At 45.4% G+C, this 72,089-nt stretch overlaps 1 protein-coding gene across 1 annotated transcript; it reads right to left on the bottom strand.

The window, feature by feature from the left end:
• Positions 1-23,576: 23,576 nt before the first annotated feature.
• On the bottom strand, positions 23,577-60,234 carry CRABP2 (cellular retinoic acid binding protein 2). Its single transcript, XM_066609104.1, has 4 exons — positions 59,972-60,234; positions 35,488-35,666; positions 26,626-26,742; positions 23,577-24,730 (listed from the first exon to the last, which is right to left on the bottom strand). The coding sequence occupies exons 1-4, from the start codon at positions 60,039-60,041 to the stop codon at positions 24,680-24,682; spliced, it is 417 nt and encodes a 138-aa protein (XP_066465201.1). The 5' UTR covers positions 60,042-60,234; the 3' UTR covers positions 23,577-24,679.
• Between the last annotated feature and the right edge of the window lie 11,855 nt (positions 60,235-72,089).

The following is a 72,089-nucleotide window of genomic DNA, read 5'->3' as shown; positions in this document are numbered from 1 at the left end:
TCAAAGCACTGAACATAAAGAACACTGAAAATACATGCTAAACATCTAGAAACACACGCAACATCCATACAAAATGTTTAACACATATGTAGATCACATAGATAACATCCAAAATACAGAGAAGATACAATGAAAATGCACTGGAGAGAAGGGGGTCACCGGAGATACAGAATGCCCTCGCCGTACGGCACATCAGGGTTATCGTACGGTGGAGGAAGCTTACTACACATTCAGACAACACCCAGGCCTCATACTGCCTCTTCTTACAATTTGCACAATGACAACAGTAGGGGGCAGCACTTCTCCATGCAGCTTGTTACCAGCAAACTAGGGCAAAAAATGTAATTTTTCTGAGCTGTGAAAATTGAAGAAGTCTCTTATTCCTAACAACCAATCAGATCACATCTTTGATTAAAAAAAATTCCTGGGTTTTGATTGGCTGGACTTCCACACTAGTTATTATCCATAGCATCTATAATTATTTTCTACTTGCTCCTTGTAAAATTTTGCACACCTTCTCTTTAGTGTTACAGCGTTGTTTATATGGTAGCTTGTGCCTACATTGCCAACAAATCTACACTATGCTGACAGAAGTATTGGGACACATAGAAGGGATGGAATTCGGCTTTATTCACATTTTCCAAATGGTATTGGGCCACCTTTGGTCTCAATGACTGCAGTAACCCTCATAGGCCGCTTTCCACCAAACTCCCATAGATGTGTGGAGGGATTTTCTTCCATTCCTTGAGGAGAGCTTTGGATAATGATAGGGGGATGATAGGCGTGTTGGTGGTGCATGGATACAGCATTCTAGCTCGTCCCAAAGATGTTCGATGGGATTCAGATGTGGACCTTGGGCTGACGATGAAGCTAACAGATGTTCTGCTCTTCAAGCTTATGTGCTGTATGAGATGGTTCTCGGTCATGTTAGTAGAGACATAGAGCGGTACCAACGTATTACCACAGGGTAGGTGATGCCACATTGTTCAGGATGTCTTTCTACCCCAACACCATAACAGACCCTCCTGCAAACCTCACTGTTGGGACAATGCCGTCATGTAGAAACCGCTCTCCAGACGACTGCCACGCCCAAGTGTGGCCATCTGCCCGGAAGATGGTGTCCTGAGATTCATTGGTCCACAACACTTGTTTCCCTCATTTACAATATGAAACTCCAAGCTCCATCGCAGGCACCCCTGTGCATTTACTGCTGTGATGTTGTGTGGAGCCACTTGTTCATTGTAACACTTCACAAGCCGGCCCCTACGGATGGTTCTGGTGCTAATGAATGTCCAATGGCCAGTGAGACCTTCTGAGCGAGGGCAGATGTGTGTGATGTCTTCACAGCTCCTACAAGGCTTCATTGTCCACGTTCTGTCAGTTTACAAAGTCTTCCTGAACATAGCAGCACCGCACATACCGGATGGCTTCCATCTCCCAATAACATGGAAGGCCCAGAAGCTGTGATGTCCCGTACTGATTGGTTGGTGACATCCCAACAACAGACCCCGCTGTCAGCTCTGCAACTGGTGACATCCCACCACTAGACACCATTGTCAGCTCTACACCTGGTGACTTCCCACCACCAGACCCCGTTGTCAGCTCTGCACCTGGTGACATCCCACCACCAGACCCTGTTGTCAGTTCTACACCTAGTGACATCCCACCACCAGACCTCGTTGTCAGCTCTGCACCTAGTGACATCCCACCAACAGACCCCGTTGTCAGCTCTACACCTGGTGACATCCCACCACCAGACCCCGTTGTCTGCTCTACACCTGGTGATATTCCACCAACAGACCCCGCTGTCAGCTCTGCAACTGGTGACATCCCACCACTAGACACCATTGTCAGTTCCACACCTGGTGACATTGCACCACCACACCCGTTGTCAGCTCTACACCTGGTGACATCCCACCACCAGACCCCGTTGTCAGCTCTACACCTGGTGACTTCCCACCACCAGACCCCGTTGTCTGCTCTACACCTGGTGATATTCCACCAACAGACGGCTGTTTGTAACGGCCAAAACGTTGCGTGATTACTGAAGATGGAATAAAGATTTTGATACCTGTTTTACTGCACTTGAACGTTCCTGCTGCCATTTTTGGATAAAGTTTTGTGATTTTGGAAAACTTGGATCCGCTTCCTGGTTAACGGCTGTGCAGGGAGAGCCTCCCCTTGGATAAGGGTTTGCTGTAGTGCTGCAGGCACTTATGTGTTGTTGGAGAGCTCTATAACTGGTGACATCCCACCACTAGACACCATTGTCAGCTCTACACCTGGTGACATCCCCCCACCAGACCCCGTTGTCAGCTCTACACCTGGTGACATCCCACCACCAGACCCCGTTGTCAGCTCTACACCTGGTGATATTCCACCAACAGACCCCGCTGTCAGCTCTACAACTGGTGACATCCCACCACTAGACACCATTGTCAGCTCTATACCTAGTGACTTCCCACCACCAGACCCCATTGTCTGCTCTACACCTGGTGATATTCCACCAACAGACCCCGCTGTCAGCTCTGCACCTGGTGACATCCCACCACCAGACTCTGTTGTCAGTTGTACACCTGGTGACATCCCACCACCAGACCCCGTTGTCAGCTCTGCACCTAGTGACATCCCACCCCCAGACCCCGTTGTCAGCTCTACACCTGGTGACTTCCCACCACCAGACCCCGTTGTCTCCTCTACACCTGGTGATATTCCACCAACAGACCCCACTGTCAGCTTTCCAGCTGGTGACATTCCACCACTAGACACCATTGTCAGCTCTACACCTGGTGACATCCCACCACCAGACCCCGTTGTCAGCTCTACATGTGGTGACATCCCACCACCAGACCCCATTGTCAGCTCTACATGTGGTGACATCCCACCACCAGACCCCATCGTCAGATCTACACCTGGTGATATCCCCCAACCAGACACGTTGTCAGCTCTACACCTGGTGACATCCCACCACCAGACACCGTTGTCAGCTCTACACCTGGTGACATCTCACCACCAGACATCATTGTCAGCTCTACACCTGGTGACATCCCACCACCAGACCCCGTTGTCAGCTCTAAATGTGGTGACATCCCACCACCAGACCCCGTTGTCAGCTCTACACCCAGTGACATCCCACCACCAGACCCCATTGTCAGCTCTACACCTGGTAACATCCCACCACCAGACCCCGTTGTCAGCTCTACACCTAGTGACATCCCACCACCAGACATCATTGTCAGCTCTACACCTGGTGACATCCCACCATCACACCCCGTTGTCAGCTCTACACCTGGTGACATCCCACCACCAGACATCATTGTCAGCTCTACACCTGGTGACATCCCACCACCAGACCTCGTTGTCAGCTCTAAATGTGGTGACATCCCACCACCAGACCCCGTTGTCAGCTCTACACCTAGTGACATCCCACCACCAGACCCCATTGTCAGCTCTACATCTGCTGACATCCCACCGCCAGACCCCGTTGTCAGCTCTACACCTAGTGACATCTTATGGTTTCTGTACTGGGATATGATGTGTGATGTTGTCCTTCATACCTAATGCTCAAACATCAACGGACAGCCCAGGAGTGTGTGTAAGGAGAAAGGGGGGGGGGGGGGGAATACTTTTGTCAATTTAGTGTGCTGTACATTTCCACACTTCAGGAGTGACTCCTCCTTTAATTATGTGATAACTAAGCCCCTTCCACGGTCGGAAAATAGTGACTGGATGTGATGCTTCATAGAACATAAGTAAATTAAAGGGTTTGTCTAGTTGTAAACACTTAATGCTCTATGCTTATGAGACATCCTGAATAGTGGACTGGTAAGGATCTGCTGCACAGGACCCTCACCAATAAGCTATTCTCTGGACCAATGTGCTCATTCATTGAGGTGATATCCATAGGAAGCAGACAGCTCCATTCTCACTGCAGTGGTCAAGCTTGGTATTACAGGCATTGAAGTGATGGGAACTTTGTATGCAATACCAAGCCTGGCCACTGCAACAAAAATGGAGCTGTCTGCTTCCTGCAGAAATCAGTTCAGTGCATGAGCACACTGGCCCAGAGAACAGTGGGCCAGAGGGCATCCCAGGTGGCGGACACCTGTCAATATACTATTCAGGATAGACCATCCATATCTTTACAACTGGAAAACTCCTTTAAGAAAACAGTATTTATAAGTTTCCATTTGGAAATCCTGTCTGATCATCTTTTATCTCTTACAGGGGGTCATCAGTGTAACGTAAGGTGATGAGTGGAGTTCTCCTTTAACCCTTTCCAATCCACTGTCTGACCTGTGAAGACATTATGATTTAAGACTGTACAGCTCCGATGTTGGAAGACATCCGTCGGCGTTCTCTTACTGTATATTGCCAGCCTCTCAGCTGTTGGAGCCTATCCAACGTGTCACCTCATGCAGTACTGGCATTAGCCAGCAGATAGCGCCGTTGTATAACGGCAGAAAAAGAGTAAGCCCCCTAGGAAAACCAGGATAGAAATTGGATTGGAAAGGGTTAAGTTTGCACAGTGACTTACTGTGGTAATGCCTGCACTCCAGCCCACAGGTAGCTGCACTGTCCGACCCGCCATCCTCATTGGATGCCCTTAATATACATGGTGCCCCTTGTGCTGTATCCTTCTTGTCTGTTCTCATGACTCTACTGATCCGTAAGCTTTTTGTCATTGGCTGGAGGAAAGCGTTACGGGCAGAAGGCAGCAGCGGGCAATGATGGACTCATTAGCGGATAGGTCACGGCATGTGAATGAGCATGTCCTGCTGATAGCGTGCTAACCGCCATCTGTGCCTGTCACTGACTATTAGTACAGTTTGACTCAGCCATTGATCAAAGCGCGCTCGGCCTATTGTGGGGCCGTGTTGATCTTGGTTAATCTCCTCAGTTCTCTGACCTTTAGAGAAAACATTACCCTCTAACCGGCCCAGGACTGCGGGGGAACGGGGCGCGTTACTGTCTCCGTTCAGGGAGATGCGTTGCCTAATGAACCACCCCGGCTTTTAGCTGGCACCTCAAGATTAATTGTGTCATTATCCTGTCCCCCAAGTGTCAGTGTGTCATTATCCCGTCCCCCAAGTATCAGCGTGTCATTATCCTGTCCCCCAAGTATCAGCGTGTCATTATCCTGTACCCCAAGTATCAACGTGTCATTATCCTGTACCCCAAGTATCAGCGTGTCATTATCCCGTCCCCCAAGTATCAGCGTGTCATTATCCTGTACCCCAAGTATCAGCGTGTCATTATCCCGTCCCCCAAGTGTCAGTGTGTCATTATCCTGTACCCCAAGTATCAGCGTGTCATTATCCTGTACCCCAAGTATCAGCGTGTCATTATCCTGTCCCCCAAGTATCAGCGTGTCATTATCCTGTCCCCCAAGTATCAAAGTGTCATTATTGAGTACCCCAAGTATTAGCGTGTCATTATCCTGTCCCCCAAGTGTCAGTGTGTCATTATCCTGTCCCCCAAGTATGAGTGTGTCATTATCCTGTACCCCAAGTGTCATTATCCTGTACCCCAGGTATCAGCATGTCATTATCCTGTCCCCCAAGAATCAGTGTGTCATTATCCTGTCCCCCAAGTATCAGTGTGTCATTATCCTGTCCCCCAAGTATCAGTGTGTCATTATCCTGTACCCCAAGTATCAGTGTGTCATTATCCTGTCCCCCAAGTATCAGCGTGTCATTATCCGGTACCCCGTGTCAGCGTTTCATTATCCTGTCCCCCAAGTATCAGCGTGTCATTATCCTGTCCCCCAAGTATCAGCGTGTCATTATCCTGTCCCCCAAGTATCAGCGTGTCATTATCCTGTACCCCAAGTATCAGCGTGTCATTATCCTGCACCCCAAGTATCAGTGTGTCATTATCCTGTACCCCAAGTATCACCGTGTCATTATCCTGTCCCCCAAGTGTCAGCGTGTCATTATCCTGTCCCCCAAGTATCAGCGTGTCATTATCCTGTCCCCCAAGTATCAGCGTGTCATTATCCTGTCCCCCAAGTGTCAGTGTGTCATTATCCTGTACCCCAAGTGTCAGCGTGTCATTATCCTGTCCCCCAAGTATCAGTGTGTCATTATCCTGTCCCCCAAGTATCAGTGTGTCATTATCCTGTCCCCCAAGTATCAGCGTGTCATTATCCTGCCCCCCAAGTATCAGTGTGTCATTATCCTGTCCCCCAAGTATCAGTGTGTCATTATCCTGCGCCCCAAGTATCAGTGTGTCATTATCCTCTCCCCCAAGTATCAGTGTGTCATTATCCTGTACCCCAAGTATCATTGTGCCATTATCCTGTCCCCCAAGTATCAGCATGTCATTATCCTGTCCCCCAAGTATCATTGTGCCATTATCCTGTCCCCCAAGTATCAGCGTGTCATTATCCTGTCCCCCCAAGTATCAGCGTGTCATTATCCTGTCCCCCCAAGTATCAGTGTATCATTATCCTGTACCCCAAGTATCAGCATGTCATTATCCTGCACCCCAAGTATCAGTGTGTCATTATCCTGTCCCCCAAGTATCAGTGTGTCATTATCCTGTCCCCCAAGTATCACTGTGTCATTATCCTGTACCCCAAGTATCAGCTTGTCATTATCCTGTCCCCCAAGTATCAGTGTGTCATTATTCTGTCCCCAAGTATCAGCGTGTCATTATCCGGTACCCCGTGTCAACGTGTCATTATCCTGTCCCCCAAGTATCAGTGTGTCATTATCCTGTGCCCCCCTAAGTATTAGTGTGTCATTATCCTGTCCCCCAAGTATCAGTGTGTCATTATCTTGCGCCCCCCTTAGTAACAAAGTGTCGTTATCCTGTCCCCCAAGTATCAATGTTTCATTATCCTGTACCCCAAGTGTCAGCGTGTCATTATCCTGTACCCCAAGTATCAGCGTGTCATTATCCTGTACCCCAAGTATCAGCGTGTCATTATCCTGTACCCCAAGTATCAGTGTGTCATTATCCTGTACCCCAAGTATCAGTGTGTCATTATCTTGTACCCCAAGTATCAGCGTGTCATTATCCCGTCCCCCAAGTATCAGTGTGTCATCCAGGTCACCCCAAATATCCACTTATCATTGTTTGGTACTGTTCTGGGTACATGACACCTAAGACAATCCTTATATTTAATATCCAATATTTAAGACCAAACCTACTGCTCCGTCCCTGGCGCCCTCCATACTCATCCTCTTCCTCACAATCACTTCTGTCCTTTTCTGGAAGGTTCAGTGACGCCAACATTAACACGAAGACAAAAGATGTTTTTGAAAGCACATACAGACTGGTTGGTGGAGGGGGACGGCCTGCCAGGAGTGACTGAGTACCCTGATAGACTGTCCCTGGGGGGCCTCCGCCCATTCATCCTTACTGGGGGGACTGAATCTCTATGACTGATGATGGTAACTGTTTTCCCTTCTCCCAGGATATGTTTTTTCCTTCCACCATTATCATCACTTCTGTTGCTTCTCTCTGCTTTTGCGATGTAAAAGAGGTCTTTAGAATATGTATACCTGGTCTTTGGAATGGATATTAGAGACTATATCAGCCGCCTTTATGGAAGTGACAGAATCAGCAGGGGGCTAGGGGTGCAGGAAGGCTGACCTCCCACCAACTTCTACATTCAGCTTACTATACTTTAACCCTTAGATAACACAACAGCCTCTCAACCGCACCAGAGTTTCATCCTGGTTTGCATATTTCCCCATTTTCGGGATGCTACAATGCTTCCATGAATATATTCCTAACACTACTTACACAAATACCCCATTCTATGGGCTTCTGTCCTGGTCAAGTGGCAACATATATGGGTCCATGAAGTCTACTATGATCACTCAGAAGAGGAAGGGTAACCATGGCCGCTTTAACCATAAGGCAAACGGTGCATCAGCACCTAGACCCCCGGTAGGACTTCCACCTGTGTACTAAGGACTTGGATACAGTTAAAAAGTAGTGGCTAAAAGGCTATAGTCACCTATTGTGTGTGGCCACCACTCCCGTCTCTACTTACTTCCAGGTCCAGTGGTCACATGCCTGTTGAAGCACAAGATTGCTGCAGCCTATCACTGATCTCAGTACTCTTCTGCAGTGATTGGCCGCAGCGATCATGTGCTTTGACGGTCACGTGACTGCTAGACCTGGAGGTGAGTGGATACCATGGAAAGTCTGCAGCCTGTTGGACCTGAGTTAGAGGAGTATGAGTGTTTGGAGGAGGGGGTTTGCCACCAAACAAATTTGAGGATGGAGGTCGGTAGGGCAACAGTGGAGGCAGCTATTTAATACCCCATTCTGATAGTTTGGCCACTGCACTGTGGGTAATGGTATGGACTGGTTAGGTGGCATTGATCGAAGGTTGTAGCAATGGTATATGTGCTTCGTTCACCTGACATAAGAACGATCTCAATGTGTTCTGCTTAAGATAACACCATCATTCACATTGCTTGTAATGCAGAAAAATTACTGTGTTAACACAAGAACCAATAAAGTTATGTTAAAAAGAAGTACACTGTTGTCTTTCTGATGAAATTCTCCAGCAGTTTGATATATCACACACCTACCTTCCCATCAGGAAATATTAGAGTTGAATCCTAGATGGCAGAATTCAAAATGGCCTCCATGTTGATGACATGGCCTAATAGGTTTCCACCTTCCCCCACAGCTTGTATGTAGAATTGGATCACCATTTGCCACTTTTCATTATATATGGGTGTTTTCACACTTTTAAGACACTCTATATTTGCACCCTAATATCCCGCTCCACCCATGTAACACCTCCAGGTGTCTAGGAAGCTGAGATATGTCATGTTATTGATGTGGTCTTCACACTTTTACTGTGTGGCCTTTGAGTTAGAAGGGGCGAGGTGGACTGAAGAGCTGCTGTGGGAAGTGCTTTATGGTCTCTACATAGCATTGAAGATTTCAGGCAAATACCCTCAAAGTGACACTTCAATGTTGCTCAAGGCTTCTTGGAAGGTCAGCCACCTCATAGGAATGCATCCGCCTGTAGAAAGGTCCGGCTCAGCTAACACAGCTTCATCTCAGAATCTGTTGGCCATACTCTGTAGATGTTTTCTTAAACACTTAGTCATGACACAATAAATACTGACACATCCTTGACCTAGAGGGTTCAGGAGACGCCTGTCCTGAAGGTGGTCTTCGGCCATAAATCCGTGTGGAAAGTTTCCTACTGGGTCTAGCTTTAAAAGCCATTCCTCATGTGCATCGTAAGTCTCCTGTACAAACTATCTGACATTAATGAGTTTTTCCTCTGATATCGTGGGAGCTTTACTGGTGGCTTTTGACCCCTAAGGATCCTCATCACCAGTAGTAAGGCACTCTTAGACTTGTCAGCTCTACCATTTCAGAAAATTGGATGCCTTTGTACCCATAAGCCAACATGTAAAGTGAAAACCAAGAAAGTCATTTTCAAAAATTTCCAAAAAGATTTAATAAGTTTATTCTGCTTGTAATCCCAGCAGTCGGAACCCAGCTTTTCCAGACTCTAGAATGACCAATCTGCCTAAACTTGTAGTAGACAATGTATTAAGGCTCCCATACATATTGGTGCTTAGTCACTTGAACCCACTGATGACATTGAGGCCGGACGACTCCGAAAGGTGTGTGACAGTGGCTTAACTTTTTCCCGATAGAAGATGTAGGGTGAAAGTAGGATCCGGAATGTTAAATTTCAATTTATGATACTTTTGTTTCTGGGTGATAAGCTGCCAATAGAGCTGTCTGGCTGTGGCTTACCCCCGTAAACACATGAACAGTTGGCCAAACTGAGTAAGTCCATGAGGAAGGGGGAGCTGGGGCAAACAGCTGTTGCTGAACAATTACTCGTCTGAGAGCTGTTGAAGGTGTATGGGCATCTTTAGTACATAACTTGGCAGATTGGTGTTTCGGGAAATTGGCAAAGCTTGGTGAAAACCAATATGGCTGTCATTAGCATTTCACAGGGGCTGTCAATGATAAGCCTACCTAAATATACAGGGTGTAGCCAAAAAGATGAATCCAGTGCTATATCTCATTACTGCTGACCTATAGTGAAATAACAATAATGTACTGGAGTAGGAAGGCGTGGATGCTCTACATGATGGTATGGCACATGGGTCCCTGGGGGCCCCAGAACAGGGATTTTGATTTTGTATTGTGGCCCCTGTAAGAGATAGAGAATAGAACCCAATTGAAAAGTTGATAAGTAGCATGTGAGAAGCAGAAATCCACATACCCTGTCTCTCTCAGTGCTGTGGAACCGCTGCTATGACTGAAGTAAGAAAAACGCACTGGAAGTGGCCTACTTCTGGTACTACACATGCATGGAGTCATTGGACAGTGCAGTCCAGGGCTGATGCTATCATTGGAAGACCATGTTAGTGAACAGTGAAGCACTGATTCAGGGCAGATGCAATGCAAATTACTAGTAAGAGCATGACCCAGTCAGAAGACAATGCAAATTTCAGCATGAATGTTTGGGTTGTTCAACTCGTTGGACGCGTGTTCATTGCAGGGACTGTCAACACAGGGTCGGTGCCTGAATCTCCTGGTGATGATGGTGGATGACTTCCTGGATCATCTACCCCATCGTAGAGGAAGGAGGCCACTGCGAATACGCTTTCCTTCAGTCATAACAGTCGTTTTAGGGGACACGATGTGATACCGGCAAGCATGGGGGCTCTAGTACCCTGTTGTACCGCCTCTAGCTTGGATACAAGATGTGATAGGGGGGCATGGAGGCTCTAGTACCCTGTTGTACTACCTCTAGCTTGGATACAAGATGTGATTCGGGCAGCCATGGAGGCTCTAGTACCCTGTTGTACTACCTCTAGCTTGGATACAAGATGTGATATGGGTGGGCATAGAGGCTCTAGTACCGTGTTGTACCGCCTCTAGCTTGGATGCAAGATGTGATATGGGTGAGCATGGAGGCTCTAGTACCCTGTTGTACTGCCTCTAGCTTGTATGCAAGATGTGATACAGGTGGGCATGGAGGCTCTAGTACCCTGTTGTACCGCCTCTAGCTTGTATACAAGATGTGATACTGTGGGCATGGAGGCTCTAGTACCCTGTTGTACTGCTTCTAGCTTGTATACAAGATGTGATACAGGTGGGCATGGAGGCTCTAGTACCCTGTTGTACCACCTCTAGCTTGGATACAAGAAGTGATATGGGCAGGCAAGTACTGTATTGTACCACCTCTTGCTTAGATAAAAGATGTGATATGGGCAGGCATGTAGGCTCTAGTACCCTTTTGTACCGCCTGTAGCTTGCATACAAGATGTGGTACTGGTGGGCATGGAGGCATACAGCTTCTGTATGATATCCTGAGGCATATTGCTTCACATTTGTACAAATACGTAGTCTGTGGAAGTTGGCATCCCAGATGGTCCCATGTATGTACTATTGGTGATAAATCTGGTTACCGGGCGGCCACGGCAGTGTGACAATATTGTGGGGGCTCCTGTGACCCCCTTATGTGTGCGGCCAAGCATTATCCTGCTGGAAGCCGCCATGAGAGGAACTCATGTGGCTGCAGGATGTCCTGAACATATCGCTGAGCTGTCATTGTCCCTCGTACCACTACTAGGGGTGACCGACCATCGTATGTAATGACCCTCAGCCACCAGCAGGGGGCAGTGTGCTGCTCCACAGCAAAGGCAGAATGGAAGTGTTCACCCCAAGCTTTCCATACATGAACACAAATGTCATTAATGCCTAATGTCTTCACTAAACACAACCCGGTTCCACACCGTATCGTCCAGTTACTTTGTTCACGACACCACTGCAAATGGAGGTGACGATGGGTGTCAGAGGCCGTACATGTAATGGGGGCAGTGAGACCAAATGTCCTTCAGTCAAGCACCTGGAAATGGCTCCGACAGATACGGGGGTGTAACAATGGCGCAACCTGTCTCTGGATGGCGGACAACAAAACAGTTGTAGCTGCTCGTGCTTGTCGGATGATCAGACGATCCTCTCTACTGGTGGTCTGTAGGGGGCATCCTGAGCCCGGTCACCCTGTGTGCCCTCACACATCCACTGGTCCCAACATCTCCTAACAGTCTGGTCAGATGCTCCTCTCTACTGGTGGTCTGTAGGGGGTGTCCTGAGCCCGGTCACCTTGTGTGCCCTCACACATCCACTGGTCCCAACATCTCCTAACAGTTTGGTCAGATGCTCCTCTCTACTGGTGGTCTGTAGGGGGCGTCCTGAGCCCGGTCACCTGTTTGCCCTCACATATCCACTGGTCCCAATACCTCTCAACAGTCTGGTCAGAACGGCCCAGGTGACGGCAATTTGTCAATACAACTATCCAGCTTCTCGAATTTCAATAATGCGCCCCCTCTCAGACTCTGGTAACTGGGTGAAATCTCTTCTCTGCGTCGTAGAGGCGTCTAGTGGTCAACAAGCTCCACGCAAGCGGAAGGAGAGGTCACTACTCACAAGGAGCCTCAGAGAGCCCTTTATAGGCCAAGAATGAAACCACTTTTGGGGCCTCACGTGACAAGACTTTTAGGGGCTGGATTGTTTTTGACAGAGAGTGTAGTTCAAACTGAACCAGAAATTCATGAAACTGCTAAAACTGGTGTATAACACTAAGATCCATAAAAGCCTTTTATAACACTCTGTAGCCGTTCAGGCACTACTTTGTAGACTCAGGTGCAGGAGCCACAGGTCTGAGGAGTTGTCAAATGGAAAGCCAGGAGTCAGCAACGGGAAGTCTTGGTATGCAGTACAATGGATGAGGCAAGTAACATAGTCAGGAGGGGAGCTAGAAGTCGGTAACGGATAATCACGGTTTGCAGGAGAGAAGCATGTATAGGAGGTGACACTTGATCAAGGCAATAGAGCAAAATAATCTGGCAAGGAAGGAGGGATCAGGGACAGGTTTATATAGCAAGCCTAATCAGGGTCAGGGTGAAGCTGGAACAGAGACTGGATAGCGGGAATCTGGGACAAGGCTAAGTTATACAGGGAACCTGTCAAAAGGCTGGATAGGTAGCAGGGAGAGCTGCTGGCTGGAGTACGGGAGGTCCCAGGTTCAATCCCTGATACACTCAGTATTATACAGGGCTTTTGTGGCTCTTAGACAGTTTTATATACTAATGTTCAGAAATAATGTTGAATGAACCAAACTTAGAACTATGTTTCCTATAGAACTTTGCTAACAGCTCAGTTCAGGTTCGTGGCAAGCCAAACTTTTAGCAAAGTTCGACCTGAAACACAGTTGTTCTAGTTCAGTTCACTTAACACTACCTGTGTAAGACCTGAAGGTGTTGCTCATACTAGAAGTTGAGTTCTTCAGACCTGGACAAAGTACTCTACCTTGAGTATTTCCAAGACATTCACATGAAATGTGACATTATTTTTCCCAGTCTCCCACCTCCTATAACCAAAACCCCAGCATTCTACATCCTCGAGTTTCGTCAAGTTTACAGAACTATATAAATAGAGTTAATCTAAGCATTTCTCGAGACAATATAAATGTTATCCAGCACATTAAACTGTATTATTTAAATAAACACAATGGAAATCTGAAATGTCCATTATCTAAACACAAGATAGAAAATGAGAATGTTTAAAGACGCTTTCATATCTGATGACGAATGGTCTGGGGTGGAGGAGGCAGGAGGTTAGGAGATGTCATGTCCTAATGAAGAGGGGGGGGGGGGGGAACCTCACAAGCAGAAAGGTCCAGAGGAATGAGTCCTCCTCGGCCTCTGACCCAGCTGGCGGTGATAAAGTGGATTGTTAGCCTGGAGAAAAGTAGACAAACGGGTGGTGGGGGTTCGGGGTGGGAGGGTTGTCCATAGAGATGGAAGGGGGAGAAAGGTTTCCCAGACCTAGGTATCTGGTCTTAGTAGACCTTAGGTCTTTGTCTGACCATGCTGGAGGCTGCATTTAGAAGTAGTTACATCATGTGCTGTGGTCATTCAGTGACTCGAGGAGACATGAAGTCTACAGCCCCGGATAATCCATAACAGGACGCATGAATCAACTTTTATCCTCTTATACCACAGGGGTCACCAACAACCAATACAACCACATTACCAGATTTCTCCACCAGCTTTTCTTTCACATCAGATATCCCAAATTCTACAGGGATTAAAGAGAGGGGGAAGTCCAAAGTATGTCCAAAACTATATGCATCTAAAGAAAAGGTGAAACCTCTTCTGATTCTATTTCGTCTGCATCCATTGCTAACAGGTGCGTAAAAGCAAGCTTGAGACCTTGCAATGCAATTTTCCTGACACAGCACTTCAGGTCCAGACTAGTTCCAGGTATAAGTGCAGGTCCGGTGTGACATCACAGCGTTAGTGCAGGGACACATGATGCACCTATCGGCGCAGGTGCAGTGTCATTTATTGCCTGACGTTGTGGGAGGAACATCTCCTTAATCACTGTACACCATCTCCCGATCAGATGGCCATACTTGCTTAGAGAACGGTTTCAACGTGATGGCATTGTCCCAACAGTGAAGTTTGGAGGAGGTTCTGTTGTGGGGGTGTTTCTTCTGGGAAGGACTAGGGCCATTGGTTGTAGTGAAGTCCACCCTCAACACCAATAGGTACAGAGACATTCCATACAATGTGGCATCACCTACCCTGTGGCAATACTTGGGTACCGCTCCGTGTCTTTACCAACATGACCGTGCACCAGGTCATATGGCACGCAGTGTTGAGGATTGGTTTGAGGAGCAGAATGACGTCAAATTTTATTGGCAAGCCCAAAGTCCGGATCTCAATCCCATTTAGCATCTTAGGCATGAACTAGAACGTTGTATCCGTACAGGCCCAACACATCCCTCATCCACCACATCACTATCTGAAGCTGTCCTCCAGGAATAGAGGCCACACATCTATGGAAAGTGGGGTAAAGCAGCCTAGAAGGGTTACTGCAGTCATTGAGGCCAAAGGTGGCCCACTACTATTTTGTGAACAAAATTGAATTTCATTGTCTTGCATGTGCGTCCCAATACTTCTGTCAACATAGTGTATAATCTTCCCCAACCTTACCCTTAAAAGTCCATATGTGGGCCTCCGGCTACAGCCAATTCATCACTTGCAATCAATATCTCCAAAGCTCAGAGATGACTGTCTCCATTATTGCGTTGTTCTGGAAACCTGAAGAATCTGCAAGACCTACCACCAAGAAAAAGGCAACATCTGCTCCACACAGCCTTCTATTAAAATAAATTAACTTACTTCTCGAAGACAAAACCCCCCGCAAGTCTTGTGTTTTGCTGAGAAAGTTGACCACTCTTTGTCAAGACATGCCTCCTTTTTAATATTAAATGTAAATGTTATCCATCAAGGAGAAAAAGGGAAAGGAAAGTGGCCGAGCCTGGGACGGGTACAAAGGCTATTAATAATTACACTCCCCCATTCATATGGACAGGAAGCTTTCATGCATTCTTACCTCTTCCCATTCATCCATTTTTCGGGTGATCCTTCATTCTCACACAGCTGTCTTTTTTTTTTTAAAGGAAGTTTTCCCTATTGAGAAGATGAGAAAAACAGGGTCTTATTTTTCATCATCCTGTCACCATCCTCCACCAGCATGGGGCAATGAACAGTTTGATTAGTGTTATGGTATTACATGAAGATCTAAAATAGGTCAGAGAGTCCATGAACCTCAAGAAGAAACTTCCTCAACAATCTTGTAGATCAACCAAAGATGTAGAGTAAATTGGCAAACTGTAATAGACACTATAGCTTGAAGTTCTTGGGCTGTAACATCTCAATAACAACCAAGGTGTAACAAGTACATACCAACTTAACTACAAAGAGTACAACAATCGAGTTTACAATGAGTAAATAAACTAATCAAAGACTGCACCCTCTCCACAGGCTGCCAGAAGCCTCACCCTACCCTGTGAAGTCAAGGAGACAATAAGAGTCTACAGACTTGTCCATGGTTTCTGGGCAATTGCTGGCCAAATGTTGATGTCTTCCTGGCAGAGAAAAGAGCAACAATGATAATTTAGCATTACTGCATCTGATTATTATATGTACGTCAAGTCAGACAATCATAAATGAAAGTGTGAATGGCCTGTAGGCTTGCATCAATGCCAAGAGTCGTGGTTGAGAAGAAGTTCCTGGTGATTCATCGAGTTGCCTTCAAAATAGTGTACAGGATAGACAATATTTGCAAATAGGGATGAACAGAGCTTTATTGTTCTAACTTGCAACATCTATAATTAATGTAGTCCTGGTTGTAATACACAAGTTTTCCTGGGGCAAAACTAACCAAGATAGGGCTATAGAAACTAGCAATACAGTGTAACCTTTGTATATGGTTTTTGTCGTTCCTTACTACAATTCTATGCTCTGTAGTGTTCTCCGGTTTAGTGAGAAGGTCCATCGATTTTGATCTTGATCTTTCTGATCCTTGAATATAATGCCATAAACACAGTAGAAACTGACACACAACCAGTGCATTGTGCAGATATAGATTTATCACTTATAGAGACTGTAATGTCTGAAAGGTGCCCATACACCTTCAAAAACTGTCGGACACACCATTAGCTGCTTCCACCATCTTCCCCATATACATGAACATTCAGCTTGGACGAACATTCCTGTATTTTGGGAGCCAGACAGCTCTGCAAACGGTTTTCTATCCTGGGGAACAAAGGATTAGGCGTTGAAAGTCAACATCCCAGATTCTTCTTTCCTCTGACATCATCTGAGTGAAGAAAGTTGAACCGCTCCCATACACATTAGAGAGTCATCCGGCTTTCCATTATCATTGGGTTCGGATGACTAAATGTGTGCAGGGAGGGGGGCTTAAGGCAGTGAATAAGTGCAATACCAAGCTCAGTGAAAAAATGTGGTATCAGGACCTCAGTGACAGAATTAAGCTCAGAATTAAGATCACAACATAAGTACAGCACCAGAACTAAGCTTAGTGCATAAATACAGTACCAGAATCAAGCACATAACATAAATGCAGCACCAGAACCAAGCTCATGACAAATACAGCACCAGAACTGACTCACTTCTTGCCCCCCTCTGCTACAACCTGGTTTCCAGCACCCTGTGTAGCCATACTTGTCACACATAGCTAAGGCCAGCCATGCCATAGGAATATCGAAAAACTACAAACGAGGATATCTGTCTCAGTATTGCTTGGGATGTTCCATACTTTTCACCTGAACTCTGCATTCTTGGCAAGGAATAGAAATTCTACCATTCCTATTTGGGTATACCAAGCCTAAAAAATGCCAGGAATGTTACCATATAGGAGATAGCAATCCCTGTCATCCCTGTCTTCACAATGGTGCCCATTGCCAGAAATGCTGGGATCTTAGTGTTCACCAACGGCATGAATGTCTTTTTGTGAATGTTTTTGTAGGATTTCTCCTAATATGGATGTTATGTTTATCTAGAAGGACTTTTGAAGACCAAATGACATTTCCCTTGCGAAACAGATGAAAGAGTTGGACCACCCAGGATGGGTAGAAAAGAAGTGGCACTCCCTAATCTTTGACAGCCCTTTGTGTTCACATTGTTTACATAACTTTTGACTCATTCTTTCTGACATGTAGCAGAGACTTCTAGGTGAGGATGCCAGGAAATACCAGAGTGTTAGCAGGTGATCCTTGTCACCAGCTGCCTTGGTATCTGGAGACAGTCCACGTTTTTCATTTCCTTGGTTTCTCACTGGGGACCTACTGTAGAAAAAACCTTAATGTTCCCATAGACATCAGAGTTTTGTTGGCAGGCTCCGACCACATTGTAATAGGTACGGGCAGTGGTAACCTTGAAGAAGGTGTGCTGTATTGACGTTTATGGCCAATAGTATTTTGTTTACCTTGGAGGTGATTGGTGGTGGAAGTGTCTAAAGTTGGCCGAAGACATCCAAACCCACCGATTTTAACCTTCTAATGTCTATGGAGATGTCCCAACTTTCCACTCTTTTCACTGTTGATGGTTGCTGTGGGGGAAAGAAAGATCAGGCTGTTGTATTTTCTTAAGGTAGTTAAGCTGCCGCCAGAGGTGTCCGGCTGCTACTTAACCCCTTAGTGGCACAGCCTTTTTTGGACCTAAAGACGCAACGATTTTTGTTAATTACATTTTTTATGTCCCTGTAGGGAACTTGAATCTATAATGCTATGATGGCACCAATGATACACTTCTATACTGCTATATCACTTCTAATAGCGATCACAAGCCATGGCAGACCTGAACACCAATGTCTGTGGCTGATGATGTCGCAGAGGGAACGCCCTCCCTCTGAAAATGCTTCACATACTGCAATTGACCACAGCATTGATCTCAGCATGTGAAGGCTTAATCTCGGGGATCTCTGTTTTTACTGATCCCTGCTGCTGCAGCAGAGGGGGGCTGTCAGTCGCAAAAGCTGAACCTGCAACATCCATAGGACGTAAACGTATGTCCATTCGCACTATTTTCCAGCCAGAATGTATATTTACGTTCTGGAGCTGGAAGGCGTTAAAAATGACCTGTCATGTCCTCAGGCCAGCAGGAACGGCTGCATAGCCTTGCTGCTTCAGTTCTGCTGACTCCATTGCAGCTTCTCTTTTGTCACTACTCCATCCCATTCTCCCGCACCGACCTCCACTTGTTTCAGCTCCCAGCACTTTATATCTGTGAAGCAGGTGGGGGTCGTTCGGAATTGTTTCGTTTAGTTCACTGTACAAGTGAATGTGAACAATTAAACGCTCAATGTTCACATGCAACAATGTGTGAATGAGTGAATGATTATTTTTATGGCTGCTGAAAATGAATGACGAACGAGAAGCGAAAAATTCTCATTCTTCGTTCAATCGTTGGCCGAGTTTACACTGAATGATTATCGTTCAATCTCATACTATTCAGCAATGTTCTCAATGATTATCATTCTATGCAAAAGGGCCTTTCCATTTAGAACATGCGCACATCCAGCCAAGCCAAGTGTACCTGTATATCGGGGGTCAGGAGGAATGAGTATGCAGTGCGAGAGGCTATGGATTCTCCTCTGTGTCTGTGCAGCTAGGCTACAGGTTAAGAGCTGAGGATACTCCCCTGAGTTTGTGCAGCTATACTGCAGTGTGGGGAGCTTGGAATACTCCCCTGAGTCTGTGCAGCTATGTAGTGTGAGGGGCTACGGATTCTTCTCTGAGTCTGTGTTGCTATGCTGCAGTGTGAGGAGCTGGGGATACTCCCGGGCCTGTGCAGCCATGCAGTGTGAGGGGCTACGGATTCTCCTCTGAGTCTGTGTTGCTATGCTGCAGTGTGAGGAGCTGGGGATACTCCCAAGTCTGTGCAGCCATGCAGTGTAAGGGGCTACAGATTCTCCTCTGCGTCTGTGTAGCTATGCTGCAGTGTGAGGAGCTGGGTATACTCTCCTGAGTCTGTGTAGCTATGCTGTGGAGTGATGAGCCAGGGATAATCCAAGATATGAGAAATTGCACAGGATTAGCCCTACAGGCGTGAGCTCGTTGACGTTTTTTTGGATAAAGGCTGAGCTGAATGCGAGCATTGAGAGACGTCTGCCTCCTTGTTCCCCTCCTACCTTCTGCTTTATAATGTTGTTGTGATGCAGAGCTTCTAGAGACTACATTACTGGTGAGTGTGTAAGGACTATTAAGAAACCCGTTACACTGAGAAAAGAAGACTTAAATTGAAACACCCAGTTAGGGATTTTGAAATACCGGATATACGGGGGCTGGACTTTAACACAATAACGCTAACCCGGGTCCTCTGTAATAGCCAACCAGTACACAGTCATGAGTAACCCCAGAATGGGACTTAAACTGTTTACTGAAAGCAACCTGGACCCTATGTGAATTTTGCCAGTAGTCTCTGTGCTACCGACAAACGTCCAAGATTACCGGGGAAACCCCGAGTCAGGGACCTCTCACAGTAGCCTTTGTTGTCATGGATCTAAGTTGTATAATATGGATTCCCATTGTCTTCATTTGGCAATATTTACTCTATGTAAAAAAAAAATCAAGCCCCTAGAAGAAGTTGTCATTCTGCTGCAAAACTCAGCATGCAGTTACATCTCAGGCAGATATGTAAATGATTAGTGTTGGGACCAGTGGATGTGTGAGGGCACACAAGGTGACCGGGCTCAGGGCCCCCGACAGACCACCAGTAGAGAGGAGCATCTGACCAGACTGTTAGGAGGTGTTGGGACCAGTGGATGTGTTAGGCCACACAGGGTGACTGGGCTCAGGACGCCCCCTACAGACCACCAGTAGAGAGGAGCATCTGACCAGACTGTTAGGACCAGTGGATGTGAGGGCACACAAGGTGACTGGGCTCAGGGCCCCTGACAGACCACCAGTAGAGAGGAGCATCTGACCAGACTGTTAGGAGGTGTTGGAACCAGTGGATGTGTGAGGGCGCATAGTGTGACCGGGCTCAGAACGCCCCCTGCAGACCACCAGTGGAGAGGACCATCTGACCAGACTGTTAGGAGGTGTTGGGACCAGTGGATGTGTGAGGGCACATAGTGTGACCGGGCTCAGGACGCCCCCTACAGACTACCAGTAGAGAGGAGCGTTTGACCAGACTGTTAGGACCAGTGGATGTGTGAGGGCACACAATGTGACCAGGCTCAGGACCCCCTACAGGCGCCCCGGAGAGAGGAACATATGATCGTCCAACAAGTACTTTGCTGAAGGACATTTGGTCTTGTGGTGCCCAGTACGTGTTCTGTCTTTGAAACCCACCCAGCATCGTCTCTGTTTGCGGTAGTGTTGTGAATAACAAAACTGGATGCTACGGAGTTGAATTGGGTTGTCTTCAGCGATGAATCCAGGTTTAGTTTGGGCGCTGACGATGGCCGTGTTCCTGTCTGGAGACCTCGGGGTGAGCGCCTCAATCATGCCTTTGCTGTGGAGCAGCACACTGCCCCCTGGTGGTGTGATGGTCTGGGTAGCCATCGCATACAACAGTCGGTCACCCCTAGTGGTGGTATGAGGGACAATGACAGCTCAGTGATATGTTCAGGACATCCTGCAGCCACATGTGTTCCTCTCACGGCGGCTTCCAAGAGGCAGCAGGATAATGCTCGGCCACATGTGGAGCAATATGCTGCAGGATACCATCAATACTGGAGCCTCTATGCCTGCCAATATCACATCTCGTGTCCAAGCTAGAGGCTGTACAACAGTGTATGACAGCCTCCATGCCCACATGTATCACATCATGTATCCAAGTTAGAGGTGGTAAAATAGGGTACTAGAGCCTCCATGCCCGCACATATCACATCTTATATCCAAGGTAGGGGTGGTACAACAGGGTACTAGAACCTCCATGCACACAACAGTGTATGACACCTCCATGCCCACCAATATTGCATCTTGTATCCAAGGTAGAGGTGGTACAACAGGGTACTAGAGCCTCCATGCCCACCAATATCGCATCTTGTATCCAAGATAGAGGTAGTACAACAGGGTACTAGAGCCTCCATGCCCACCAATATCGCATCTTGTATCCAAGGTAGAGGTGGTACAACAGGGTACTAGAGCCTCCATGCCCACTAATATCGCATCTTGTATCCAAGATAGAGGTGGTACAACAGGGTACTAGAGCCTCCATGCCCGCCCATATTGCATCTTGAATCTAAGCTAGAGGCGGTACAACAGGCCACTAGAGCCTCCATGCCCGCTTGTATCACATCTTATATCCAAGCTAGAGACGATACAACAGGGTACTAGAGCTCCACTTACTTATAACAACGTTACAATCACAGAGAGAAAGTTTCATCTCTCAGACAACTTCTAGGGGAGGGATTGGTTTTTAACAATGAGTTCATGAAACGTCGATCCACATAGTGGTTGATGACTGTGGACGGCACCTGCTGTGGTCTGCTCACGATTAACAAAGTGGACAACCCCTTTAAGTATATGGCCATCTTAAGTCTACAAGTTTGTACATTTTGGTTAGTATGTTTTAAATGCCAAGTACTACAAACTCCAGTCTTGTGACCCACATATATCCCCTGTGAGGATCGCCTGGCCGGTGTTATAAAGAGACACTTCAGTAAGACTTTACTAAGTCGCTGTGATGATTATTTAATACGGAGACTTCTCTTCTGATCCATAATGCGCGAGCTGCAGGCCGGCCGTGCTTTGAAGTTGAAAACTTGGAATTGACTCCTTACCAGAGGGAATTAGCAAAGGCTTATGAATAAATACTGAGGATTAGGTTTCAGACACAAATTTAATTAACCCCATCCGTATCTCTTTTTCATTATCATTATTACACCTCTAGGGTTAATACTCTCCTCTATACTAGATGGTCCAGATTCCACCAAAGATCTGAGGTCTGGCTGGAACCTTCTGAGGTTCTTCTGACTGCCATTATTCATAGGGTCCTTTTTGCTGATACCATTTACACCCTTATAGATAAAACTAGTCCTAGGGATGCCCTGCTTGACACTACTTTGGAGTCTTCTGGATGGGGCTATTCTTGGGATCCTTTTGGCTGCCATTATTCATGGAGTCCATGTTGTTGATGATAACCATAAGGTTCTTCTAGCTGATATTATTTGTGGGGTCTTGTTGGCATCCTTATGGCTGCCAATATTTAGAGAACCCAACTTAGTGTCACTGTTCTGGCTGATGCTATTTTTATGGACCTTTTCGCTGACACTATTCATGGAGCCTTTCTTGTTGGCACTGTTCATTGACTTTGTCACAGCTCACTGCTGCTGCCCACCCCGATCACCTGCTGCTGGGGTGCAGTCGAGCACTGCTGTCAGCTCTCGCTCATGACCTGAAGGTTTGAAGTTCAGGCCGCACATGGTTCAGGTAGGTTGACCCAGCCTCCCATCCTTCTGAGGTCATTAAAATGAGTACCCAGCTTGGTGGGGGGGTAATCATTTTATTTTATTAGGCACCCGTACTCAAGGGTGGACGCCTAAGCAATTGGTCTCTTTAGCCATTTTGAGAAAGCCCCAGTTACCTTGTATACCCTGACTTCATCCGGTTTCTTCAATATTCTCCTGTTCAGACGTGCCAGTACCTTGCCTCGGCCCAGCGCAGTGTCAGCCGCCACATTACCGGGACTGTGTAATGGTTTGGGGACCCCACAGCAAATCCGGTATCTCACTTGGAGAGGTTAAGTGTGAAAACCGCGATTCCCCGGGTGCTACCACATCAGATAGTATGAGGCCAAACCGGTGTGTGGCAAGGTGGATCCACATCCAGGCTTCTTCTAGCAGTCCCTATTTGTGGGTTCCTTCTGGCTGACCCTATTCACGGGGCCCTTCTTGTTGTCACTATTAATGTGGTATCTATTTTTGCCTGACGCTATTGTTCAGAACAGATCTATGGATCAACTAGTCATGGGGATACCCTGGCGGACACTATTTTGGAGTCTCCTTGATGGCATTATTTATGGGGGTACATTCATAGCCACCCTGGGCTACGCGGCTCGTGGGCTGGACACCCCTACTCTAATCATTTGGCCAAGTTGAAGACTACTTTACGTTGTGGTTTCCATTTTTAAAGGTAGCCACAATGCAGAGGCACAACTGGTTCCCTACAAACCCCGCTGACTTATAATGGGGTCTAATGCAATTGTGGACAGAGCCATACAAAACCATAAAGAAACAACTTAAAAGATTTTTTTCTTTAATTAATTAAAAAACATATTGACAAATAAATACAGAAACGATGCATAAACTAGAAGAAAAACGAAGCCATGTGAGACATCTCTACCTTGGGGAATATCTTTTTAGCTAGCCGTACTACATTCTCTAGCCATGTGTTTACGTACATAAAAATGTATAAAATGGTTAAAGCCAGTTATGTAATCACAGATGATCCATTTTCTTTTCGTAGACACTGGTAAATTTTGGCGACTGGAACTTTTTGCCTTCTATAAAATCCAAAAAACTTTCAAAATTTTGCTCCTTGGCCAATCTAAACCATAATGTGGCCCCCATTGACCACGGCAGATATTGGATGGACACGAGGCTTATATTTAGTACATTTTCATCTAGACTGTTCCGAATAAGAGATCTGAGAGAAATATTCACACGGTCAGGGCCACGTTTCCCTTGAAGGGCTAATACTACTTTACTTCTGACTATAAGACTCACTTTTCAATGACGCGGTGGTCTTTTTTTCTTCCGTTTTACATGCGTACAACTTGCACACGTCATATTATCCAGTGCATCTTATAGTCTGAAATATGGAAATAAACCTTTGGGTATTTATTATATAGTACTATCATTCACTACTTGTTCACATTTTTTATTTCATAATCTACCAAATTCTTGCTACCGAGAGCCTTCCCTGCGACACATTTTTTTGGTTGGTGGCTCATCTTAAAACAATAGGCAAATCAAGATGGCCGTACATTCAAAATGTCCGACAGAGGTTTCCAAAAGCCATTTGGAATGGTCCATCTAATCTATGGATTAGCCTTTTGCTTTATCACACACTAATTGACAATTCAATTCCATTGCCCCATTGTCAATTCACAGTCCCCATTAACGCTGCTCCCTGGTGCCAATTCCGGGTGTGGAGTTAAAGCCATTTCTACCCTCTTCCAAAGAGTTTTATGAAAGATGGCAGACAATACAGGAGAAGCGTTGGCATGACGTTATGTTGCTGTAAACGGGATACTCTCTGCTTCATAATAAGTATTATATAATATTCAGACTATTGGCTGGAGAAGGTCACGCCTCAGGTCTCTTGGGCAGTGCAGTTGGCTTATTCTTTGATGTAAATTCGTGTGCAAACGACATCATCAGCCGTCATGGTCTGTAGGAAAAATGCAAAAAGGTCAATGTAGGATTTCACTTTTTGGTCTCCCAAAATTAGCTCTATAATTACAGCTACAATGTCTATAGACTGTGAGCAACCATCTTCGATCATAGAATAGAATTATAGAATCATCGGGTTGGAAGGGACCTTCAGGGTCATCGGGTCAATGCAGGATTACTAAATCATCCCTGACAGATATCTGTCCAGGCTCTGAAGACTTCCATTGAGAACTCCCCACCTCCCGTGGCAACCTCTTCCACTCATTTTTCAACAGCTTTTGGATAAGCTGACCATAGACAAACAGAAAACACGGCCATTGTGACCATAAACGAGCATTTATACCAGAAATGTTTGGGTATAGTGATAAAACAGTGATTTCATAAGAGGAATTCCTCCTGAATTGATAGAAAAGATAGGTGGAGGTCCAAGACGCCTAGATTCCGAAAAATAAAAGTTCTCAACCCTCAGTAGAGAGACTCGAACCCTTTGCTCCAGCTTTGCAATTCCCTCCATATGGAATACCCAACGCTCATATGGGGGAACCTCTAGTATGGTGTTTGGTGGGGGTTCTAGCTCATTGAGATCAGCTAATGTTGTCTTCTGATTTCTCAATGGCGCATTAATGATAGAATTTCCATTTAACGTGTAAGGGTATATTCACACGTGGTGGATTTGCTGCAAAAACCACAGCAAATCCACCAATCCTGAACACTTACTAACTGTTTCATTAAACTCTTGACATGCCAGAGTGACAGATTAGAGGTTTTTATTGGTAGGGTTCTGGATGCTCAGATCCCCACCAATCACAGAGATGAATAGGCAGAGTGCTGTACCTCTATGGTTGTGATTGTCTTTGCTTGACTCTCATTGAAAAGCCAAGTGTACAGATCCATACAAACTATTAAGTCCATACACAAAGGAGAGCTTAACAAAGCTTATCACACCCGAAGAGATGCAGCTCTGCCCTTCCATTTAGGTGATCCATGGGGCTCTCCGCATCCAGAACTCCCACCAATTACTATGACATGTCACAATTTTCAAAAAAAAAGACCCATACACCTTCAACAGTACCCCCAAAAACATCAATGTTCAGCCTGGTGAAGGATTCATGTATTTTGGGAGGTGAGCCTCAGCCAATCAGCTCTGGTGGTAGCTTATTTCCTAGGGAGCAAAAGGATTGGGTGTTGAAACTCAATGTCCTCGATCCTTCTTACCTTCCCCCCCCTCCTCCCAACATCATCTGTTGGGGGAAAGTCAAGTGGCTCTAGTGTGTGTGTGTGTGTGTGTGTGGAAAGGGGTGGGGGGTGTTATTTTAGACTAATTGATTCAATAATTAGCAAATATCCATACAATCATAAATCTTAGTTTTTTTTTGCTGTCTGTACACATCAGATAATTCATTAGCTGAATCTGCCCATTTCACCAGGACCAGTAGACATTCCAAGGTGAATGGGGCTGTGTCTGAAAAGAAGGATCGGGTAGATTGAACTTCAACATGCCCAATCCTTTGTTCTCAAGAGAGATAACCTGCCATCAGTAGTGTCTGGCAGCAGTTTATTTTGCTCTTCCCACTGAAAACACATGCATACTCAGCCAAACTAGGCATACATGAAAATGGGGGGAATTGGAAGAAAGAGCTGTCAGACAACGGGTATCTAGGGTGTATGTCCCTTTTATGATCTACTCTTTAGATTTGTTGAGTCTGACAGAATTTGGACAATTGAGAGCAAATGTTTGGCTTGTTGCATTTGTTGCCCTTTTAAGCTAATTGTTGAGGTCTATGATTCTGTAATATATACATGACATGATGATATCAACATGCCTAATAGTGATCAGCTAAGTCCACTCTTTGTTTGGACAACGTGATGAAACCTCAGGTCTGGTTTGCTTACCAGGATAAGTTCTCCGTCGTTGGTCAGTTCCCTTGACCAGGCAGTCTTGGGTCCATCCCCTTTGAGAAGCTTTTGTTCACACACAATCTTGTTCTCACTTTCCCATTTGGCCAGGCTCTAAAGAGAGACAAAGATTAAAGGAAGAGGCACTTAATTAAACAACAAACAGACCCACCAGACGAGGATACTCAAACCCATGGCCATCATCTATCATATGCAGGAGACAGCAGTCAAAGTCATGGAAGCTCAGCCTTGAGAAATTTAACACACTCCATTGACTCTTGTCTTCCACATTTCCCTGATTCATCAATGTCCTGGTGGTGGAAAGTGAATGGGGGAAGGGACACAGCCATTACTGACTCATTGATTGATCCTTCAAGAATGTGGAAATTCTTGGTTTGTAGCCCAAAATACCTGGTATATGTCAACTCCCCCAATTACCAGTAGCGTACATCTTATTGGTCGCAGGGCTCAAACAAATCAAATCTGCCTGAATTAATTCATTCATGCACATAAAATGTTGGGTAAGAATCCTACACAGTATATGGGCAGCTATTGGACTCTCATACTCAAGTATCTGAACCAAACTCTAAGGCAGTTCATAAACGGACGAGCACCTTCTGTACACCAGCTTTTGGAATGACTGGGACTTACTATGCTCGTTAGGGTCCAGTCCTTCTCTTCTATGCAAAATGGAAGGCTGGGTCATCACATATGGTGGTGCAATATCTCTTTTAGATACTAAGAAGTATGTTACAGTCAGTAGCAGACTAACTAAGTAGACCATAGACCCTGAGCTGCTCACACAACTTGTGCACCCCCCATACCATAACTAGAGTTAGTGCAGCACTTTTCTGTGCCCAGCACCGTGGCTCTGTTCCTCTCTGAAAATATTATCCCTCTTGTTACCTCCCCTTAGTAATAGTGCTTCTCTTTGTGTCACGAAAAGTAGTAGTGCCCCATAAAATAATAGTGCCCCCACATGGTAAGAATTCCTCCACAGTGCCCACGACAAGAAATAATGCCTCCTTTGTGCTCTACAATAAGAGTGCCTTTCTTTGTGCCACACGCAGTAAAAAAAGTAATGCACACTTCATGCTCTGGATAAGTAATACAGCCCTTCTGTGCCCCCAACAAAAAAAAGAGCCCCAGCCCCTTCTGTGCCCCCTGCAGTCTACAGTTGCCCAGTCACCCACACAGGAGAGTATGTATTCCAAACATTGTAGCTGCATTGCAGTGCATCCCACACATCCAGTACTGATAGCAGGAGAGGGAGGAGCGGGTGGTTTAGGGGACGCACTGTAATAAGGCTGCAGCATCTGGAATACAGTTTCTCCTGTGTGAGTGACCTGCAGCCTTTAACCCCTTGATGCTTTTGGGCATACATGTACACCCTCTGGCATTAGGGTTTGTATTAAGCGGGATCGGTTCCCGATCCTCCTCCATATACAGTGGGTACCAGCTGTCTTTTGACAGCTCCCACCCGCCAGCAACAGCCACAATCAGCGCTTACGCTGATCATGGCTGTTAATCGTATTGCAGTATATGGTAAAAGCAATCAAGCGATCACAAGTTCAAGTCCCCTGTGGGAACTAAAAAAAACACAAGTATAAATAGGTGGAAAGTAAAGTGTATTGTTAAAGAAAGTACAGAATATTAACCCCTTGAGTGGCACGCCCGGAAATTTTCCGGGACGAGCTCCACTGCCCATAGCGATATAGCCCGGAAGATTTCCGGGCTATGTATCACTATGGGAGCTACAGAGCACACTGCGATAAGCTGTGACATTGTGCTCTGCCTGCACAGTCCCACAGAGAACAAAGTAAGGGCTTTGAAAAACCAGCAGAAGATATTGCCGATCTGCCGGCAATCTCCTGCTTCTAAGTCTCCTGCTTTGTTTATAGGTTGCCATAGAGACCATCGGCTTGTCAGAAGCAAGCCGATGGTCTCTGTGGCAGGGAGAGCTAGTGCTTGGCTGTCAGAGGACAGCTAGGTACTACCTCTTACAGCAGAGATCAGAGAAAACCTCCGATCTCTGCTGTGTTAACCCTTTACATGCTGCAGTCTATGTGACTGCAGCATGTAAAGGGCTGTCACTGCAGCATGTAAAGGGCTGTCACCATCGGACCCCCGGAATGTGATCAGGGGGTCCTGATGGGTCCCTGTGGAAGTCCCCTAAAGGGACAAAAAAAAAAAAAAAAAGTAAAAAAAATACAAAAGTAAAAAAATTCTTTAAAAAAATTATAAAAACACTTGTCTCCCTTTACTTGGTAAAAAATCAAAAATACAATCACACATGTGGTATCCATGCGTCGTAATGACCCAGAGAAGGAAGTTAATGCATTGTTTAACCCCTTAATGACATGGCCCCTTTTTTTCTTTTTTCCCCATTTCTTTTTTTCCTCCCCCCTGTTTAAAAAATCACAACTTGTCCCGCAAAAAACAAGCCCTCATATGGCCGTGTCAATGGAAAAATGAAAAAGTTATGGCTCTTGAGACGCAACTGCAAAATTAGTTGAAATTCAATGATTAGACCATTTTAAAAAACCTGCCCTGGTGGGTCTGACAGGGTGGTAGGAAACCCGCCACTCAAGGGGTTAAGAGTTCAACCCCCCGCCCTTTTCTTGTATTCCTAATTAAAAAAAAAAACTAAAAATTCACAAAACATATTTGATATTGCCACGCCCATAAAAGTCCGATCTATAATAAATAATGGACCACTTATCCTACATGGTGAACATCTGTAAAAAAAAAAACACAACGGTAGAATTGCGCTTTTTTGGTCACCATGTCTCCAAGAAAAAATGTAATTAAAAGTGATCAAAAAAGTTGTACGTACTCCAAAATGATAGGAATAGAAACCACAACTCGTCCCTGACGCAGTAGATGAGACACTGACTTTTAATATATCCAGCCTTCACTCAGCCTTCTGTCCACGATATAAGGAACAGAAACTAGGTGCGGACATATTATTAAACTAGAGAATGAACAAAGGGGAATTTCAAGTGCAGTCAGCGAAGCGAACGATGGGAGTCACATATCAGATAATGAGATCAGAATCATGTACGACTTGAGGAAACAGAGTGTGTGACCCATTCCTAGACTGGTTCTGCTTGAAGGAGCCCATCTGAAGCCTTTGTTTGAGGTGGCATCATGCCATGCGTTGTCCCTCTCTCTTTATTACAGGGTAATAACTTCTCACAATAGACATTTCTTCGCCTCATAATGGATTTTAACACTTTCTCGATGCCCTTAGTAGAATGAGTTGTATTAAAATGTTCTTATCGCTTATTCAGTGTAGAAGCAGACACTTTCTGTGGAAACATGGTCAACGTATGGGTCCATCCCACTATTTAAGATGGCCATATACATTCGACTAGCGATCTTGGTAGGGCTGGGCAAACATCTAATATGTATAAGGTGTTTGTATAGCAGGTGTCTGGCAGTGACTTATTTCCTTCTCCCCATTGAGAACCAAATGAACATCTCTATGGTTGGCCAGGAAGAATAGCTGTTGGCCAATTGAGCATTCAATTGATAGCTAATGAAGTTAGCCAACTTGAGGCCAAAAACACACTGCTGTAGGCGCAACCATGCTCACCGGTACGGAGCTTAGTTGCACCTGAATGAGGGAAATTTCTTCCCCTACGCTGGCTTTTCAAAGTCCGCGCCAGAACACAGGAGTTTGAAAGAAGCCGTGGGAAGATAGGTGCCGTCTGACCTTTCCCTCACGATGTATTCACTATGTGCAGGACAGATGGGGCAGGTCCTATCTTTTCTCGGCCATAGTATTCACGGCCGATAAATCCCGATAGTGAAAACAAAACCACTGACCTTCCATAGAGATTAGTGGTTTTGTTTTGTCCCGCTATACGGCTGTGATTATTATATAAGGGGAGAAAACACGCTCATGTGTTTTTGCCCTTATAATGAAGTTCTCCTGTGCCAAAATCCTATGAGAATAATTTCTGGGTCTGTAGATGTAACGAAGCTGGTGTGGACAAATTTGTGTCACTGACTGATTTGGCTTTCTGCTTTTCTTGAGGGTTTCTCTAATTGGTCTTTTGGTTTTCACCCTTTAACCCCCTTTTGAGGGATCTGGTCTTTGCTGTAGGGAACTCCCAGGCTGTTTTCCCAGGAGTAGTCTTAGTCTAGTGACAGCTTGTTGAGGAAGAAACTCTGATGTTCTATTCACTTGGTATGTTGTATGCCTTCAGGGTGTTATTGAGTTGTGAAGGACTAATACAGAAGGGACTCTGGGTGTAGCTGCTCCTCTTATGATTCAAATCTCTCTCCAGTTTCCGGATAGGAAACAAAGTTCAGCGGGCTTCGGAGTGAGAAGAAAGCTTAGCAGGTGTCTCCAGAAGTTTGCATCCTGGACCAATGCCATCCGCCCTATGGGCAATATCAGAGCTGCACCCGACCTGGAACAAAAATTGAGGAGTTGATACACCCAACCTCTGATGAAGTTTGCTGATATCACGGGCGGTACCCGGCCTTGGGACACTTATTGATGAAAGGGTCTGTAATTGCATGGCTGCACATCCTGGCCTAGGATAGTCCTGTACCTTGGCTTTGTGAAAGACAGTGCCCTATTAAGGACTGCGGCCAAATACGGCCCCATACTCGTGTTTCTTTGTGAATTGTTTGAAAGATTGTGTGGACAGATCAGCCTTCTTATGTTGTTGCTTATTAAAGTTCCCGTTGGAGCAGCAAGCATGTCCAATGAGCATTCTTACACCAAAGAGCCTCGGAGCTTTCAGATGCCCTCATAATGTCTTGCAGCTTATTCGGGGAAACATGTCCCAAGCTGCGGCCTAATCGAAACTGGTCCAACATAAAAAGGTTATGACCTTGCTCACTCTCATGTTCAAGAAGGCCACTATGACCCCAAGATCAGTAGTTGCAGTGGCTCAGATGGGACCGACCTTTATTTCACACCTTGGAAGGCCAACTGCTGTAGTTGTAGTCCCCCAAGTGGATAGGGTAGCACCCCAGCCTTCACCCTGGTCCTGTCCTTCCCATGGTCAAAGGTCAAAGTGCACTAGAGCTTGGTACCAAAGGGACAGATAAGACCATAGTCAGAATAACTAGCTGTGGTCAAAGTAGGTGGGGTTCACACAATATGGTAAATCAGGCTTAGATCAGGACAAGCAGAGTTCAGGAAAGCTGAGTAATCAGGCAGATGGTCAACATTGAGAGTGAAGCAGGATACAGATACACCTTCATAGAACCCAAAAGGAACCTAATGCTCAGGCACCTTCCAATGGTGCTTAAAAAACCTGTGAATAACTGGCTTAGGGCTGGGAAGCTGGGTGAAAAAAGACCTTTAAGAGACATGCCGATGACCGTAGCTGGCGGCCATAACAATGAATGGTTTAACCCTTAGTGACCGCCAATACGTCTTTTCACTGACCTCACTAGTGGGCTTTAAACCTGCACATACATCCTTGAAAGGCAGTGACTTGGCTGACTACTGACAGCCAGGCTTCTTCTGTAACAGCCAGGAATGGAGAAAACTGCCGGAAGGGGGCTCCTTCTAACACCCACTGGAATCCCACAATGCAATTGCAAGGTTGCAGTGGGTTCCCATGGTATACAGATGTGCGACAAAGGCCATATTTAGCAACCATCTAACTCAACCTATTAGACCTCACCTCCAGCAGATCTAGGCTGATGTCACAGATTTGGTAGAATGCACTACATACATATTCAGGTGCCCTTGAGAGACTAAAAAAGTGTCAAAAAACCTTAATAAAATCCAATTTAAAAGAAAATCCAGTTTAAAAAAAATATACACATCTACCCCCCTCTCCCCAAAAAACCTTTTTAAACTAGCAAAATACTTTTTTAAAATATTTAAAGTAACACATAATAGATATACGGTCGTCTGAATGCGCCCTAATATCGGCTGGGTTTTCACGCCCAGCCGATATACGGTGTCCCTCTCTGCAAGGGGAGGAGACTGGAACAGTCGGGAGCAGTGCTCTGAGCTCCCGCCCCCTCTCCACCCCCCTGCACTATTTTCAATGAGGAGAGGCGGGGCAGGGGCGGAGCTAATTCCTGGAACTTAGCCCCGCCTCCTCTCATTGCAAATAGTGGAGAGGGGTGGAGAGGAGGCAGAGAGGGTGCGGGAGCTCAGTTCCTGCTCCCGGCTCTTCCAGCCTCCTCCCCCTGCAGAGAGAGACGCCATATATCGACTGGGCGTGAATACCGGGCCGATATACGGTCGTCTGAATGCACCCTTACCGTGTAACGACCCAGGCAATAAAAAAAGTATTTTCTTATTTATCTCGCATGGTGAATGCTGCAAAAATAATTTTAAAAAATGAACACCAGAATTGTTATTTTTCTTTTGTTCGCCTCCTTAAAAAAAAGTAATAAAAATCAATCAAAAAGTCACATGTGCCTCAAAATGATACCAAAAAAAACTACAGAACATGACCTCACAAAAAATAAAAATTCTATGGATCTTAGAACGCGGCGATGCTGAGTCAATTATCTTTATGGTGCAAACGTAATAAAAAAAAATCTTGGTATCGCAGTAATCGCGCCGAACAGATAAGAAAGCTATTGTGTTATTTTTACTGAATGGTGAACTCCATAAAAACAAGCCCCAAAAACAATGGAGGAATTTCTGGGGGATTTTCCATCCCCCCCCCCCCCCCCCCCCCGTAAAAACCCAAAAAAGGAAAAAAAGTAATAAAAGTTCTAGAACACATTATACGTACCCCAGAGTGAGGCTAATAAATATACAACTCCCCCCCTCCTAAAAAAAACCCGTATTTTAGCTCCTGCAATGAAAATCACTTGGTCCTTAAGGCACAGAATAGGCCGGTCACTAAGAGGCTGAGGAGGGAAGGGACTTGAGATTTGTAAAGTGGACAACCCCAAAAATTCTTCATCTGAAGTCAAAAAATTTGCCGCCACATTAGAATATTTTTCATGCCTTTACTTGTGAATCGAGTGCAACTGAGAAGCACTTGGCTCCTGTACTCCATGCGAGATCGGGCACGGTCTCCCAACGGTGCTGAATTTCATTATGGCAAGGATTCAACATAACCTCACCTTACCCAACCGCAAATGGTCTTACAGAAAGCAATCCGGGAGAACTGCAATTTCCTCTCTGCTAAAATAGTTACTCAATGATTGCCTCTAAGTGCCGCCTAAAACCGTCCTGTGCCGGGGACGCCAAGGGTTGCGAAGATCCCGGTTTCCACCCTTTCAGCTTCCAAAACTAGGACTCCTTTCGTTTCCCTGCCGGCTGTGCGAGGACACGGGACGACTTCGGGGTTAATTGTGGAAATCGATGCCCGATAAATAAATAGCTTTGTGACTCATTACCCCGGACGGGAAAGCCAAAATGATTCCTGCCTGCTTGTCACTAACCTTTAATATGTTATTCGAAATCTCCCGGCACGCCATAAAACAGAAACGGATTTGGTCCGTGATTTAATGGCTTGCCAATGGCGGGGGGATAGGCGCCCCTAAAATAACGAGCCGGGTTTTTTTTTTCCCTAACTTCGGCTGAAACAATGAGTGCTGTGTTTCAGGCACCTGCGAGCAGAAATCCAAAAAATTGGTTTTATGGGTATTTTTTTTGACACTCGCGTGTAAAAATAAATGACAGTATTAAATGGCATATGGTCTGCCATAAAATAACTTGTCTTTGCAGGGAGGGAGAAGCTGGCGTTCCGCTCCGCAGCCTGCTGGGAACGTAGATCGAAGGCAAGAAAGGAGAGAGGTGCGAAGCCGGTGACGTACAGGGATGACTGAGTAAGCGGTGGAAGAAATCACATGACCGTCAATGGCACCTCGTTATGGCGGCCACACAAGTTGGTGAAGGATGGCTTGTAAATTTGGCCATCGTGTGGTTGCAGCAGGGCAGTACTGCTGTCAGAGACAGTTCACTGTGGCTGACACGGTTGTGGGGTATCTGTGGCTGGCAATGCAATTTTAACTTGGCACCAGGGATGGCACGGGGCACTGTAGTTTGCTCTGTTATAGGGTTCTGAAGGAACGGTGGCATTGGTATGGGCTATGTGGCAGCACCATTGTGGGGGCACTGCAGCTTGGTTTCGTATGGAGGACTGTGCATGTTATTGTTATGAGGCACTGTGGCGCCACTGTTACTGAGCAGTGTGGATGTCATTGTCGTGGATGCATCGTGGCTTTATAGAACTGTGGTTAGTACTGATATGGAGGTGCTGTGGGTCACGATGAATGACACTGATAAAGGGGCACTGTGGTTGGCCTAGTTATGGGCTACATTGATGGGGCCCTATGAATGTGTAGTGATGGCACTATTTTCTGGTATTGTGGATGGCATTATTATGGGGTATCTGTGGCTAGCAACGTTATGAGGCACTGTCAGTGGCCATTTTTATTTAGCACCACTGATGGCATTGTAACAGGGCACTGTAATTTGCTTTGTGGCCATGTGAGCTATGTGGCAGCACTGCTGTGCGGGCACTGAGGCTTGGCTTGTTATGGAGGAACGTGGACGCATGAGGCCCTATGGCACCACTAGTGCTGAGCAGTGTGATGGTCATTGTCATGTGATCACTGTGGTTTGACAGCACTGGTCCTGTTATGGGGGCCAGAGGAGCACAATGAGAATTGTTATAGAGACACCTTGGCTAGCTCAGTAATTGGCATTGTTATGGACTCTGTGGGGGTACTGCTAGTGGAGAACTGTGTGTCACTCTGTTATGGGGCCTGATGAATGTAATTGGTGGTAGCATGTTTGTGGATGGCATTGTTATGGGGGCACTAGGGTTGTCATTGCCCTTTTTCCATAATACCTAGTAAGCAAAATCCATCTGTAATCTGACTGGTCCCAGAAGAGGAGCAGATAATTACCTTACATGGACGACCGTCTACCGTCTGCTCCTCAAACTCCTCCCCAATTTTGAAGTTGATCTCGGTGGTGCGGACGGTCGTGGAGGTTTTGATGTAGAAGCACTCATTTTCCTGCTTTATCTCCACAGCCGGTTTCGAGGCTGCAGCCACCGCTATTTTCCTTAGCATGACATTGACACCTGGGAGAAGATATGGGAAAATATTAGTTACAATGGCGCCACCTAGGGCAATAATTAAAAAGAAAATTATCTTTTTTTTTTCATCAATGTTTGATCACCCAAAAACAAGTAAAAAAAATGTACTTTTCTCAATAAAAGGACAGATTAGATTACAAATATATCATTTTGCTTTTGCGGCAGGAAATTGGTGTCGTCAAATGTGCATCAGAAAAGGTCATCCGGAGTCAGCTGATCTGTCAGCTGGCGGGGGGAGACAGAACCCAGACGCTCTTCCTCAGCACAGCTAATTTTATCCCCATTTGTCATAGGGACGTCTGTCAGCGCGGCGAGGGGAATCCTACACCGCGTTACATGAAAGATGGATTCCTGAGATGTCCTGCCACTTGTGGGCAATTAGACTTTCTGCTTCCATGTGCCCTAATTGGCGCAAAGTAGACGGTAAAATAAAAAGTAATCTGAATACATTAATTCATAAAAATACTTAACCCCTTAAGGACACAATTTTTATTTTTTTGTCTTTTCCTCTCCACTTTTTTTGTATCAAAAGTGGAGTGAAATGGGGAAAAAAAACAACACAACTTCGATGTTTTAGGTTTTTTTGGTGGTGGGGGGGTCTTGTTTTTACAGCACACATATTGTGACAAAAATGACGTGCTGCGGTACGGCAGGCTATGTCATCCCCCGCCATCAGCGCTGTATAAGTAAGAGCTGTGATTGGATCGAGCGTCAGCCAATCACAGTCGGTGCTCGATCATTCACAGCCAATCAAGCTGCTTTAGAATTCTCCCTGCTGTCATCTCCCTGCTCGGCTTTCAAATCTCCTGCCGTCAGTGCTGTGTAAGTAAGCACTGTGATTGGATCGAGCGCCAGCTGTGATTGGCTGGCGCTCAAGCCAATCACAGTGCTTACTTACACAGCACTGACAGAGCCAAGCAGAGAGGATGGCGGGGGATGACTGCGGGGAGAATTCAAGCAGCTTGTTGCACAGACGCCGGCTGGGAGGTGAGTATGGAGGTTTTTTTTTTACCTAGTATATACTCAAGTATAGCTCGGCTTATACTCCAGTCAATAAGTTTTCCCAGTTTTTTGTGGTGAAACTTATTGTCATGGCCTTTTACTCGGGTCGGCTAATACTCGAGTATATATGGTATATATAAAAAAAAAATAAAAAAAAATAGATCAATATTTTGTTCCGCCATCTCCTGACCACCATTACTTTTTTCCATTGATGTGCGAGGGCTTGTTTTCTTGTGGGACGTCCTGTGGTTTGTAATATTAACATTTTGGAGTACATATTACTTCTTCATCACTTTTTATATATGTCTCCATAGGGGACCTGAACTTGTGATCGTTTGATCTCCTCATACAGTATAATGCAATACCATAGTATTGCACTATACAGCAGTCTATTAAGATATGCCACAGGCAATTTATGGCAGCCTTGGGGGCCTTCAGGAGACCCTGGACTTTCATGTCAACAGAATGACATCTTGCAGTCTCAATGTGAGGGGATTCCCGAATGTTGATTGGGGGGGATTTAAATGCCACTGTCAGAATTGACAGCATTTAAAGGGTTAATAGACATGATTAGCCTGAACACTAATTGCGGATGTTGCGGGTGAGTGTCAGCTGGCATGTATTGAGCGGGATTGGCTCCCAGTCGTGCTCCATACAAACCCTATAACTGGAGGATGTAACTGTACATCCTTTTGGATGAAGGGGTTAAAAATTGTAAAAAATAATAGTAAAAAATTATTTAAAAATCAGCTATTTTTTGGAATCAGCAATCAGCGAGTAGCCAATAACCAGAATACAGTAAACCAGGTTGTCTCTATGGTGGGTATAGCATGGCCTAAAACTAGCCAAGGACTTACAAATATGGACTTACAAAGGAAACATAAAACCCAAACCGGTATCTGTACAACATTTTATCAAATGTGACCAAGTGGAGACAATGCAATCCATAAATGTCGCCTTTTCTCCTAAATTGCTGGTCTGGGAGCAAAAAGAGAAACCATGCGCCCCTCCACTTGGTTCCCAAAGAAGTCTGGGCTTCTTGGCTTTGATGCAGGGGGTCATGTGTAGTACTTTCCAGCCCCTTACTGGCACTTTGCACCCACTCTTCTGCATGATGCCTCAGGCTGGGTTCACACCTCCGTAATACACGCCGGAACAGAAAAACTGAGTGCCGAATAGAAACGAGCAGCATGGGACGGACCCCACTGAATACAGGGTGTAGTAGAAGAACCATCCAGCGCCATATCCCATTACTGGTGTCCAATAGTGAACTAACACTGGTGTACTTGAATAGGAAGGCGTAGATGTTCTACACGATGGTAGGAACCTTGGGCTCCTGTGCGTCCTGCAACATGGATTTCAGTTTACTGTTGTGGCCCCTGAGATAGAGAGGAAAATCCAATTGTGAAGTTGAAGAGTAACATGTGAGAAGCAGGAATCTGCCTTCTGCATCTCTACGAGTCCCGTGGGACCGCTGCTACGACTGAAGGAAAGCATTTTGGAAGTGGCCTTCTTCTGCTACAATAGATCATCCAGGAAGTCATCCACAGTCGTTGGCAGGAGATTCAGGTAGCGATCCGGGTTGAGAGTCCTTGGGATGAGTATAGCTCCAACAACGGCTCCATAGGAGCAGAAGGAGGCCACTTAGTGTAAGCTTTACTAACTTCAGCCACAGCAGCGCTCCTACGGGACTTAGAGAGATGCGGAAAGTGGATTTCTGCTTCTCACATGTTGCTCTTCAACTTTACAACTTTGGTTCTACTCTCTATCTCTTACAGGGGTCACAACACAAAACTGGAGTCCATTTTCCATGCTCCATACCATAATGTAGGGCATCTGTGCCTTCGTGGTCAAGTACGCTATTGTTTTTTCAGTATTGGACACCAGTAATGAGATATAGCGCTGGTTCTGGCATGCCGGATCGGTGCTGGACCTCTGATGGAGGTTTGAACCTAGTCTTGGGTCCCTTTCACATCTGCGCTAGAGGTCCATTCAAAGCCTTACTTTCAGACGCAGATGAATCGTTGCACATGCTGCGCTATTTCGCCCAGGAAAATTTGGGGCAGCATGCCGGAAGCTGGACAGACCTAATCCTAGTCACTGGGATCCGTCTGGCGCCAGTCAGGTCTGGCATGTGCCGCATCCAGTGGTTCCTCTATTTTTCCTGGTCAGCTCTGTGGGTAGTGGAAGTAAAAGTGCAGTTGTGGAAGGAGCTTAAGATGTCCTCTTGTTCCTTTAAGGCCATATTTCTTGACATGGGCGATAGAAAAATGGCAGCATGTCCCATTTTCATGCGAGTCTCATTTGCTCTCGGCCGTGTAAATACAGCCTTACTGAGCCATACTCTGCATAGGCTCTGTTCACCTCTGTGTGTTCAATGGATCCATCTACAATTCCCTTCAAAAACCGATGCCAAACGGAAACCGAGGCTTCCATTTATTTACTCTTTGATGGATCAGCTGGATGGACGTGTTCAGACACAGAAACATTCCGCTTGCAGCAGTTTGGCATCCGTTTTAATGGATACTTTATTTTTGCATAAATTATCTTTTATACCGGTTTCCTTCTGCGTGAACATGGAAAAGAAACAAATCAAGTAACAGATACAAATGGAAGGATCTCTCCATTCTCCTTTAAGAAAACTGTAAAGTACTTTCCACCAGGCTTTCACTTTTTTCTTTTACAGCAGACTACAGAAATGCGCAAAAACTTTAGTCAAGTGTGTAAAAAATGCTGCAAAGTAACAACGCTTTCAGAAATAGAGGCCTTAAACAAAATGCAAAGTGACTGAAGAAAAGAGAAACCTAAATCACAACAATATTTGGTGTGACGCCCTTCACAACAGCGTCAGTTCTTCTAGGGACACTTGTAGAAAGTCAGGGATTTTGTAGGATTATAGTCAGGTGTATGATTAACGAATTATACCAAACAGCTGATCATTATGATCATTTTCATATGTAGGTTGAAATGCAGTCATTAACAGAAACATCTGTAGGAGGCTTAAATCTGGGTGAGGAACAGCCAAACTTTGCAACCAAGGAGAGGTTGTGGAAGACAGTTTCATGTCACAGGTCGTACAAGACTGAGCAGAGCAACAAGGTAGTTATACTGCATCAGCCAGGTCTCTTCAGGGCAAAGGTTTCACAGCAGACTGGGATTTTAAGATGTGCTGCTCTTTTGAACAAGCACAAAGAAACGGGTGATGTTGAGGACCATTGACTCAATGGTCTGCCAAGGAAACCTAGTGCAGCAGATGACAGACACATCTACTTATTTCCCTTCTAAATTAGAAGATGTCCAGCAATGCCATCAGCTTAGAGTTGGCAGACCAGTATGACCCAGATACACCCATCTACTGTCTGGAGAAGTCTGACCAGAAGTGGTCTTCATGGAAGAAGTGCAGCCGAAAAGCCGAACCTTCCACGTAGAAAAAAGGCCAAGTGACTCAACTATAGACAAAAATATAGGAACTGGGGTGCAGAGAAATGGCAGCAGGTGCTTACTTTGCAGCATTGCCTAAAACCTTTCTACAGTCCTGTACACTTTTCTATCCTTCTGGAGGAACAGAAACTCTGAACCCGGATGTAAACAGAGCTCAAGTCTAAAAAACAAAAACGAGATGAAGAAAGTATTTTAGGAGCAGTTTAGGATGGAAGATGAAGACTTCTACATTCCTTGTCTTGGGACTTGTTGGCCAACCCTTGAGATAAGAATCTGTAAACCTTTTGCAAAAATAGCTGACACGCATGTGTTCTTCCCTTATATCCTTCAGGCAGTGTACTATGTGTACTATGCAAATAAGCCAGGCCCATGCTGGAATGAGAATCGGCGCTTGTCATTGTGGAAATACGTTAAATAATGTTACATAAATCCCTCTTTTCTTTATGATGAATGCTGAACGTCACTAATGGGCTAAAGGAAAGTATGGAAGATGGATGACCCAACATTCCTACTTGACAGCAAAAAACGTCCTTCAAGGCATTTCTACAAAAACATTCACCTGAGGCGTCATGACACCTTAATTATCTGGGAAGATCAAATGTGCCATTCAAGTGACTGCAGAGGCCAATTTCAAAAAGAACCCAAAGTTTAAAAAAATTCTGGTTTTATAAAAAATCTGAATTTGATTGGTTGCTGTGGATGAAACCAGTTTTCCTATAACCCCTCCATTCCCCATTATGACCTGGACTAGTGATGGGCAAACTTTTGAGAAGTTCGGTTCAGCTGATTCATTGAACTTTTGTAAAATTCCGGTTTGGTCCAAATTAGTTTAAACCGAACTAGAAGTTCACCAAAACCCCTAAAACTGGTGTACAACACTGTCTAAGAGCCATAAGAACAGTCTGAGAGTGTTATACAAGGCTTTTATGGCTCTTAGACAGTGTTATACACCGATGTTCGGGACTAGTGTTGAGCAAACTGAACCAGTAGAACTCTGTTTAGGGTAGACCTTTGCTAAAAGCTTGGTATAGGCTCATGCCATACCAAATTTTTAGCAAAGTTCGACCCGAAACAGGATTCTACTGGTTTGGTTTGGTCAACCCAAATCTGAACAATAATCGTGAAGGGAGCCATATCCTATGACTATCGATGTTAGACGATAAGATATTTTTGGTCTTCTTGGAAAAGAGAACTCGGTATACTTGGACATACACAATAATAGACAAATGAGGAGCATTGAGAAGACGATTACATGGAACTTGACTGGAGAAATGTTGTTAGCTAAGCCCCGGCAGGAATGACTCGGGTGTCTTGTGAGGCCTTCACCTTCTGACAAGATACCAAGTTCAGGGCAAGCATATGATTTCCCCGTTTCGGGAAGGAACGTCACATCTCTGTAAAAGAGACAAGTATGATCCAGCTCAGTAAAGAATATAATAGACAGAGCTGTCATTTCCTCACATGAGACCCATCTTGTTTGGAATGAATGAAGAATAAAGTCCTTGTTTGCTCGGGGCCTTGGCTGCCGATGGAGGTAACATTGGCAGGAACTGAGCCCCGGCCCCTCCCTGATTAAATCAAATCTTCTCCCATCATAGGTGGCCTGTGATAACCCTTACATTAACACTTAGGACGAAATGTTCTCAGGACCTTCATTCTACAGTTTGATTTGGGGTCCAAATGATATGATATGGGGTACAGCCACAACCTATGTACCTCCTGTAGCTGATCCCTAGTTATAAGAGGGGAAACAGAAGAGTTAAAGGTAATTTCCTGCCAATTTCTATTGATGACCTAGCCTTAGGATAGGTCATAAATAGTTGATTAGCTGAGATCCACCACTCGGGACCTCGATCGATCAGTGCCTATTGTCATTGGCAAAACACACAGGGTAGGGAGCAGAAGCAGATCGTTCCAACCCCTGTCTTGTGGCCAGCTCTGATAATTGCAGACACAGCTCTTTTTTTATGGGAGCTGTGCCTGCAATTACCAGCGTTGGCCACTATGCAGGGGTCGGAGCTATCTATCTCTGTTCTGTAGCCTGTGTTTTGCTGGTGATAGCGAGCGTCCAAACAGCTGATCGGTCGAGGTCCTGAGCAGTGGACCCCAGGTAATTACCTACTGATGACCTATCCCTAACGATTGCCTGGAAAACCCCTTTATTGCAAGTGAAATTAAAAGGGTTTTCCCGCCAATAGACAATATTTCCTATTCAGAAGATAGGAGATAACTAACTGATTATTGGGGAGTCTGACTGCTGGGACCCTCACCAATCAAAAAGTCACGAAGAACCTGAATAAATGGACTGATGGTCATGAATGTGCACCGCTGCTCTGTTCATTTGAACATGGATCCCAAAGATCCCGGCATAAATAGAGTGATGGTCAAACATAAGATGTGCACCACCACTCCATTCGAGTAGGACTGCCAGAGACAAGCGCTAGAGCTCCGTTATCTCTAACAGTCTCACCGAAATGAATGGAATCTAGGTGCACATGTTTGACCATCTCTCCATTTATGCAGAATCTTTGGCACCCCTGTTCCAGTAATTGGTGCGGGTCCCACTATTCGCTTATTGATGGGATAACTTCTATTGGTGGGACAACACCTTGAATTTCAACTGCATTAACTCTTCTGAGACCCGGACCTGACTGGGGCCCAAATAAGGTTGCCACTCGATCGGTAATTAAATGGCAGGAATGGCCTTTCCACATTTTTTACTGGCCATGTTAATCTCCCGTTTGGCTGTCACTGCTGTAATCAGAAGCTAGGACCCCTGATATCTCCCTCCCCACTGAGGCCACTACTGGGGGCACTAATACTATTGGGGTGACCACGGCTGAGGGCGCTATTACTATTGGTGCCATGGCTGGGGGCACTAGTACTATTGGGGTCTTGACTCGAGGCACTATTACTATTGGGGGGGACTTATTGCTTTTGTGGCCATTGCTTGGGTCGTTGTTACAATTGGGGCCACTCCACTACGGTGGGCACTTATACTATTGGGGCCACTACTAGGGGCACTATTACTACTTGGGGCATTATTACTATTGGTGCCCTTATTAGGGGCACTGTTAGTATTGGGGACACTACTGTAGCACTATTACTATTGAGGCCACTACTGGGGGTGATGTTACTTCTTGGGCCAATACTGAGGGCGCTGTTACTATTGGGGCCACTGAGGAGGTCATAATTAATAGTTGTGAATATCGGAAGTAACAATATACATTGTGATAAGCCATGCTCCTAATCAAACCCCCTTTTACCTCAGCTGGTATTTTTTTGTGCAAAAGGTCCAACCCTAAATCCAAAAACATCCTTCTGTCATATGAGAAGACCAATACTACAAATAATGCATGATAGTTATAGGGCCTGGTTACAGGTTTTTTTATTGGGGCTCCTATATGGGTAGGCTGAGTTGCCACTTTAGAGCCTGGAAAAGGAGGGTGGTAAGCCCTTGTCAGCTGTAGTGACAGAGATGCCCCTGGTTTTTGCCAGTCTTTCCTAGAAACTGATGGAAGATGAAGACTTCAGGACCTCTTTCCACTGATAGATTTTTCACTATAGTGGGAAATGCTCCTTAAAAGGCGTCTCATAGAAACTTCTGACAATAGACTTGCTAAATTCCGCTTCTTATTTTAAACAATGATATTGAGTTACAAAGTAACTTTTCTAGCCGAGGTGTTAAATACTTTGTAAATCAGACACTGGAAACTCTTCGAATATGACAGGAGAAGACTGGTTCTCATTCCAGGCCTGCTGTACTCCACGCTTTGATCTTTCTATAGGCCGTAGAAAAGCATAAGGCTGTAAAGTCTTAAGGAGATTTACACAATCCTCATAGACAATAGAGAAGGCACTAAAACTCCAGAGCTGTTTTCTGCTTGTGAATCAAAGTGCGCCCATCTAACAGCCATAAAAATTACGGTGGTCTATTGGCTTTTTTGTTGGATGTAAAAAATTAACTGCTCAATGTCCAAAGGTTAAACGAAGGTTGAAGGAAGTGATCAAAATGGCTCGTTACAATTCGGAAGGGTCAAGACAACAGGGTTGATTTCTAATTGAGGGTCATAGGTACTTCTAATAAGTCCAATCGTAGACCAGGGAGGCCAACTATCTCATTTCTTGAGGGCAGCTTGACCCTCATCCTGTCACCAAAATTGTGATGCGCCCTTTCCTTTTCCTAAGTCCAATAGTATTTATACTCTTCGCAAAGAAACAATCCCGCTCCTAGAAGAAGTTATCATTTTGCAGCAGACCCCGTCCTGCAGTTCCATCTCAGGCAGATCTGTAAATGATGAGTTGTGGTGGTTAGATGGACGGTCTTCTCACCGGAGGACCTAAAAGTGGTTCCCCCTTGGTCTATAAGAGGCTCTCGGAGGCTCCTTGTGTGTAGTGGCCTCTTCTTCCGCTTGTGTAGGGTTTGTTGACCACTAGACGCCTCTACGACGCAGAGAAGAGATTTCACCCCTTTACCAGAGTCTGAGAGGGGCGCATTGTACAACCTTTGAAACTTGCCGTTGCCTCCATTTGCAGTGGCGTCGTGAGTGACGAAACTGGATGCTATGGAGGGGAACCGGGTTGTCTTCAGGTTCTAGGAGATGGATTCATTTTGGCAATGAGTGTAAAACGTAGATAGGGTCATTTGATGGAAGCCATCGAGTCATGTTGAATTAGGAGTCATCAGACTCTGCCACATCTACTGTACTTTCTTAAGCTCTATGCAAATAAGGAAGATGGAACATTACCTCTGCATCGCCACCTATTGGATGGCAGCATTCCTGCAAATTAATGTCCGATAATTTATACGAGTCTTTGAAACAATGATTGGGAATTGCAAACCAAGCCAGAATCCATACACAGACAGCTGTTTCAGGGCTTTTGTCCCTCATCAGTGTGCAGTAGGTTTCTGGCTTGGCTAGTTAGAGGTCTATGACTTGAGTCGGGGGGGAGGGGGGTATCATCACTCCTTAAAGAGAGCACCTAGAAGGTGCGTGAGGAGACTTATAAGGCCATGCAAGCTCCTCTGGAAAATATATGCAAATAAGGAAGATGGAATAATACCTCTGCAGACAACTGGTAAGACCCTCAGCTTTTAACCCCTTAGTGACCGCAATAGCCCTTTTACTGACTTCACTAATTGGCTTTAAACCTGCACATACATCTTAGTAAGGCAGTCGCTTGGCTGACTGACAGCCAGGCTCCTGCTCTAACTGCAGGGAATTGAGAAACCTCAGACTTTGGCAGTTTAACCCCTTACGTTCCACAATCAATAGCAACTGCAGCATGTGAGCAGATGACAAAGGGAGGGGGTATTTTCTATCATCCACTGATATTCCACAGTGCGATCGCAAGGTACCAATGAGAGACCTGACAAAGCTCTCCATGTCTGCCAGGTAATGTCCCATTTAGACAGGACGATAGTCGTCTAAATGACTGCAGCAGCGCAGATGTCCCCACTAAGTTGTTAGCACTCATGCAGTGCACCTAAACAAGCAGATCGACGCCGGGTTCTCGCTCAACGCTTTATATTCTATGTGAAGCGCTGAGTGGGGAGGGTTTACATTTAGTGTCAGCGATCCAGTGTGCTGTAAGCGAATAGTGTATGATGGCTGCGCATTTAGATGCGTTTGCACGAATTTTTGTACAATAATCATCCCGTGTAAATGGTTCTTAACTCAACCTATTAGACCCGGTCTCATGCAGGGTCTAATAGGCTGCTGTGATAGGATTAGTAGAATGCAGTACATAAGTAGTGCAGTGTACTGTGCTAGCGATCAAACAATCACAACTTCAAGTCTCCTTTAGGGCCTAAAGTAAAACTATTCTGGGTTTTAGGATGCGGCGCTGCAGATTCAATTGGTTTTACTTTTAAATGTACTTTTATTGTGCAAAAGTAGTAAAAATTAAAAAAAAAACCATCTCTACTAACTTTGGTGTTGCAGTAATCGTGCTGATCAGATAAGAAAGTTATCAGGTTATAATTACCGAATGGCGAACGCTGTATAAACAAAACCCAAAAACAATAGCGGAATTTCTGGTGTGTGTGGTGGTGAGTGGGGGGTGGGGGGTGGGGGGGGGTGGATTCCATCCATTCCCCAAAAATGTCATAAAAGTTCTATAACACATTATATGTACCCCAGAGTGCGGCCATTGAATATATAAGCCGTCCCACAAAGAACAAGCCCTCATACAGCGATGCCAATGAGTTCTGGCTCTTGCAATGTGATGATGAAAATCCATTGGTCCTTAAGGCACAGAATAGGCTGGTCACTAAGTACAATAATTAGTTAGTTTCCACTAGCCATGGGCACCAGACTTTTTTGGATACCCCTAGTTGCTTCGATTTAGCTAGATTCTCCCACCACACTAGCACTTTCCAACAACTCCGGGCCCCTACAATGTCCGCATCCCTCCCGGCCCAACAATTAAATCCTATTAATTCCCCCCCACAGTTGGAGCCGCCTGCGGTGAAAAATCAGAATGATTTTCTCTCACTGAAGGACGTAAAAGAAGTTCTGTGTCAGGTTCGCAACCCCAAGCGTCTTCCCTCCAGCTGGCCGAGCCGTCCTGGTCGAGAGCCAAGATTCTGCCAGCGGCCTGGCTGTCCAATGTCTATGGAAACCCCAGGGAGCGTGGAGGGTGGAGGTGGGGAGAATGCAGAGGGACAACTCATGTCACCGCACCTGTTGTGTGCGGCCCTACTAAATACTAGTGGGATTTAACGCATTAACCCCATCACCACCAACATGCAATTGGGATTAACCGTTGGATTCCGAAATGTTAAGGAAAAAGAAACTTGGCGCATGGGTGGCGATGCCAGTTGGCGCTTCTCTCTTGGCCCAGATGTGTTGGGACGACTGTAGCTGGATAGGAGATAGCCACAAGGACGATTCTGTAGAGTAAAATTTAGTCTCCATTGTACAAGCAGCTCCAAAAAGGATACGGCAAAATTGGAGATCAACATTCTCTATAGTCACACACTTGTTTTCTCAGGTTTCTAGTATTACCGACCGCATAGGAGGGCGATATGGAAATCACACTCCATTCACTGTCATTATATCACCATCATCATTAGAAATAGCTTGCATGCTCCACATGGTACCGAATGCAGATCAGCTCCTCCTCCTTCCTCCCTCTCACAGCACAGCAATCTCTGCATACATCACAAAGCATGCTCTCCCATAACAAGCAACCACAATTCCTTTCTCTATGGTGTGACATAAAGTAATCAGAGGTGGTCTTGCTGCGTGGGCCATCGGTGCCTCCTCATTAGTAGCCATAGACATCCATTGTCCCCTCTGTGCAACGGACCCTTCACTCTCTCTCCAGCTGTCAGTGCCACCCAGCTTTCCCATCCCCAACCTATGTTGGTATTTCCCAGGCTATTTTAACTCCTTTCCACCACAGGACATAAATTTACATCCTGTGGGTTGGAAGCACTAACAGCCGTCCTCCCCCTGTTAACCCCTTAAATGCCGCGATCAATGTTAATCACACAGAGAAGGTGTTCCCTCTGTGATGTCATTGGCCCTCCATTATGTAAAAGCGGAGGGCTGATGCATTACCATGCCAACTGGAAGAGAGACAATGGTGTCCAGCTCTGCCATGGCTTATGATCGCTAATAACAGCGATAATATATTGCAGTACAGAAGTACTGCAGTGTATTATTATAACTCCACAGGTTCAAGTCTCATACAGTGACATAAAAAACAACATTAAGAAAAATCTTTTTTGTGCACTTTCCCCTTAAGTTCCAATAAGTTAAGTTGCGCAATAAGTTCCATTAAGTTCTGTAAAGGTGCTACTAGTTTTCACTAGTCTCCTGGTTTTGACCCTTGATTGTGTGCCCAGCTTTCCCAAATTTTACTTGTCCTGACCTCAGCTTGACTATGATTTTCTTCAGTGCTGGCCCTGACCCTTTGCCCATCTCACTGTTTTGCATGAACTCCTCCTGTCCATTATACCAACTACATCTTTGCCTGTCCAACTGGCACTTTGCTACGAGGCCTCTGATCTGTTGTCGGCTGGCACTGCACCGCGAGTACGCTTGGGCCAGGGGAATCCTGCAGTGAAAGATACCTCAAAAGGGGGTAAGATGAAAATCATGGGTTCCCTAGATGCTGCCCTCAGGAGTAGCCCAAAGTCACATTGGTCAGTGACGCCGTGGGTCCACATCCGTTGCGTGACATTGACTATAGAGCTCAAAGTATAGTAGAATATTAAAAAATGCTATCACATGTTATCGAATAACGTCCATATCACGGAGGAACAATGGAGGTGAACCATCATCTGTAATACGATCAAAGCTGGAAAATGTTCCCTGGTGTTAATGACAAAATGCTTCTCTACAGCGACGCCGGGCAGGGAAGTGTAGGTTTCCATATTAAATGGCTCTGTTGATATTTTATTCATCACGTGAAGAAGGACAGGCTGGTAAGCTTATGGGCCTTGAGGAACGTCAAGATCGGTGACCCACATCCATGGACATCAGGTCCTAGTAGCAGATAATTATTACATGGTCTGAACCCCCAAATGGTCCGAGGTCATAAAAACAAAAACATTTTGATAGATATGTGACAATTTGCCCAATTAGTAAATGGTACAACACAATACGGGAAAGACAGGCTCCACCTAGATTAGGCCATCTGTACGGTGACAAGTCAAAGCTGAACTTAATGAGACTGTTGGATCCACGTTTGACCAGAAAGATGCCCAGTTGGCCAATGACGGCTCTACGGGAACGAGCTATCGCATTAACGATCATTCGTCCCAACAAAGCCGATCATTTGCCAGATGTGAACAGCAGTGAACAACCACCAATTGAATGACTTGTCGGTCAGCGCTCGTTACAGAGGAGTAATCCTCATCCTGTTTAAATGGACCAAAAAGGGGTTTGGGATTACCGCCGATCAACTGATTGAAGAGGCCACAGTCTTCAGGTGGCCTTTTCTCAGGCCTGTGACGTCACTTAAATCAGTCACATGGCCTAAGAGGACATTCATCCCATTCAAATGAATGGGACTAAGCTGCAATACCGGGCACTGCCTCTATACAATGTACAGTGCTATGCCCAGTATGGGATGAAGTGACTTACCCAAGCGTTGCTGTCACTTGAATCAGCTTGATCAGCAGGGATCCCCAAGGATAAGTTATCAATAGTTTACCCCTGGAAAAACCCTTTAAAGGAGTTGTCCAAGACTTTTACTACTGATAAGCTATCCTCAGCATAGGTCATCAGTAGTAATCAGGCGACGTCCACAGCTTGCCAATCAGATGATCACTGGGCCCGCTGTCAGTGCGGACAGCACTTGATGAAGATAGCACTGTCTGTACTGCAGTGGTCTTGGTTGGTACTGCAAGCAAAGCTCCTATTCAATTCAGTGCAATACCAACCTGGGGAGCTGCAAAGATACAGAATGCCCCACACCCCCTTCCAGTCGATAAGGAACAGATGGTTGACGTCAAAGATTTTTCATGTTATCTGTACATTATGGAGTCTGTAGCCCCATCCTAATTTTCATTTGCCCGCTCAGAACTGGCATTGCTCCCCATCCGAGGACTGTCAGCTCAGTAGGAGTGCTCCCCAAAGGTCTGGAATTAAAAGACCTGAAATTAAAGGGTTTGCCTGGAGAGTAATAACGTTTACACGCTTGGTGAAGACATCTTGGCACCCTGGTGAGATCCAGGCTAGGCCTGTAGAAGGTTGAGCGTGGAGCTGTGCCAGCCTCACATTTCTGCACCCTCCGGGGTATTTGACAATGTGTAGAACAGACAAACCAGAACCCAAGATCAGAGGCTTCTCATAATCCTCAGTCACCGGGGTCCCCGCCAGCTCCGAAAATCCTATTAAAATAAAACTACAACGCGCTTTGATATCTTTAATACTTTACTGGGCTCTTTAAATCTCCTGAACATATACTGAAGCCGAGTCCTGGCCGATTTCCTAGAATAATTGGTTTAGCGCTGCAGGTAGAGAAGGGGTTAAGCAAAATTTTAAATATTTAAAGAGACAGAAGAAATTCAGGGAGCAGATCCATATCTGCACCTATTGTCAAACCAATCCCTCCCTTAGAGGTTGTCGGATGGAACGTTCTCTGCGTGATTGTAACATTGATACGAGGGATTACAATATCAGAGCAAAAGGAGAATGTATTATGGGGAACTGACCCCTTGTAGGGAGGCTCTACTACCCTGTTGTACCGCCTCTAGCTTGGATACAAGATGAGATACAGGAGGGCATGGAGGCTCTAGTACCCTGTTGTACCACCTCTAGCTTGGATACAAGATGTGATACAGGTGGGCATGGAGGCTCTACTACCCTGTTGTACCACCTCTAGCTTGGATACAAGATGTGATATGGGTGGGCATGGAGGCTCTACTACCCTGTTGTACCGCCTCTAGCTTGGATACAAGATGTGATACAGGTGGGCATGGAGGCTCTACTACCCTGTTGTACCGCCTCTAGCTTGGATACAAGATGTGATATGGGTGGGCATGGAGGATCTAGTACCCTGTTGTATCACCTCTAGCTTGGATACAAGATGTGATACGGGTGGGTATGGAGGCTCTAGTACCCTGTTGTACCGCCTCTAGCTTGGATACAAGATGTGATACAGGTGGGCATGGAGGCTCTACTACCCTGTTGTACCACCTCTAGCTTGGATACAAGATGTGATACTGGTGGGCATGGAGGCTCTACTACCCTGTTGTACCACCTCTAGCTTGGATACAAGATGAGATACAGGTGGGCATGGAGGCTCTACTACCCTGTTGTACCGCCTCTAGCTTGGATACAAGATGTGATACGGGCGGGCATGGAGGTTCTAGTACCTGGTTGTACCACCTCTAGCTTGGATACAAGATGTGATACAGGAGGGCATGGAGGCTCTACTACCCTGTTGTACCGCCTCTAGCTTGGATACAAGATGTGATACGGGTGGGAGTGGAGGCTCCAGTACCCTGTTTGTACCGCCTCTAGCTTGGATACAAGATGTTATACAGGCGGGCATGAAGGCTCTAGTAACCTGTTGTACCGCCTCTAGCTTGGATATAAGATGTGATAGAGGTGGGCATGGAGGCTCTAGTACCCCGTTGTTCCACCTGTAGCTTGGACACAAGATGTGATACAGGCGGGCATGGAGGCTCTAGTATCCTGTTGTACTGCCTATAGCTTGGATACAAGATGTGATATAGGTGGGCATGGAGGCTCTAGTACCCTGTTGTACTGCCTATAGCTTGGATACAAGATGTGATACGGATGGGCATGGAGGCTCTAGTACCCTGCTGCCCACTGCAGCGGGTGTGACATCATCATCAGTGGTCAGAGAAGGGAGTTGAAGTGCCAGTTTCATTTCCTGCTCCTCTCTTGGTCAGGACGCTACCTCCTGTCCTGACCAGGAAGTGTAGGCACAGGGCACCGCTCCCCCTGCTTCTCCTCTGACCACTGATGAAGCCATCCAGCCCGATGCACTGCCATCAGACCGGACGATCAGATGATAACCGAGGATCCTGAGAGCTGAATCCCCAACAGTCAACTATTGAGGATTCTCCTGAAGATTGGTCATTTATCGTATTTGCCTCTAAGGGTCGCCCCATTATCGTTTCCTGGCCATGAATATAATCAGTGAGTGGGAAGAGTGTGACCATCGTGGTAATAAAAAAGGGGTCATATGTCATAGACCACCAATGCTGCTGAGACACATGTATGACCGCCGATGCTGCTGAGACACATGTATGACCACCAATGCTGCTGAGACACATGTATGACCGCCGATGCTGCTGAGACACATGTATGACCGCCCCAATGACATCATGACATCCCGTTATACCAGATCATAGAGGCCGGAGAGGGTGCAAACCGGTTTACACCCCCCACCCCCACACAATGTAGAGAGCGGGCGTGTCCGCGAAATAATGGGAACGATGTCAATGTGTTATATGCAACCTTATCCCCAACCAGGAGCAGAGGGAACTATATATGAGGAGCCTCCAGTCTGTATATAACGAGAGGCGAGGAGCCTCCTGTCTGTATATAAAGAAAGGCGAGGAGCCTCCTGTCTGTATATAGGGAGAGGCGAGGAGCCTCCTGCCTGTATATAACGAGAGGCGAGGAGCCTCCTGTCTGTATATAACGAGAGGCGAGGAGCCTCCTGTCTGTATATAACGAGAGGTGAGGAGCCTCCTGTCTGTATATAGGGAGAGACGAGAAGCCACCTGTCTGTATATAAGGAGAGGCGAGGAGCCTCCTGTCTGTATATAACGAGAGCTGAGGAGCCTCCTGTCTGTATATAACGAGAGGCGAGGAGCCTCCTGTCTGTATATAACGAGAGGTGAGGAGCCTCCTGTCTGTATATAGGGAGAGACGAGAAGCCACCTGTCTGTATATAAGGAGAGGCGAGGAGCCTCCTGTCTGTATATAACGAGAGCTGAGGAGCCTCCTGTCTGTATATAACGAGAGGTGAGGAGCCTCCTGTCTGTATATAGGGAGAGACGAGAAGCCACCTGTCTGTATATAAGGAGAGACGAGGAGCCACCTGTCTGTATATAAGGAGAGGCGAGGAGCCTCCTGTCTGTATAAAAGGAGAGGTGAGGAGCCTCCTGTCTGTATATAGGGAGAGGCGAGGAGCCTCTTGTCTGTATATAAGGAAAAGTGAGGAGCCTTCTGTCTGTATATAATGAGAGGTATGGAGCCTCTTGTCTGCATACAGGGAGAGGCGAGGAGCCTCCTGTCTGTATATAACGAGAGGTCAGGAGCCTCCTGTCTGTATATAACGAGAGGTCAGGAGCCACCTGTCTGTATATAACGAGAGGTCAGGAGCCTCCTGTCTGTATATAACGAGAGGTCAGGAGCCTCCTGTCTGTATATAACGAGAGGTCAGGAGCCTCCTGTCTGTATATAACGAGAGGTAAGGAGCCTCCTGTCTGTATATAACGAGAGGTAAGGAGCCTCCTGTCTGTATATATAACGAGAGGTGAGGAGCCTCCTGTCTGTATATAAGGAGAGACGAGGAGCCTCCTGTCTGTATATAACGAGAGGTGAGGAGCCTCCTGTCTGTATATAAGGAGAGGCGAGGAGCCTCCTGTCTGTATATAACGAGAGGTGAGGGGCTACATGTCTGTATATAACGAGAGGTGAGGAGCCTCCTGTCTGTATATAACGAGAGGTGAGGAGCTTCTTGTCTGAATATAACAAGACGTGAGGAGCCTCCTGTCTGTATATAAGGAGAGGTGACGAGCCTCCTGTCTGTATATAAGGAGAGGTGACGAGCCTCCTGCCTGTATATAACGAGAGATGGGAAGCCTCTTGTCTGAATATAACAAGACGTGAGGAGCCTCCTGCCTGTATATAAGGAGAGGTGACGAGCCTCCTGCCTGTATATAAGGAGAGGTGACGAGCCTCCTGCCTGTATATAAGGAGAGGTGACGAGCCTCCTGCCTATATATAAGGAGAGGTGACGAGCCTCCTGCCTGTATATAAGGAGAGGTGACGAGCCTCCTGCCTATATATAAGGAGAGGTGACGAGCCTCCTGCCTATATATAAGGAGAGGTGACGAGCCTCCTGCCTGTATATAAGGAGAGGTGACGAGCCTCCTGCCTCTATATAAGGAGAGGTGACGAGCCTCCTGCCTGTATATAAGAAGAGATGACGAGCCTCCTGCCTGTATATAAGGAGAGGTGACGAGCCTCCTGCCTCTATATAAGGAGAGGTGACGAGCCTCCTGCCTCTATATAAGGAGAGGTGACAAGCCTCCTGCCTGTATATAAGGAGAGGTGACGAGCCTCCTGCCTGTATATAGGGGGAGAGTGTATATTGGGAAGATGAGATGTGCTTTTCTGTGTGGTATAACGGGGTATTAGGAGAATTGGGGAATGATCCTTCACAGATTGACTAGAGGGACAATATGAATAGTTCTTCCCTGTGTATAAAGACCAAGACATGATATAGGTATAGTGACACAAGGCTAAGATGTGCTTCCTGTCTTGTACCTGTGTATTAGAGCAATCTATGATTGTTCCCAGCAAGAGAAACCAAGTAATCTTGTAGATATGATAGCTTTTAATGGCTAACAAAAATACATGATGTTATAGCGAGCTTGTGAACCTCTCGGGCTCTTCGTCAGGCTTCGTTTAGCCTGAAGAAGAACCCTGCGTTGGTTCACAAGCTCGCTATAACATCAAGTATTTTTGTTAGCCATTAAAAGCTATCATATCTACAAGATTACTTGGTTTCTCTTGCTGAGAACAATCACATTTCACTCTACTGGCGACACCGGACCAAACCTCTGTTATCATTAGAACACTCTATGAGATAGTCATCCTGATATCTGAAGACCTGCAGGATACACCATATCTTCACATCCAATATACTTGTGTATTATACATAATTATCTCTGATATCTGGGTATTGGGATGCTATATGAGAGACTGATCCCAAATACCTGTTTATAAGGACAGCATATGAGATACCCCATTAACAAGATAAAACATTCACCCAATAGCTGTGTATTAGGACATGATATGAGATATTAATTCCCATTACCTAAATGAATAACGATACATAAGATAATAGCCTCCGATACCTGTATATTAGAATTACATACCCAACATGACTCCCCAATAACTGTGTATAAGGACGAGATATGAAAAAATTATCCCCAATAGATCTTGCCCCATCTTTCGACCGACATATGCTGGCGACTCCCATAGGCTTCTATGGGAGCTGTTGATAAAGGGAGGCGGAGGGAGTTTAGCAGCGTCTAGTGCTGGAAAAACATGACAGGTGCCTCTGTAGAGCCATTAGAAGCAATGCCGAGGATTCCTGCCGACAGAGGGATTTCCGGGCTGTGGCGTATATATACGGCTCGTGTGAGTGGGTGAGAAAACGCGACCTGCCCGCAGCTATTGTTCATTCACGCGATTTTCGCCCACGATGCGGCCAGCGTGACGACTCCTCATGTGAATGAGGCCATAGAATAATATATGAGATATGAAAACCCAATGACTGCATATAAGGACGAGATATTAGCCTGTAATTCCCAATATATGGGCAGTTTATGAGATCCACTAGATTGATGGGTATGAAATAAAGTATTAATCCCCGATACCCGTATATTAGGATGTGAGACCAGATATTTATCCCTAATAACTGTATATTAGGACAAGCGACAAGCTATAAACCCCTATTAGTCCACTATATCTGTGTGTAAGGACAAGATACAAAACATGAATCCCTACTAGTCTACTATATCTATATCTGTGTATAAGATACAGTGGACTAATAGGGATTCATATCTCGTATCTTGTCCTAATACAGAGATATTGTGGACTAATAGGGATTAATGTTTTGTATCTTGTCCTTATACACAGATATAGTGGGCTAATAGGGATTCATGCATTGTATCTTGTCCTAATACACAGATATAGTGGACTAATAGGGAGAGGACAGGGATGTATCGCAGTATCGCGGTGTATTGCACCGATGGCTCGTTAGTTACAGATATCAGGGTTAAATATCGCTCACTTTGTGGCTTTACGTATTTCTTAATATATCAATGAGGATTATCACAGATAACAGGGATGAATAGCTCATATCTTGTCTTAATACGCAGTTATTGATGATTAATATGTTGTATCTTGTCCTAATACACAGATATAGTGGACTGTGGACTAATAGGGATTTATATCTTGTCCTAATATACAGATATGGTAGACTAATAGAGATTCATGTCCTGTATCGGTGTATTGGTCCACTCTATCTGTGTATAAGGACAAGATACGAGACATGGATCCATATTAGTCCACTATATCTGTGTATAAGGACACTATACAAGACATGAATCCCTATTAGTCCACTATATCTGTGTATAAGGACAATATACAAAACATTAATCCCTATTAATCCACTATATCTGTGTATAAGGACAAGATACGAGACATGAATCCCTATAAGTCCACTGTATCTGTGTATAAGGACAAGATACGAGACATGGATCCATATTAGTCCACTATATCTGTGTATAAGGACAATATAAAAGACATGGATCTCTATTAGTCCACTATATCTGTGTATAAGGACAAGATACGAGACATGGATCCCTATGAGTCCACTATATCTGTGTATAAGGACAAGATACGAGACATGGATCCGTATTAGTCCACTATATCTGTGTATAAGGACAATATACCAGACATGAATCCCTATTAGTCCACTATATCTGTGTATAAGGACAATATACCAGACATGAATCCCTATTAGTCCACTATATCTGTGTATAAGGACAATATACAAAAAATTAATCCCTATTAATCCACTATATCTGTGTATAAGGACAAGATACGAGACATGGATCCCTATGAGTCCACTATATCTGTGTATAAGGACAAGATACGAGACATGGATCCATATTAGTCCACTATATCTGTGTATAAGGACAATATAAAAGACATGAATCTCTATTAGTCCACTATATCTGTGTATAAGGACAAGATATGAGACATGGATCCCTATGAGTCCACTATATCTGTGTATAAGGACAAGATACGAGACATGGATCCGTATTAGTCCACTATATCTGTGTATAAGGACAATATACAAGACGTGAATCCCTATTAATCCACTACATCTGTTTATAAGGACAAGATATGAGACATGAATCCCTATTAATTCGCTATATCTGTCTATAAGGACAAGATACAAGAAACAAATCCCTATTAGTCTACTATATCTTTGTATAAGGACAAGATACAAGACATGAATCCCTATTAATTCGCTATATCTGTCTATAAGGACAAGATACAAGACATGAATCCCTATTAGTCCACTATATCTTTGTATAAGGATAAGATACAAGAAACAAATCCCTACTAGTCCACTATATCTGTGTATAAGGACAAGATACGAGACATGGATCCCTATTAATCCACTATATCTGTCTATAGGGACAAGATACAAGAAACAAATCCCTATTAGTCCACTATATCTTTGTATAAGGATAAGATACAAGAAACAAATCCCTATTAGTCCACTATATCTGTGTATAAGGACAAGATACAGGACATGAATCTCTATTAGTTTACCATATCTGTATATTAGGAGAATATATAAATCCCTATTAGTCCACTCTATCTGTGTATAAGGACAACATACGAGACATGCATCCCTATTAGTCCACTCTATTGGTGTATAAGGACAAGTTACGAGACATGGATCCCTATTAGTCCACTATATCTGTGTATAAGGACAAGATACAGGACATGAATCTCTATTAGTCTACCATATCTGTATATTAGGACAATATATAAATCCCTATTAGTCCATAATATCCATGTATTAGGATAAGATACAACATATTGATCATCAATAACTGTGTATTAAGACAATATATGAGCCATTCATCCCTGTTATCTGTGTATAAGACAAGATCCTAGACAGCCTTCCCCAATATCTGTCTATTAGGACAAGATTAAATATCAGTATAATCCTCATTGATATATTAAGAAATACGTAAAGCCACAAAGTGAGAGATATTTAACCCTGATATCTGTGTATTAGGATATTATCTGTGTATTAGGATATTATCTGTGTATTAGGATATTATCTGTGTATTAGTTCAGCATGTGATATCTGTGGATTGATACAAATTCTAATCCTTTGCAGGAAAGCGCTAATCTACATAATCACAGATACTTGTGTATTAGGATGGTACAAGATATTATTCACATATTGCCTGTGTATTGGGATCAGATAGCAGTGTATAAGGGGGAGATATGATCTCCAATACCTGTGTATTAGGGCGATACAAGTTATAACTCCTCACATGAGCCCCCAATTTCCTCTGTTCTATGATCACATTTTCAGATAATAATTTCTGATATCTGCGTATTAGGATGATATACAACATAATTCCTTATGTAAAGCCCCAGTTCTCTGTGTATTAGGATGATCTGCAATCAGAGATGAACCCCCTAATCTCTGCACAGTGGGATGATATAACACACAATTCTTCACATGAACCCCCAACTGCCTGTGTATTAGGAGGATCTCTAATCCCCAAACCCCCAAATATCTGCATATTAGGATTAACTCTAATCTCATATTTGTGTAACCGGCTCATATGTCATCTATGAACACTTGATATCTGTGTAGTAGGATGAACTCTAATTTCTCCACCCCAGATATCAGTGTGTTAGGCTCAGATCTTATATAGGAACCCCTGATATCTGTGTATAAGGATGAGATCTGTAATACAGTATCTGTATATTGAAACAATATAACACATAAACTCGCTGATATCTGTGTATTAGGATTGTACAAGACATAAAACAATACATGAAACCCCAATAGCCCGTGTATTAGGATGAGCTGTAATTTCCTAACCCCTGATATCTGTGTATTAGGCTTAGATTCTGTCTATTAACCCTTGTAATCTGTGTATAAGGATGCGATATAACCTCCAATATCTGTACACCGAAATGATATAAGGCATAATTCTTCATAAAGATCTCCAATTGCCTGTGTATTTGAACGATCTGTAATCACATAGCTGCCAATGTCTGTGTATTAGGACGGACTGCAATCTCATAGCCCCTGATATCTGTGTATTAGGACGGACTGCAATCTCATAGCCCCTGATATCTGTGTATTAGGACAGACTGTAATCACATAGCCGCCAATGTCTGTGTATTAGGACGGACTGCAATCTCATAGCCCCTGATATCTGTGTATTAGGACGTACTGTAATCTCATAGCTCCTGATATCTGTGCATTAGGACGTACTGTAATCTCATAGCTCCTGATATCTGTGCATTAGGACAGACTGTAATCTCATAGCTCCTGATATCTGTGTATTAGGACAGACTGTAATCTCATAGCCCCTGATATCTGTGTATTAGGACGGACTGTAATCTCATAGCCCCTGATATCTGTGTATTAGGACAGACTGTAATCTCATAGCCCCTGATATCTGTGTATTAGGACGGACTGTAATCTCATTGCCCCTGATATCTGTATATTAGGACATCACATAACCTCTGTATTAGGACAGACTGTAATCTCATATCTGCCAATATCTGTGTATTAGGACGTACTGTAATCTCATAGCCCCTGATATCTGTGCATTAGGACAGACTGTAATCTCATATCTGCCAATATCTGTGTATTAGGACGGACTGTAATCTCATAGCTGCCAATATCTGTGTATTAGGACAGACTGTAATCTCATAGCCCCTGATATCTGTGTATTAGGACATCACATAACCTCTGTATTAGGACAGACTGTAATCTCATATCTGCCAATACCTGTGTATTAGGACAGACTGTAATCTCATAGCCCCAGATATCTGTGTATTAGGATGGACAGTAATCTCATAGCCCCTGATATCTGTGTATTAGGACATCACATAACCTCTGTATTAGGACAGACTGTAATCTCATATCTGCCAATATCTGTGTATTAGGACGGACTGTAATCTCATAGCTGCCAATATCTGTGTATTAGGGCGGACTGTAATCTCATAGCTGCCAATATCTGTGTATTTGAACGATCTGTAATCTCATAGCCCCTGCTACCTGTGTATTAGGACGGACTGTAATCTCATAGCCCCTGATATCTGTGTATTTGAACGATCTGTAATCTCATAGCCCCTTCTACCTGTGTATTAGGCTCAGATCTCATCTATGAGCTCCTGCTATCCATACATTAGGATGATCCGCCCCGACACATACTGGAACCCCCTTATAGTCACCCAGTCTACACATTACATCTATTGTCACCCGCCAGACCTGAGGCTGGATGCCCTGCTGTCCGGCGCTGCCGTCACTCACTCCCATTCATTCGGACTCACCCAAAGCTTTCAACATCTCCTCGAAATTCTCGGAATGTTTCATTTTCCAGTTTCCTGAGAAGTTGGGCATCTTTGAGGGGAGTCCTGGGGACTTGTCAGGGGGGAACACCACAATGAAAGCGGATCTATTAAATTCCAGCAGTAGGGCTGCCCTGTTCCCCTGTGCAGATGGTGTGACTGTAGTGCAGCAGCCGGGTGCAGAGGAGTCAGCAGGGGCCGCTGTGCAGCTCCCAGTGTCTGCAGGTTATAATGCACCCTCCAGTGTCCTCGCTGACTATATATACCGCCCCCCTCCCTCTCACCCTCATATGTGTGATGCTAACCCCTCAGCCTCCTGCTGCCACTTCTCCCTCCTCCCCCCTCTAGCTCACCGGGGAGGGGCATTCCAAAAAGGACAAGAAAGAAAAACTCTGACAAGCCCACCTGTGGCATTATCTTACCTCCAGTTACCTGCAGGCCCAAAATATTAACCCGCTGGAAAGGCATGGCGCCACGACTGTAACCCCTTCAGGGCTGGAGACAAATTATTATTTGACGAAGCTGACCAACAATTACGTGAAATTCGCACTTCGCCGACACTTTGTTAAAAACGCCAATCAAACTTTTTAAACTTTTGTCTGTTTTTGGAAAAGCTGGGTGACAGCCATTAGTGCCGCAGGCACCTGGCACCAGAGGCACGTGCCCTGGGTCTCTTGACGCCAGCGACCACCACATTCAATTGTATCTACATCTATATATTTTCAGGGTCTGCCCATAGTGCCGCCCCTACTCTGGAGAAAGATGGGTTGCAATTAGTATTGTTAGCTCTTGGCACCAGTGGTATATGCCCTGGGGCTCTTTTGATGCCAAGGGGAGGAGGACTGTATTAATTCTACCTACTTTCTACACGCATAGATCCTACATCGATCATATCTTCAGGGTCTACCAGCACCACTGCCCATGATGCCACACCTACTCTGTTGGGTGGCAACCAGTAGTGCCACTAGTACCTGGTACCAGGGGTACATGACCTGGGTTTCTTTTGATACCAGTAAGCACCACATTCAATCCTATGTACATCTACATATCTTGAGGGTCTACAAACCCTGTCCATGATGTCACCCCCCACTCTGGGGAAAGCTGGGAGGCCACCAGTAGTGCAGCTAGCACCTTGCACCAAAGGCACGTTCCCCGAGTCTCTTTGGATGCCAGCGAGCACTACATTCAATTCTATCTGTATCCTACATCTACATATCTTCAGGGTATACCAACAGCCCTGCCAATGATGCCACCCCCAAGCACTAATGTGGCTAGCACCTGGCACCAGGAGTCCATGCCCTGGGTCTCTTTTGATGCCAGCGAGCTCCACATTCAGTTGTATCTACGTGCGCCCCTTCACCAGTTCCTCAGGTAACTTCAGGTACTGCCAACAAAGAGACAGAAGTAGACAGCCCTGTCCAAAGTGCGGCTGCCCAGGTTCAACGGGAGCAGCGCCTACAATACCAACTCGGGCGCTGCACGAGCTGCCTGTTTCCGGGCTCTGTCCACAATGACAGCCGGCCCAGCGAACAGCTTATTGGAGGGGATCCCAAGTGGTGGACCTCCACCGATCTACTATTGCTGAGGACAGGTCATCAATGGTAAAGTTCTGGACAAACTCTTTAACCCCTTCCCATCCTAGGGCGTACACTTACGCTCTATAGATGGTGCGGGCTTAGAAGCTGTGGGGGTGCAGTAAGCCCGCACATTGGTGAGAACGATCCCCGCTGTTAACCCCTTACATGCCGCGATCAATGTTGGTTGTGCTATATAAAGGCTTCACAGAGGGAGAGTGATCACAAAGGGCTGATGGGTTGCAACGGCAAATGGACTCCAGAGTCTGCCATGTCCTGTGATCTCTATGAAAAGAAGTACTGCAGTGTATTATGGGAGCGATCATAACTTCGCAGGTTCAAGTCACCTACAGGGACATAAAAAAGAAGAAAAAGAAAATGGTAAAGAAAAGTAAAAAAAAAAGAAAACCGTAAAAACTTTTGGTATCATCGCATCCATAACAACCCGCGCAATAAATTGAACACACGTTTTTATCCTGCGCAGCAAACACTATAAAAGAGAAGCAAAGAAGATGGCGTGAAAATGCTTTTTTTTGCTCATTTTGCCTTCTAAAAAAATGCAATAAAAAGATCAACAAAGCCGTATGTACCCCAAAGGGTAACAATAAAAACTACAGCTTGACATGCAAAAAGCAAGCCCTCACAGAGCTCCAATCATGGAAATATTAAAAAGGTTTTGGGGCTGTAAATGCAAAAATAAAACAATAATAATTGTGCAAAAGTGAAAAAAACTAAAAATTCCAGCGCAGACTCTGTAACAAACCCTGCTCACCGCAGCTCTCCCCTACTTGCAGAGGCTTCAGCGGCGTACTGCGCATGCGCCTTGAGGATCGGTACCCCCACAGTCATCTGACCTCGGACATAGTGGGAGTAGCGATCTTCAAGGCGCCTGCGCAGTACACCGCAGAAGCCTCTGCTAGTACAGGAGAGCTGTGGTGCGCGGGAGGGTTTGTATGGCGCATGCGCAGGATTACTGTGAAGAAGAAAGATCTGTATGCAGGCCAATCAAGAACAGGACATAACAAGAAATATCGGACTCTCTTCAATTAATTTTAATACAGCAGCGGAAAACTTCATAAGCAGATTATAAAGGTACCGACATGGCGTGCAGAACTAATTAGTAATAAGGAAATCTCATTAGCAGTGCAGTTAGCGGTTTATCGTAGATTACATTAATGACAGGTCCCCTTTAAAACCAAACTAGGCTGCGTCACTAAGGGGTTAATATGCCCAAGCAGTACTCAGGACAATGCCTATGGGCCCTTCCCTACTCCATACAGTGGAGGGGAGCAGATGGACACTATATAGGTGCCATGGGATTAACCCTTTTGAGACCAAGGAAAGACCCATAATGCACTGGCTGGAAGAGTATTTCCTCTCCAGAGGTCACATCTATCAGCGCTGCCCCCCATCGATGCCACGAATGAGCAGCTGCGCCATCGCCCATAACTCTCACTGATCTCAATGGAGAGCTGGCAGATCATGCATCATGTTTAAAGGGCAACTCCATATGGAATTGTCCTCCAATTAGTATTTATGCAGCTCATCTGCAGCCCTGCAGACATGGTTGGGTTATAGCCCCCATCTTTCACCCCTCCTGCTCCTCATTTGTGGCCTGGGGGAGGAGGCAAAATGTAAATTGGCTTGGGCTTAAGCCAAGACTGCACCATAAATAGGTGGCTTTTCAGATGCAGCCTAAAGAATAGCACAGAGGCCTCATTCACATGTAAATATGCTCATTACATATGCTAATCCTCATGAACATTTTCCATATAAACAGTGTAGTACCAAGTTCCAGCCAGCAGGTGGCTCCTGAGAAGGATAAACAATAGGTATGAGAGCAGTAATGGACTTTCTGATAAGCGGAGGGAGTACTTTTCACTGATAACAGGTCTACTCATTAACTATTTAAGCCCTGAGCCATTGTTTGGGCTTTTAATTTGGCCCATGAATAGACGGCTCAAAAAATAGGACTAAATGGTTTGACTACCAGATTTGTAGAGTCGCATCGCTTGAGCTGAGATTTCGTGAAAGAGTTCTGTAACTCCTATTGGAAACTTTGGAGAGATGATCATGTGTTCTTCCGGTATGCAAATACGTTCTTGTCCAGGAGGAAAAAAATTGACTCTCTAGTGCCACCTATTGGATAGCAACCCGTCAAAGGGGCTGTACTTAGGTAGACCATAGGATAGGTGATAAAAGTCTGGCAGGTGTGGGATTCAGCCCTGAGACCCCTATCAATCCCGAGAACAAGGGTTCCCGTGTCCCCCTCTTCTTTCAGATGTGAGGATGCAGCGTTTTCCGACTGAAACTGTGCGCATTCACTGCGTATTTGGACCTTCTTGCCTTTTTTTGCATGCGTCATCACTGCGTTTTTCACGTTTTTTTCACATGGCGGCCCTGTAATACCGGGATGGCCAACAGGAGTCGCTCTTACTGAGTGGTTCTCCATTCTGGTTCATAGGGGGAGCCTCCAGAGTAGGGAATCCCCACTCTAGGATGTTCACATACCCTAAGAGGGCATATGAATGGGGTCTGCACTCTTGGCCCAACCCCTTTAAAGTAACTCATACAAGTACTTACTACACATCCCTTCTTCTTGGGCACCTACGCACAGGAATCTGGTTATTTGGGCTCACCTTGGCAATTTTTTGACCCTGTTGAAGTCATCTGGTCTTCCTTATCCAACTTCTAAACACAGGCAGGTGATCCCCTCACTGCAAACTGTATTTTGCTCAGAGACCTTGATGTGAATCAGGTTCCTCAGGGGTGGAGCTATAAGGAGTGTATAGGTGGCAGTCACTCCCTGCCTGCTACATACAGAGACATCGGTCTTATAAATGGCACATGGCAGACTCTGATCTTACTATTGTCCACCAGTCATTGTCCTACGTTTGAGAAGATCTTGGAGGTCACAATGATGATGAACCTAAAGAAGGAACCTAAGCAGGTAGCAGGTTGCCTTGTTTTCTTTTCTATGGAAGGGTTAATCTGAAGTGGCTCTCCGGTGAAGAAGTAGGTAACGTGAGATGTCCCGCCAAATATGTTACTGCCACCGAACCCTGAAGATGTAAAGTAAATACAGACAGTTTACTGTTCATTGTGTCAAAGTGGAAACTTGTCCAAGCAGGTCCTGGAAAAGGAGAAGCTGTGTGCTGTGCTGCCATACGCTTCCCCCTGGGCCCAACAATCTGTCAGATGTAATCCCCATCTTCTTGATGTATTCATTAAAAAGTAATGAAATGTATATATTAAGTCACAGTCGGATTATGGCATTACGGATATAAGGGTCCTGGGGCCTCCGCCACACACAGTCATACGTAAACTTGGCGCTATTATCTGTCCTCCATAGGGCAATATGATGAGGGTCCGCAATGGCGGTATTGTGTGGGATTTGTATAGTAATGGCATTTTGCACTGTACTGCAGTATTATGTTGGTACTGTATATCGCTGTTATGTATATATGTACATGTTGACTATATGGCACTATTATAATTTGTGAGAAGAATGTGAGACTATTATTTGGTACTGCGATTGGCAATAGCTTGTAGGCATCATATTGTAATATTATATGGGGCACAGTATGGGCCTGTTATGTGACACTACATTTCAGTATTATTTTGATACTGTATGGCAATACTATATATTATATGCATACTATAAAGCACTGTTATTACATCTACATGTTCACTATGTAGCGCCTTTTATAATTTGAGAGCACACTATGGTACTGTATAGCAGTATTATTTGGGTACTATATAGCATTATGATTTATCCTTCATTAGTTGTTTGGCAATTGTATGTAGACATCATACAGCAAGTGGGCATAGTAGGATACTATGGTTTGGAACTGTATTGCAATATTATTTTGGTACTGTATATATACTGTACTATATGGCACTATTATAATTTGCGAGCACAATATGATACCGTAATTTGGTACTGCATGGCAGTACTATTTTGGTAGTATATAGGTCAATAACTGTACACTGTTATCTGCTTGGCAATATCTTGTTGTGATAGTGTGGTTCAGTTATTTGAAACTGTATTGCAGTATTATTTTAGGACTACATAGCATTGCTATGCGTACACTTGTACATGTTCAGTATATGGCGCATTTATAATTTGCATAATTTGAACTTCTGGGCTCCAATGCAAAACCTGTAACAGGGCCCCCAACTATAATACTTTATTCATAGCACTGGGGTCCTATATGGAGAGGAGAGATCTTATGGCGCCCTAAGGCTCCTAGGTACTGGTGTATCTTGCCTCCACCATGAAGAATGGGTGGAGGCATGGGGTGTGCAATTGGAGGGTTAGCTGACGCTCACAGCAGCGGATTGACTGATGCTGGGCTGCCATTACCCGTCCTGGGTCCTGTCAGTGATCCTGGCATACTTGGCTCATGTCCCCTCCTGTCAGTAACCGTGCCGCTCACCCGTGTCCCCTCCTGCCTCCAGCGCTGAGTGTCCCCACCGCCCTCCACTGCAGTACGTCCTCCTCCTGCTCCGCAGACGCCAGCCCTGCTGTTAGCATGACGGCAGCGCCATTGTCAAGTGCAGGGCACTCCGTTCGGCCACTGTCACCCTCGTCCTCATGATGGTAGCAGCACGGTGATCTGCAGGGACGTCCGGTTGGTCGGTGTCAAACACAGTCTTCTAGCCAATTGGCAGCTGTGGGCGCTACCCCAAACTCCTCATGTACATATCCATGTCTCCACCCCCGAATTCCGGTGTCGACAAGATACAACAACACCAGACTCCTGGGCTCCGGGTACAACCGCATCCCCTATAGTTACACCCCTGCATCATATGGCAAGTGGGCATAGTATGGTCCTGTTGTTGTGGCCTATACAGCATTGTTATGTTGTCACTGTGTAGCAGTATCATTTGTTCAGCACTATTATGTAGGCATCACATGGTAACACATTATGCGGCACTGGTTAGTGCTGTTATCTGAGGTCTGGGTTTGGTTTATGGCAGGACTATGTGGAAACATGGCACTATATATCAGTGTATAATAGTATTATTTCGGGACTTTATTTTCCTTATTCCAAAAATGACAAGTGATCCCTGCAGATGTTTTACTCCGGAGCTGTGATCTGGCCCTGCCTCTAGTGGACCGCCTATTGCTTTGGTAAGTAGTCATTTCCAATGGCCAGAGATAATTAATAGTTTTCACAACACAAAATGAGAAGAAGTCCAGAATTCTGAACATTTCCAGTTTTAAGGCCACGGCGATAAAATATTGGTTTCAGGAAACAGCCTGTTTGCGGTTTGCTGCCCCCTTGTGGCTTTTACCTTGAACCACACATGGGATTGTGAAGGTTTTCTGGAGAACTCTGTAGTCAGATATTCCCCCATGGGGGTGTGGGTCCGTGGTTTAAATGAATCAGCATTTTTTTGGAAGCAGAGAGGCTTGCAGAGATTCCTGCTTGTGATGTTAGTCACAGTCACCTGGGGCTGCATTCACGTTATATGAGGCTATATCGTATTCCATTTTTGGAGCCAGCAAAGGGAACAGGGGAAAACTTCCTAAATAGAGATGAGCGATTGCGCTCGGTAAGGTCAGTTACTCGAGCGAGCATCGCTCTTCTCGAGTAACTGCCCTCTCCTCCGAGCATGCGGGGGGGGGGGGGCAGCGGGGGAGAGCGGAGGGGAGTGAGGGGGGAGACTGAGAGAGATCTCCCTCTCTTCTCCCCGCTACCCCCTGGCGCTCCTCGCTCCCCCCCCCGGCCCACCCCCCCGGAGCACGCTCGAAGGAGAAGGTAGTTACTCGAGAAGACCAATGCTCGCTCGAGTAACTGTCCTTACCAAGCGCGCTCGCTCATCTATATTCCTAAACCTTTCATTCAGAGTACAGCATAATGCAACTTCATTACTAGTGTCAGAGCCATTCCACACAGAGGCCAGAGTGGTCAGGACTCATGGTCAGGCATTTAAAGGGACATTCCACCTAAAATGTAAAGCCATATAGTGCAATCCCATTATTGCAGCCTTATATTAGACATTTTTGTTTTAAGGCCTCCCCGTAACAATATTATCATGCTAGGACCCCCAGCAATCTGCCTTAATCGGTAATGAAATCTGGCAGCAAGTGTTCCATTTCTCTGCAGTGCCTCCACAGGGAAAATGAGGCATTACAGTTTCCATTGAAATCAATGAGTAATGTAGGGACGTGTTGGGTCCTCCTGAGTGAGAGACTCTTTGTAGCCCAAGCTCAGATTTCCTTAAAAGGGGTATTTCAGTGTTTTTTAACTGATTAGTAGCTGATCATCTGGCCTGTTGCACTCTGCAGTGGCCCAGATGTTGTCATCAGCGGTCAGAAGAAACAGTGGCAGCAATCACTCCAATAGTTCCTGAGCATAAGGGGAGCAGGAAGCAGTGCGGCGCTCCCATTGATTTCAATTGGAATGAAGCTGGTGCTCACCCTGCTTCCTCTGACCATTGATGACAATGACCGGCCCACTGCATAGTGCAGCGGGCCAAATGATCAGCTGATGGACCACCCGGACCCCTAGTACAGAGGAACATTCCCATTGCGAACATGTCTGGGATAGTAGATAATGATAATTGCACAGGATAGGGAATTACTATCTGATTGGTGAGGGTCTAATTGCTGACTACCTCTAGCAGCCCCATTGAAATGAGTGGAGAGACAACGTACATGCGTGACCACTGCTTGATTCATTTGGAGGTTCATAGGGACTTGGGGTTCTTGGAATCAGTGGGGTTCCAGTAGCTGGACCCACTATAAGGGATGATTTGCATTGCGGAATCCAGAGCAGGCGACCGCCTCCAGATTCCGCAGCAATTACCGCCCATAGCATGCTATGGAAAAGTGATTCTTCATGTACATGAGCGGAAACCAACTGCGATTTCCACTCTCGGATGAAAAATCGCAGCATCTTCTTCCAGGCCCACTGGCATGGGTTAAGTGTCATTGGAGAGAAGGCAACAGAGGAACTTCACCTTCAGCCTTTCAGGCGGTTTCACTTATTTGCCCAGCCTGTTACTCTTTTCCCGGAGGACACAGTTCGCAGAAGTGCAACTGCTCCACCGCAGCACAAACTGGGAGAGACTCCCTTCCCCTCTGTCCACAGCCTAGAGGCCCTCTGCTCACTCTGCAGGCTTCACAATGGCTGCATCTCTTTCTCCCAGTGGGAACAGTCCTTAGGACACTGCATTACACCGGGAGAGACTCCTGCTTCAACCTCAGTCCTGTACCAAGTACCTCTCTCCACTACTTCATCTCTCTTCTTTCTGTTCAACTCTATTCCTCTATTCTAGCCCCTCTTAAGAAGACTGGACCACAAAAAAAAACAAAAAAAAAAAAACAATAGCATAGCATTTAACAAGGAATAATAGAAACTTGTACCCCCATTACACCTCACTGATCAGATACTTATCCCCTATCCTGTACCTAGGGGATAACTTCTCAAATATTGACTTGGTTGGCGGTTAAAAGTAGGAATCCCAGAAGGCACCAATTGGCACTCAGAGTTGCTTCTCTGTCTCCCCAACACATTTAGCCTAGAGGTAACCCCAGCCAAGAAGGGTGAGCATAGCTCCATGCTGATTGTTTCCACATATGACTATATTAAAGGGGTTGTCCCGCGAAACAAAGTGGGGTTATACACTTCTGTATGGCCATATTAATGCACTTTGTAATGTACATCGTGCATTAATTATGAGCCATACAGAAGTTATTCACTTACCTGTTCCGTTGCTAGCGTCCCCGTCTCCATGGTGCCGTCTAATTTTCAGCGTCTAATCGCCCGATTAGACGCGCTTGCGCAGTCCAGTCTTCTCCCTTCTGAATGGGGCCGCTCGTGCCAGAGAGCTGCTCCTCGTAGCTCCGCCCCGTCACGTGCGCCGATTCCAGCCAATCAGGAGGCTGGAATCAGCAATGGACCGCACAGAAGCCCTGCGGTCCACCGAGGGTGAAGATCCCGGCGGCCATCTTCGCAAGGTAAGTAAGAAGTCACCGGAGTGCGGGGATTCGGGTAAGTACTATCCGTTTTTTTTTTTTTAAACCCCTGCATCGGGTTTGTCTCGCGCCGAACGGGGGAGCTATTAAAAAAAAACAAAACCCGTTTCGGCGCGGGACAACCCCTTTAAGAGATAAGATATCAGAGCTGTCAGCTATATTTGAACCTCCATGTTTATTAGGACCGGTGACTGTAGAAGTGGTGCAGATTGGACGGGTAGTGAGATCCGTACTGGATGTCAGCTTCCAGTTTTCATCTTTCAGCAGCTGGAAAGCCCAAGTGATGTGAGCGCCCCGTCTGCGTCCCAGCTGTCCGACCTATTCTCATGCAGCCAGGCGCCTCTTGCGAAACACTACGCTGTCTACAGCCAGATCTATGTAATTGAAACACATTGCACTTGCAGAACCAGCTTGCTGGCTTCACAGAGTCTACCCTGCCAAGGCCTGTACTGCTTGCCAGTGACATGCCAGAGGTTTGCCAAGATGCCCCCCTTTCACCCCCCCAATTTTCCGGATTAGGTATAAATTTGCAAGCAGATTAAGTGAAAAACCCGCAGCTACTCTGTAGGTCTGCAAGCAAGTGACATCAGGGAGGCACATGGCACCTCGTGACTCATGCCTCAGTTATGGCACACAAAATCATTCCTTCTTGTGGGGTACAAAAATGTGCCATTTTGGTTTCCTAGCAATACCACGACCCATGAGGCACTGTTATTAACTCAGCTTGTGTCATGAAGAAACCCTCTGGCCTGTTAGGATATATGGACATAGTAGAGGGGGCCCCATGCTTGGAACCCTCTCTATTAGCCATAGCAGTGGACCCAACATATCCATGAGTTACATGGTTGGCCATTCATCTGTTGACCAGCATGTAATGCTTCATTTCCCCTCTAGTGGTCTGCTCTCCTGCTGATAACAGTTGTTCTTTGGGGATTTCGGAAGCTAGACCCATGCTGATCATATGATCAACCACCATATGATTGCCTATTAGCAATTAAAGGGGTTGTTTGCCCTCATTTCCACCGATGACCTATCCTCTGGGTAGGCCATCAGCAGTTGATGGACAGGGGTCAGCCACTCAGGATCCCCATCCATCCGCTGATTGTCCGGTCTACTGCACTTGTCATCAGCGGTTAGGGGAGGAAGTGCAGCAGAAGCCCGACGCTCCCATTGATTTCAACGGGAGTGAAGTCGGTGCCCACATTTCCGGTGCTAACCAGTGAAGACAATGCTCGGCCCACTGCATTGGACAATGGGGCGGGCAATCAGCTTTTGAATTAGGGATCCAAGTGGCTGATCTCTGTCCATTAACTACTTATGGCCTATACAGAGATTAAGTCAGCAGTGAAAAAGAGGGCAGACAGCCCCTTTGAAGGGTTATGGACATCTTTAAGTAGCAGTTTTTTTCATTTATGTGCATATATTTTGAGTTGACAATCATTTTTACAATTAGGTTTGATTAAAAATTTTGCCCAATTTGTCTTCTGCAGCTTCTACATATCACTGTATATTGAAACTGCAGACTGAATCTGAGGAGGAGATCGGTCAGTGAGGCAGGACTGACGCCTGAAGGTCCTTTTACACAGGATGATTATCAGGAACAAGTGTTCCTCAAAACACTTGTTTTCCCATAAATTGGGCTCTGGAAAGGGACCAATGATCAGCCAATGAATGTTGATCAGCGGTACATCAACCCAAGTAAACAGTGAGATGTACGGTCAGCTTATGAGGACGAATGATTGTAGCAGCAATTGCCCTTCCCCATAAGCAATTCTTGGCCCATATAAAAGAAAATGAAATGAGCGCCGATAGACATAGGTGTCAATCAGCTCCCATTACATCAGGCTGAGAACTCAGCCCATTCAATAGGGCAATTAATTTCTTCTCTCCTTTTTCATCAGTTAATTTATGACAACAGCTGATACCATAATCAGCGGATAAGAATGTGCTGCCTCGCTCCCAGACCTCCTATTGTGACTCAAACTGCAGTTAGTATATACAGTGATATGTAGAAGCTGCAGAAGACATGCAGTGCAACATTTTTAATCAAACCCTATTGCAGAAATGATTGTCAGTCCAAAATACATGCAATGCAGTGAAAAAAACTGCCCCTAAAAATGTTCATAAACTTTAATTTTGACCCATAAATCTGAAAATTAAAATCCAAACAAATATAAATAAAGCAAAGAAGTCGCCTTTCTGCAAGAATATAATTCTCCTGATGATCATCCCCTGTGTAGGCATTTGTATAAACGATTAATTATATTATAATACTTTGACTCAGCTATTGTCCGAAAGAAGATGCTTATATACATAAGCTGGTGCAGTAATAGCTCCGCCTACATGGATATATGAGAAATCACCTTCTCACACCCCACTCATCAAATTAATGCTATCCAATTATAACGGCAAGCAAAATTAATTCTCAAAAAGAATTTACAGAGTTTTAGCACCCCGTCATCGTGGCAACATGGGCTTACACAGAGTAGTTCCTTCGTTGGTTTGGTTGTGGGCTTATCAAGATCTGTTATCACAG

The sequence above is a fragment of the Eleutherodactylus coqui genome, chromosome 6 (assembly GCF_035609145.1).
Source record: "Eleutherodactylus coqui strain aEleCoq1 chromosome 6, aEleCoq1.hap1, whole genome shotgun sequence".
Taxonomy (NCBI): Eukaryota; Metazoa; Chordata; class Amphibia; order Anura; family Eleutherodactylidae; genus Eleutherodactylus; species Eleutherodactylus coqui.
Note: the sequence above shows the minus strand (reverse complement) of the source record. Positions and strands in the feature narration are given on the sequence as shown.

What these genes read in the sequence shown, in the direction of transcription:
- CRABP2 (XM_066609104.1), bottom strand. Translation starts at nt 60,041, where the DNA reads ATGCCCAACTTCTCAGGAAACTGGAAAATGAAACATTCCGAGAATTTC. An exon ending in GGAGATGTTGAAAGCTTTGG is followed by an intron (nt 35,667 to 59,971) that starts GTGAGTCCGAAT and finishes ATCTTCTCCCAG; the next exon opens with GTGTCAATGTCATGCTAAGG. An exon ending in ACGACGGAGAACTTATCCTG is followed by an intron (nt 24,731 to 26,625) that starts GTAAGCAAACCA and finishes TTTTTCCTACAG; the next exon opens with ACCATGACGGCTGATGATGT.